This window comes from Vigna umbellata, chromosome 11 (genome assembly GCF_029865625.1).
Source record: "Vigna umbellata cultivar VRB3 chromosome 11, Vumbellata_1.0, whole genome shotgun sequence".
Taxonomy (NCBI): Eukaryota; Viridiplantae; Streptophyta; class Magnoliopsida; order Fabales; family Fabaceae; genus Vigna; species Vigna umbellata.
In genome coordinates, this window is record NC_142175.1 from 30148062 (window position 1) to 30219712 (window position 71651).

Below are 71651 nucleotides of genomic sequence, written 5' to 3' on the forward strand. Positions count from 1 at the left end.
GAAATATGCTGATTTTCACCAATAGAAAGATGAATACTTTGAAACATGCAATTAATACTATAATTATCAGAGAAGGATATGATTATAATGGTTTTAATCAGTTATTGACTTGTTCAACAAACTCTGAAATTTTCCAAAGAGGGCCCTCTCATTGTGAGGTTCTCTTTGCACTCTTCCAAAGGAGACCCCCTCACCATGCATGCATGCAGGGGTCAGAAGAAAAAACAAGGGGAAAACGAAAAAATAGCAGAAGCAATGACCCGAAAGAAATCACAATCACATTCCTTGGTTTTGAATACGCCTTGAGCCAAATTTTGAGCAGAGTAATGGCCATAGCTCCGGCAACAATTCTCCGGCCAACTCTCATGATCATCGTCACTTTGCCTGTGATATATTCCATGACAGAAGCTGAAGCTTTGGTAAGTCTCAAAAGCACTTTCACCAATGCTCAACTTTTAAATGGTTGGGTGGCTGGTTCTGCACCTTGTAGTTTAGACGATCAATGGGAAGGTGTTGTTTGCAACAATGGCCTTGTCACGGGGCTTCGCCTTGGAGGAATAGGGTTAGTCGGGGAAATACACGTTGATCCATTGCTTGAACTCAAGGGTCTTCGAACTATTAGCCTTAACAACAACTCTTTCACAGGTTCCATGCCAGAGTTCAACCGAATAGGCTTTTTGAAAGCCTTGTATTTGCAAGGAAACAAGTTTTCTGGGGATATTCCTCAGGAATACTTCCAGAGAATGAGGTCTTTGAAGAAAGTGTGGCTTTCTGATAACCAATTCACGGGGAATATTCCACATTCATTGACTGAGATTTCTAGTCTTATGGAGTTGCACCTTGAAAATAACCAGTTTAGTGGAACCATTCCGGATTTCAAAAACCCAACATTGGAGGACATAAATCTTTCCAACAACAAATTGGAAGGTGAAGTTCCAGCTAGTTTGTTGAGATTCAGCGAGAACAGGTTTTCTGGGAATTCTGCTCTTTGTGGTGAGAAGATTGGCAAAACATGTGAAAAGCCAGCGGAGGTCCCAAGTCCTGCTCCCATTGATGCATCGGATGCTGCTGGTGATTCGCCTGTGCCACATAGTAGTACCCCATGGGAGGTTGCTGCCATTATAGTAGTGAGTGTAGTGCTTGTTTCAATAGTTGTATTTTTCATTGTGAGAACAAGAAAAAAGAAGGAGGAGGAGCGCTTTGATATCCTTGGAAATGATGCTAATGGTGGTGGTTCAGTGGAAGTTCAAGTGGCTACAACGGTGAAAAGGGATGTGGATGCAAATACATTGCCAGCAGTTAAAAAATCATCGTCCAGAAGAGGATCTGCAGCTTCTCAAAGTAAAGGCGTTGGAGAACTTGTGATAGTGAATGATGAGAAGGGCGTGTTTGGATTGCCAGATTTGATGAGGGCAGCAGCAGAAGTTCTGGGAAACGGTAGCTTTGGATCTTCTTACAAAGCCGTCATGGCTAATGGAGTGGCAGTGGTGGTGAAAAGGACCAGAGAGATGAATGTTTTGGAAAAAGATGGTTTTGATGCAGAGATGAGGAAGCTCACTTCGCTTAAACACTGGAATATATTGACCCCTTTAGCTTATCATTTCAGAAAGGATGAGAAACTAGTGATCTCTGAGTATGTTCCCAAAGGCAGTCTACTGTTTTCACTTCATGGTAAGGCTTCTTCTTCCAAAGTTCTTCAACTCAACATTTTCAAATGGGCAAACTTAGATATTGGTTTCTTACAAGGGTTTGCATTAACCAAGATTAGTCAAAGAAACTTTACCTAAGTTTTGTCCTATCAAATCTCTTAAGTCTTGAAAAGTATCATAGAGTTTGTGCAGATAGTAAGCGTTTATATATGTTGTGTTATTTGCAGGTGACAGAGGATCATCGCATACTGAGCTGGATTGGCCTGCACGTATGAAGGTTGTAGGTGGAATTGCGGAAGGGATGAATTATCTTCACAAAGAACTTGGTTCCTCAGATCTCCCACATGGGAATCTCAAGTCCAGCAACGTTCTACTGGGACCAGACAATGAACCACTGCTTGTAGATTACGGATTCAGCGGCATGGTTAACCCTTCAAGTGCTGCACAGACACTATTTGCTTACAAGGCACCAGAGGCAGCAGAAAACGGGGAAATTTCACATAGCTGTGATGTTTACTGTCTCGGGGTTGTGATACTTGAGATACTCACTGGGAAATTTCCTTCACAATATCTTAGCACTGGGAAAGGTGGAACTGATGTGGTGCAATGGGTTGAAACAGCAATCTCAGAGGGCAGGGTGGCTGAAGTGGTTGATCCAGAAATTGCAAACTCTAGAAAATCGGTAGGTGAGATGGAGCAACTCCTGCACATCGGTGCTGCTTGCACGAGAAGCAACCCTCTGCAACGGTTAGGCATGGAGGAAGCCTTTAGAAGGATAGATCAGGTAAGATCCGAGAGTGGCCTTGTCAAAGGATCAAGAACGACAGAGGTGTTGCCATCTTTGGTAGATGACTATGAAGATGCACAAGAATTTGAGAGCCAAGGGCATTTTGACAACTCACACAGAAGACATGGAACAGATAGCTTCGGAAGTGTGGATAATATTGAACTTGGCAGCTCCTAGGTAACAGATTTAGAATGTCTTCATGGTAAAAGGAATGTGTCATGTGTGCAATTGTGGAAGTGTGTTATTTGGTACATACCTTAGAATTTTTAAGTTATAGATCAGGGACGTGTATAAATTTTTATGATACTTAAACTTACTCATATTTCAGTTATAGGACTAAACTTTTTCTTCATTCTGGAAAAAAATTTCAGTAACTTATACGGAAACATCCACTCCCTCTCTCACAACGGTCGTTGCTTACATAGGTTGATTAAGGGCACTTACCATTTTACTTAAATTCATAGTTACAAGAATGGTGCAAATTAAACTTTTTTTTAGAATAGATTAGTTGTGCCAATTTATTAAAGTCGTGTCAAGTTAATACCACTTTTTGAAGTCGTGCTAAACTGAAACGCATCATTTCTGATATATTGAAGTCCTCTTAACATATGACGACTATCCATATAGGTCATAATAGAGACAACTATGCATAAAGCCAATAATTTTTTATCACTTGTAAAATGATTCAAGATCTTAAAATGCACTTTGTTTACTCCATTTTGATTACATTTAACTTTTTCTTATAAACTTCCAAAAGGTAATGTTTATTTCTTACTTCATTACCTCAATTCATTAAGTGAATTTAGTTATACAAAAAAAAATCTTATTTAACCAAAAAATAAGAAGTATAAAATGACATGGAACACAATGCAATGATTGATAAAAAAAATTGCAAGTTAACTAAAATCATCAAAATATAACACGACTTCAATTAATTTAAAACAAAATTGAAGTTGTCACAACATGACATGACTTTAGTTCATTTCAATACATAACTGAAATTGTTACAGAATGTCACAACTTTAGTTCACTTCAGTTCAAAATTGAAGTCATCACAACATGACATGATATTACTTTGGTTTGTGATCAATTCTAATCAAAGTCGTCTCAAACTGAAACGACTTCAACTTTTCACAAAAATAGTTACATGTTGACATGACTTTAGTTTATCAAGAGTGAAGTTGTTCCTCAGCTTGACATAACTTGTCAATTCTAAAAAAAATTTGAAATTTGCATCATTTGTAAAATTTCGAGATAAAATTACACTACAATGGTGAAAAAACCATAATTAGACTACTAATACCAATTTTATGTTAGTGTGTAAGCCGAGACAATTGTTGTTTAACTATCTTTGACACTTGTACTTTGCTATTATAAAAACCCAACACTTGTACCTATTTAGTTAGTGGAGTGAATAATACACACAGATTATTCAGCGTATATTGAGTTTTGTCTTCTTTCTCTGGTCACTTCACCTGGTCGTTCGGTACTTTAGTGCTTTGCTGTTCGGTGCAATAATACTCTACTGGTTCTTCCGGTGCAAGCATTCTCAGACCGTTCGGTTCAGTGCAATAGGTTCAAACTCTCTTTCTCTACCTTTCTAACAGTGGTATCCAGAGCTCAGGTTCGAGGCTTGGGAGCTTCAGAAATCATCAAGGCTTGGCGGAAGGGTGGTTGAAGCATGAAAAAGATCAAGATTGTGTTTCTTGGTAAAAGATTGAGGGTGTAAAGGATGGCCAACAGTGATATTTCATTCGCTAATCTACCAATTCCCACGAAGAAAAAATGGAGCAAATGGAGTACACAGATGCGAGTCCTATTCAGATACCAAGATGTGCATGAGGTGGTTGACGGTGATCATCAAGAATTTCCTGTGGGTGAAGTTGATGATCAGAAGGCCAAGGAGAGAAAGAAAGACAATAAAAAGTTGTTCATTATTCACCAATGTGTAGACGATGCTCACTTTGAAAAAATCCAGCATGCAAAGACTGCGAGAGAAGCTTGGAGTATCTTGATCAGGTGTCATACTAGAGGAGAAAAGATCAAGAAGGTCAAGTTGCAGACATTAAGGAGGCAGTATGAGTTGATGTAGATGATGGAGGGAGATAGAGTTAGAGAGTACTTTGATAAAGTGATTGCCATCACCAATCAAATGAAGGGATGTGGAGAAGTCATCACAGACTTAATGGTCATTAAAAAGATCATGAGGTCTTTGCCTCAGAAATTCAATTACATAGTTGTGGCTATAGAAGAATCAAGAGAGCTGGATAAGATGAAGATAGAAGAATTGTAAAGCTCCCTGGAAGCACATGAGATGAAGATGTTTGACAAAAATCCAATCAGGAGGGATGAGCATGCATTGAAGGTGGATCATTCTGAGAATGAAGAGAAGAAAACATTCAAGAAATGGAAAGGGAAACATGGAAAAGGGAAGTGGAGAAATTATACGAGCAAAGATGATCAAGATGAACTTCAATAGAGGAGGAGAATGGAAAATTAGATAAGAAGTTCCGCAAGAAAGACAAGAGGAATGTTGAATGTTTCAATTGTCATAAGTACGGGCACTACTCTTATGACTACTATGCTGAAAAGGAAGAGCAGAAGAAGGTTCAAGGAAAGGAGGCTTACATGGCTCAAGAAGAATCTGATTCAGATCCCCTCACATTGATGGTAACTACATCTGCAGAAAACTCACACTCTCAAGATCAAATATGGTATTTGGATTCGGGATGTTTGAATCATATGAATTTCCACAGAAAATGGTTGATGAATTTTGATGAAACCAAGAGTAGGGTGAAATGTGCTGATGATAGTACTTTGAAGGTAGAGGGAATTTGTGATGTTGTTATCAGAAGGAAGAATGACTCGCGTGCCATTATAACTAATGTGTTGTTTGTGCCTACAATGAGATGCAATCTTCTAAGTATTGGCCAGTTGATTCAAAAGGGTTTTACAGCAGTAATGGGAGGCTTCAATAAGGTTGAGTTGCTTGATAAAAACAAAAACCTAATCTTAAGAAGCAAGATCTCAAAGAATAGAACATTTCATATCAGCATGGAGGTAGTGGAGAATGTTCAGTGTATGACTGATGTGAATTGGAGGAGCCACGGCAACTAGAAATGAAGCAAAAACAAATCAGCTTAGTGAAGTCTACAATGTGTGGAGAATCTGGAAACACAACAGAGCAAGAAGCAAACTCTGGAAGCAGTGGAGGTGTGCAAAACAATGAGCATCACTCTAAAGCCGCTAGACCACGAAGGAGACACTTGCTGACATAGAGATTCAGTGAATGTGAGGTGTATACTGATACACAGATTGATGATGAAGGAGATCTGGTGCACATAACTACGTTTGCAGGTGCAAAATCGATCGATGAAGTAGAAGATTTGAAGAAATTTGTGTGGAGGGATGCAATGAAAGAAGAAATTAATTCCATTGAGAAGAATGGAACCTGGAAGTCGGTTGATCTTCCAGTTGGAAAGAAAAACATTGGAGTGAAGTGGGTGTTCAAGCAGAAGCTTAAGCTAGAGGGATTTATATCCAAGCACAAAGCAAGGCTGGTTGCAAAGGGTGTTCATGGACCCTTGGAGGAAGAGGTATATGTCTGGCAGCCTCATGGTTTGTTGAAAGAGGGAGAAAAGGAAAATGTGAAGGGAGTGTTGCCGAAGTGAATAATTCTGACGAGGCATGGGGAGTCGTAGGGGAATGGAGACATGACGGCGTACACCACAACTCTCAACCACAGCATTCATTTAACCGCACAGGAGCGTCAAACTAGCGTCTGCCTTTGCCGCGTGATTGGCGGGGACGACTGCTCTACGGACTGGCAAGTGCAATTCAACGTGTCGCTCTACGCACGCACGCAATCTACGCTGCACGAGGTAGGTTGGTGTTTCTTGAAGAAGAGGATGTGTGTTATCTCCCTAGGTGCTTGTCTTAGAGGGGAGTGTTAGTGTGTAAGCCAAGACAGTTGTTGTTTAAACATCTTTGACACTTGTACTTGGCTATTATAAAAACCCAACACTTGTACCTATTTCATAGTTAGTGGAGTGATTAATACACAGATTATTCAACGCATATTGAGTTTTGTCTTCTTTCTCTGGTCAGTTCACTTGGTTGTTCGGTACTTTAGTGCTTTGTCGTTCGGTGCAATAGTACCCTGTTAGTTCATCTAGTGCAGGCGTTCTCAGACTATTCGGTGCAATAGGTTCAAATCCTCTTTCTCTACCTTTCTAAAATTTTATATGTTTAATGTATTGGGATAAAAGAAATTAACAGAAACGATAAATAATAAATCTACCAAATTTAATAAATTTAATGATACTGCTGAATAATTGGCTTGTTATAAAATAATTTCATAAGAATTAGCATTAAATTTGATAATTTTGAAAAAAATTAAAAAATATATGTTAGTTTTAAAATATTTATTAAAGTACAAGAGGTTGTATTACGTTTTTGTTATTGGGCCGATTTATCTTTTGTTTGTTGTTTAGTTTCTCTATTTATAGCCCCTTTTATATTTGGGAGTTTTCTATTTCTTCAAACACACAGACTTTGTATTTCTTTTTCTCTGAAGGAACTATCCTTACTGTAGTATGGTATGGTAATCAGGTTTTTGTTTGCCCTATTTGTTCTTCTTTGTGTCGTCAGGTTCTTCATTTTCCCCTTTCTTCATCTCGTTCTAGCGTTCTTGTTCCTGTTTCTTCATGGCCTCCGTCACTACCACCCCACCATCTCTACCACAAAGACATTCTTCAAGATCCAAATCACCCCTTCTTTTTGCATCATTAGGATGGTCCTGTTGCTAAAATTTTTATCAACAATTTGGTATTGATTTTCAAGAAACTTTTTCTCCGGTTGCTAAAATTACTACTCTTTAGACTTTTTCTTTCTATTGTTACCTCTAAACTCTCACTCAACTTGACATAAGCAATGTCGTTTTACATGGTAATCTTAGTGAAATTTTTTTATGAACATTCCTCGAGGTTATACTGATACTGATAATTGTTTGTGTACCATTAACCAACCTTTAGTGTGTAGGTTAAATAAATCCATATAATAAACTTCACGAATTTGGTTTCAAACCTTTTGTTCTACTTTAACTTCAAATGGTTCTGATTCATATCAGTTGATGTTGATGACACTGCGCTTGAAAGATATAGGTAATCTTAAGTTTTTTGTAGAATTAGAATTGTCTCGGTCCAAGAAATAACCTACAATCAGCAAATCTTCTGCAGAAGCTGAGTATAGATCCCTTGCATCTGTTACCACTGAAATTACTTTGGCTTAGAAATTTGCTTACTGATTTTAATAATTTTACACCTTTTGCTGCACTGTCAATATTGCTTCCAACCCTATCAATATTGCTTCCAACCCTACACACCATGAGCAGACAAAGGTGTTATCAAGCTCTTTCATATTAAAAACCCTACACACCATGAAAACACTTGGAAATCGATCTCCATTTTGTTTGGGAACAAGTCGATATATTTTTAGAAGGTATAAGAATGTTTATAAAGTTATTTTCGCCATTGCAGTAGTAGAGAAGTGCAATAAACGAACGGAACAAAGTTAACTATTTCTTCTGCACCCTTATATTTTGTTTTTGCACCCCCATAATAAAATGGAAATGACCCAACTAACCTTCATTTTTAAAATATTAAAAACCCTAATATTAGAAACATCTAATAGATATTGTCACCGCACCTCCATATACTTTCTGCACCTACGTTGCCAAAAGGTCATACTCCTTTTATATTACGGATTGTACAATTCAATAATATTCTAGATCCAAAAACACTTTACAAACTACACGATGGTATGCTAATTAAACCAAAATACCGTTACGGATTTAACAGTCCATATTGCATTCAAAATCCGAAACACATTCGCCAGACATCTTTTCCTTCACAAAAAAACAGCCATCAATGAGAATGTAAACATTTCTTCTTCACAGGGTTTTTATTATTTTTTCAATCAAGTGTAATTTAGTCATTTTAATATGGGAATCAGGTGCCGTAAGAAATTACGGGGGTGCAGGAAGAAATATCCGATTAAGTAAATTTTTGGGTCCAAAAAAAAAGCAAAAAAAATTAAAATGGTTCATAAAAAAGCGTCAACTGGCGTGTTAATTCATATTACTTGTTGTCACTCCATAATTGCTTGATGCACCTTTAGATTTTTAAAAAAATTACATTTTACCGAAGATGTTATTCGAAATGTATTAAAAGAAATATCGATGATGTATTTTGGCGATATGTCAAAAGAACTGCTGACTCTGAAATACTTGATGATAAAATTTCTCATTGTGAGATAATTTGTTTAAAATAATTTAATACATAAAAAACCAAATTTAAAAATCCATTTAACATGCAAGATAAAGAAAACTGAAATCCTAAAGATTTACCTAATCTTAAAATGCACAAATTACAAATCAAAACAAAAGAAATAACTTCTTTTTCTTTTGTTTTTATTTTTGAAAGTTAGAAGAAAGATTAGAGATTTGTTTTGGTTTGGTGAAATGAACAAAACAGAGAAGAGGACAAAATTTGATATTTAATAATAATAATGTTGCTTAAGTCAACCATATGCTAATGTTCACAGCATACTACAGCTGGAAGTTCATTGAAATGCATAATTAAATTACATAACTGCTAATTAATTATTAATTAATTAATGACTTAATTATGAGTGTGAGCATGCATATCCTGGCATACAACAATAACCCACACTCACTCACTCCTCCATTCTGCAAATTTGGATATTCCTTATTATCTGTACTTCAAATCTGTCATAGAATTTTTAGGTTTCATAACCATAATCACTATTTCTTCATCTCATTATTTTTCAAATCTCCATACTTCAATTCTTTTTTTCTTTCTTTTTTCTAAAATTTGCACACTCCCCAAAATCATATCAAACTTCCAATTACTGTTTTTTACATTTGGGTATAAAATTATGCAATAGAAGAGAAATATTCGATAAATTTCACAACATTGAGAAACAAATCATATAAAAAAACTATAACGTTATTTTAAATTTAAAAGGATGCACCTTCAATTTCATATCTTATTTTACTTTTATTTTTAATTGAGATGTTAAATTTTTAAGAATTAAATATGTTTTTGCTTCATTAACTTTCATTAAAAATTGAAATTAATCTTTATAAACTTTGACTTAATTTAATCCTTTAATTTTAAAAATGTATAAATTTAATTCTTTTAACCAATTTTTGTTAAGTTTATTTAATGTTTTAAATATGTTTTTTAATTAATATTAAAAAAATGTGTATAAACAACTTAAATCTATCATAAAATCTATTTGAAATAAATAAACTTAATAAAAAAAACTAAATTTATGTAATTTTAAAAATAAGAAACTAAATTAGTTTAAATTTTTGAAAAAAAATTTTTAATTTTCACTTAAAATTAAAAGCCTAAAAATATAGTTAACTTAATTTTCAAATATTTATTATTATTAATGACATAATTTGTATTTTGAGTGTGTAGGATTACGGGGGCAAGGTGACATGTTGTGTTGTGGTTCTAGAAGTTTCGTCTAAATTAGTAAAATTTGATTGCAATATCTTGAAATGATTTGGTTGCACAAGCACTCGTGCAACTCTAAATTCTCAACCTTTTTGTCATTTTGTTAGTAAAAAAGAATTTGTTGGAGGATTAGAAAGATTCCTCAAATAATTATTTTAAGAAACAATAGTAATAATTTTTGTGTAAAATTGTAAGAAAATCTCTTTGCTCCCTCTCATGCCAAAAGTAGTGATTATTTAAATTTGTGAATATTCCTTTTACATGAAAATGCACATGTCCTTAAATTTTAATATAATGAAAAAATATTTTCTAACATGGGGACTAGGGACAACCCTATGCCCAAGACGTGCTTAGCTAGCTTCTAATCTGCATTATTACACATTATACAAAACATTACTAATTTATTCAACTCATCCTTAAAATTATCATTTTATAAAAAAATCTTACAATATATTAAAAATCTCATAAAATATATTAAAAATTTTACATCAATTAAAATTAAAATGATAAAATGAAGTTTCATCTACTAACGTAAAAAAAATTCACAAAAATATCTTTCTTATAAATATTTACACATGATCAGATGTTAGGTAGTTCAGTTTCTTTTTAATGCTATTAATTTTAGAGAATAAAAGATTATGATTTTCTTAAAAGAATTATTAAAAAGTATATTAAAATTTAAAAAATAAACTAAAAACAAAATCGAAGAGACTAAAAATATATTTAATTTTGATAAGATGTTTCTTGGAAATATTTACATGTTTTTTCTATGAATAAAAACGATCTTTTAGAGTGTATGTATATGGCATGTATATATATGGTCAGGTCATGATGAGAAGACACATCCTTCAAAATACAACTTTTGACGTATATGACAAAAATAACCTCGTAATAAAACTTTATTTTATATGTATGGGATGTATGGCCAGATGTATGTATGTGTGTGTGATGGAGATAGAAGTTTTGTCGTTCTTGATAATCATGCAAACATATTTATTATTGTATACGCAGGCTGTGTTGTTATTAATTATTTAATTTTTCTGGTGTTTAAATTATAGAGAAAGAAGAAAAGGATAAGAAGGTAACGCCGTAACGGAGATTCGTGGGAACAGGACATGACTCAATTTAATTCCTCTTTCCACCCATTGGCTTGCAAATCAATGATTTTGATAAAGACCCTTTTCTATTCTATCATTCATAGATATTCCTAAAACTAACTAATTTCATAACAATTAACAATGCCATTTATCTTATCAAATTTACATTTAGCTTACTAGCTTTCGCAGAAAAATTTAAAGATTTTAATGATAGTTTGATATATATATATATATATATATATATATATATATATATATATATATATATATATATTCGTTTAGAAAGGTTTTCTTTATTTTTAGAAAATGCATTGATGTTTTAATCAGTAAAAAATATATTTATATAAATCATGTGTATTTTTTATGAATATTCTTTAAAAAATATTAATTATATTTATACTATTAATATGAACTATAAATCTATATTTTTGTTGAAACAATACTTATAAACATTATAATAAATAAATAATAATAGATAATTTAAATTAGTAACCACCAAATTATATATTTAGTTATAATAGGTAAATATAATTCAAATAAACATAATTTTAACTTCTTCGTAATAAAAAGATTTAAATAATCTTATTAAATCGTGTTTTAATGTAATTATTGGATTAAATAGAAATATCTTTCATTCTATTTTTTTCCTTTTTTGTTGAATATATTACCATAATGCATTAATGTGTAAATATAATTGTGAGAACCCAAAATTTGAGATTTAAAAGAATGGGTTAGTGTATTAGACTAATAGAACCAAAATTTTATTTTAGTATAAAATAGATTTCTGAACAACCTGATTCATTAGCTACTTTCACCATCTCTCTAAAATCTCAAGTTCTTCTAAGTTCTCCTCCTTCTCTCTACCATTTCTTCTCACTGAGTCGTTGGATTGTCAATCAGGAGGTGTCCAGGCGTCCACGGCGTAGAGAGCTTCGTCTTCGACCGATCAATTTCTTCATTCCGGTAAGTAGTTTTTCCCTTTCCTCCGTTGCTTTAGACCTAGCACATGCAATATTTGATGGTTGCACGTGTCTTGTGCTTTCCTCTTTATCATTTTCCACTCAATCCTAGCTCTAAGAGTTGTTTCCATCACCGTTTCGGTAGTTGTAGGGCACTGTTTAGGTTCTTCGCCGAGTAGGGTACTGTGGAAGCGGTGTTGTGAGCTGGGTTGTTCAACTTCAAGGTAAGGGGAGCTAGAATACTTTCTTATAATTTGTTGTATGTTAGGTGTATGGACTGATTTATGCATTATTCTGCTGTTTGGGTTACATTTTAAGTTTTGAGTGTATGGAATGGTTTGTACTGTAATGCTTATCTGTGAAATTGAGGCTGTGAACTGTTATTAATGTGATGTGCAACTGCATTTGAATATGGTTGATAACTATAATGGGTTGGGATAGTTGTCATGTGGAGAGTTAAGTGAGTTGGTAGTGTTTTAGGTCATTATGTGAAATAATGATTTTGAGCATTGGATGTCTAGGGTGCATTTGAGCTGTTGGGGCAGTCTTAGCAAGCGTATTGTGACTTGTTTGAGTCACCAAAGTGGTCCAAATAGGTGCAAAGTGTTAAAATTTGGTTTGGGTCCCTAAGTTGTAGAAATTGGTGTTTTAGAGTTGAATATGAATCTTAATCACTTTAGATTTATAGTAAAGAGGGCTGGGATCATCTAGATAATTTTAATTAAGCATAAAACATGAATTACAAGTGTTAGAAGTTGGAGCAAAGGCCTAGAAATGGTAAGGGTATGTGTGAGGGCATAATTCTGCATAATTTGCGTTCTGCAGATGATGCAGAGTCGTTATGCAAATTGTCTCGCATAGCGAGTCCTTGATGAGGGTGCTCTTTGGTTGAGTCATTTGTTGTGCGATCTGATGCGCTGTGCGAATGATTGAAGGGTGCTGCTCTCTGTCTTGAGATTCGCCTCGCGGATCCTGTCTCTATGCAACTGGTGATGGTCTGGAACTGATATTATTTTAATTCGAAAGGCGAGATTGGGCACATAGCGAGGCTTTGGGAGGGGTAGTCTCTGTCTAGGCTCTCGCATAGCGACAAGGGTGCGCTATGCGAGAGATTTGAGGCCTGGTACCTCTGTGAGTTAATTCGCCCTACGAGTAGTGTGCGCTATGCGAAAAGCTCTTAGTCTCGTTGTGCAAAGGGATGCGCTGTGCGAGACGTTCAGGGTTTTACTCTCTATCTTCTCTTTTGTATTGTTTCACATAGAGTTGAATGTTGTATGGTTTGTGAAGTATGTGTTGGAGCATATTGTATTGTATGATGGGATTCAAACATGTTGTATATTGTTAAAGCGAAAGTGTATGTGATTCAAAGGTATGATTGGTTATTCAAAGTGATTCAAAGTATGTGGTTTTAAAAGTATGGTTGATGAACGTAATTCCATGGATCTCAAAGGGAGGTTACATGGTGGTGCCCTATGTTATTGGACGTAATTCCATGATCTTCAAGGAGAAGACCCATGGTGGTGAGGTGCCCTTGATGTGTTTTAGAATGATTTGCATGGAAGCTCAGTCTTGGGGGTTATCCTGAAACTACAATGGTCAATCATTCTCAAGTAGAGAGGATTGAACCATGTCGTGAGTAGTAGTAGGAGGTCCTAGTCTTGGGTGCTTCCAGTATGGTCCAAGGTGAGTGATAACGGACTAACCTCGTGAGTGTGGTAGGGTGAAACCCATTGGCAATGAATTTGTAAAGCAATAGAGGCCACCACGAGTGCATGACCCGCCATAGCTCGATAATCATTCTAAGTCGGGACGAGTCAAGTGTAAAGTGTAACAAGTGGTGTTGTATGGTTCATTAACTTTAAATTAAACTTGCATGTTGTGTGTGATTGTTATAACATGATTTTTGTATATCTAGCTCACCCTTCTGCTTGTATTTGTCTGTTGTTAATGTCGTGTTTCTGTTGCAATGATCATCCACTTGGATGTGAGCAAAGGTAGATGAGTACCCCTGGAGCAGGTCCTGGATGGTGATGATGCTGCAACTTAGTTTCTTTAGGATTTCTTAGTTAAGTTATATTATTTTGAAGTACTCTTATGAGTGTTTAAAGTTTTAAATTATAGTCAAATTTGGGATGACTGTAACCTTAAGACTTTATCTGCAAGTCTTATTCTAACTGTTCTATTATATTAAAATGTGGACTACTATATTATATATTTTTATATAATCTGGGACGTTACAATAATTGTACAAAACAATATAAATTTAACTAACATCAAATTAGTAGTGTCAAATGGATTACTATTATTATTTTTTCCATAGTTTTATATTATAATTATTTATTATTTGTACTTATGTATATTGATAATATGATATGTTTAAATATTACAATATTGTTTAATAATATTTAAATAATTTTAATATTTAATTTAATTACTTGTTTTAATAAATCAATCCTTTAATTTTCAATTATTATATTTATAAGAATGATTAATTTAATTTTTGATTGAATTTTACTGCTATAAATGAATCAATCAAAGAAATCTACTTACACTATAATAAATATATAAAAAAAATCAAGAAAATAAACTTTAAGTGAATATTTTACATAACTACCAATTTTTAGTGAGTAAAACCATATTACAAAAAAAAAATATAGTCAACCATGAACTGAGTCAGTTTTGATACTCTACATCAAACATTAAAGTTATATTTCCTTACCATTGATATTTTATTTCTCAAATTGAAATATTATTTCTAAAAAAATTAATGTATGACTTTATAATTATCTTATCTAAACGTATTTAATGATTCGCTTATATTAATTATTTTGTACTTTCATTTCAAAATTGGTTTCACAAATAATTTTGCCATGTATGATCCCCGGTAGTACTATTTAGACGTACTATAGTTCTTCTACTCTTCAATCAAGAGCGGTATGGTACTTTAGATTTAATATTAATTAATGCAAACTAATTTTATCTTAAATTAAGAGTTGCCTACATTTTAAAAAGCTAAGAAAAGGACAGTTAGTATAAATATTAAAAAAGAATCATAATGGGTTTTGAAACAAAATAAATGGATACAATATCCTATAACCTTGTAAAAAGTTAGTACAACATTAACTCCTTAAGCTAAACCCTGTTCATATTTGGAATAAAGGAATAATCTAATTAAAATAGAATGACAATATAAAAGTTTTTAACAGTTTTATTTAATTATATATAGTTATGTGTAATAAAATTATCGATTTTTCAAATGTTGTATTTAGATTGATTTTTAATCTTTAATCGATGTATTATATAAAAACTGATTGTGTATTGAAATTAAATTATAAAAATAAAAGAGAAAAAGTGAAATTCTTTATTTGACGTGCCTGAGGTTGGAAGTGAGTGTATAAATTGGAAGCAAAGAGGAAATTGAGTTGCAGCATTGCGCTGAATGTGTTTTTGGCCATTAAATGAGACACAGGCTTGTAGTGTCAGTCTAGAAAAGGAAAAGGAATAATGAGTGAAAAAGGATGTGATATAAGAAGAGAAAGAAAGGGAGAAAGATGAAGAGAGAAAGTAAGAAAAAAGAGATGAATGGTGAATGTAGATATAAGAAGATGAAAGATGATATTAGTGTGTATAAGAAGAAGGATGGAAAAAGGTCAAAAGGAGAAAAGGAGAACACCAAAATTGGCCAGAAGGAACGGCGGCATTTAAAAAGTCAAATGAGTAATGCAATGATATGAGATATACTAATCTTACTCTCTTCTCTTCTTTTCATTTTTCCACATTTCCCATTTTCTTTTACCCCACTTTTTCCAGACCTCTCTCTTTCTCCATTATTCGGACAAAAGCTATCTTCTTTTTCTCTCTCTCTCTCTCTCTCTCTCTTTCTCTGTCTCACTCCGCCGCTTCATTCCGTTGATCATGGAGAGCCTCCCGCTTGAGACGGCGGAGAAGATCATTCTGCGATGGGACTCCACGGCGTCGGAAGATGCCCGGGACAAGATGATATTCTCCGGCGACCGGGACGAGGCGGATCTCTACCTGCAGGCGGTGGATGAAATCCAGAGGTCCCTCTCCTCCGTTTCCGTTTCGGAGAAAGTCAACTCGGCCATCCAGATCGCCATGGCCCGCTTAGAAGACGAGTTCCGCAACATCCTCATCTCCCACACCAACTCCTTCGACCCCACCACAGAAGACGAAGCCTTGCAAACCCTTGACCCTCCTTCTTCTTCGTCTTCTCCCAAACACCCTGACAACGACGAAAGCGATGAAGTTAGCCAGACTTCTCTCCTCCGTTTCAACAGTGACGGCGCTGCTTCCTCCGTCACGGGAAGCTACCGCTCCACCAGCAGCATCCGCGAGATCGATCTCATCCCCTCCGACGCCGTCTACGACCTCCGTTGCATCGCCGAACGCATGGTCTCCTCCGGCTACTTGCGCGAGTGCATCCAGGTGTACGGCAGCGTCAGGAAATCCTCCGTCGACGCCAGCTTCCGCAAGCTCGGTATCGAGAAGCTCAGCATCGGCGACGTGCAGCGCCTCCAGTGGGAGCAGCTCGAGAACAAAATCAGACGCTGGATACGAGCCGCGAAAGTCTGCGTCAGGACGCTCTTTGCCAGTGAAAAGAAGCTCTGCGAGCAAATCTTCGATGGAGTTGGAACCTCCATCGATGACGCTTGTTTCATGGAGACTGTGAAGGGCCCTGCGATTCAGCTCTTCAACTTCGCCGAGGCCATTAGTATTAGCCGAAGGTCGCCGGAGAAGTTGTTCAAGATTCTTGATTTGCACGATGCGTTGACGGAATTGATGCCGGATATTGATGTTGTGTTTGATTCCAAGTCCTCCGAGACTATTAGGGTTCAGGCAGCGGAGATTTTGTCGAGGTTGGGGGAGGCTGCTAGGGGGATTTTGTCGGAGTTTGAGAACGCTGTGCTTAAGGAACCCTCTAGGGTTCCTGTTCCTGGCGGGACGATTCATCCTCTGACTCGGTATGTGATGAATTACATAAGTTTGATCTCTGATTACAAGGTTACTTTGAATGAGCTTATAGTGTCAAAGCCCTCCACGGGGTCCAGGTATTCGGGTGATCCTGGGATACCCGATTTGGATTTGAGTGAGTTTGAGGAGAAGACCCCTTTGGATGTGCATTTGATTTGGATTATTGTGATTTTACAATTCAACTTGGATGGGAAGAGTAAGCACTACAAGGACGCTTCTTTGGCTCATTTGTTTGTGATGAACAATGTGCACTACATTGTGCAGAAGGTGAGGGGGAGTCCAGAGTTGAGGGAGATGATCGGGGATGATTATTTGAAGAAGCTCACCGGAAAGTTCCGGCAGGCAGCTACGAGCTACCAGAGGGCAACGTGGGTGAGGGTGCTGTATTGTTTGAGGGATGAGGGGTTGCATGTGAGTGGGGGGTTTTCTTCTGGGGTGTCCAAGAGTGCTCTCAGGGAGAGGTTTAAGGCTTTTAATGCCATGTTTGAGGAGGTTCACAGGACTCAGGCAGTTTGGTTGATACCGGATTCGCAACTAAGGGAGGAGCTGAGGATATCGATATCGGAGAAGCTGATTCCGGCGTATAGGTCGTTTCTTGGGAGGTTCAGGGGCCACATAGAGAGTGGGAGGCATCCGGAGAATTACATCAAGTACTCTGTTGAGGACCTAGAGGATGCCGTTTTGGACTTTTTTGAAGGGGTTACTGTTTCCCAGCACTTGAGGAGGAGATCTGAATGATGGAATGGACTAGTGGAGTGCAGTGAAGTGAAGAAGTGAAATGGAGTTTTGCAACTTAGAAGCTAGGACATATTCTTTTAATTTTTTCCCTGGAGCGTTCAGGTAATTGAGTGCTGGCCAATCTGAGGTTGCTCAAGCTCTCGGGTGGGTGCTCCAACAAGATTTACTACCATGATCCACGATTATCGGAAAGAAAGATTAAGATTCCCTAATCTTGTGTTGAAGCCTGATGTGGCTTGTGACAAGCCAAGTAGCTACCTCACCCTGAATGCTGCTGCCTGTAAGCACGTTATTTGATTTCTCACCACATTCTAGATTTTGTTTCATTTGTTTATATTGGAATTTGTTGTACGTGTGTTTTTTTTTTTATTATTTATTTTCTAAGGTCGAAAGAGGGCGGTTTCTTTTGTAGCTTCAAATGACTTCTATACAATGTGATAATTTTGCACTATATGCTCTGTCTTAAATCTTAGTCCTAGATACATTTCGTCTTTGGGCACCTGTATCTTCTGTTTTTTCTTATATCTAAGAGATTCATATGGAAAACAGAAGAGTATTAGATATATAGCACACGCACACACACCATAACACGGGAATTGCTGATATGTTGTGAGTATGCTGAAAGACCTTGCTTCAGTAAAGAAGCATGGCACACTTGGTTACCAAGTAATGTGTACACAGCTTTATAGCTCTTAATAAGTGCATATTTTCTGTTGGCTGGATTCTTGGACGCTTTATTATTTGTAATTGGATAATCATTACTGAATTTTCCTTCTATCTTTCATGGACCAGTTAATTACTAATCACCTACTGTTTACAAGTGTGAACAGTTTTATTAAAAGGTTGTGTTAGGTTCATTCTGAAAGAAGGCCAAGTTTCTCTATTTGAATGTTAACCAAGGGCATGAGAGGCTGCCGGTAGATGGCAGTATTCACACACCCCTTTCATTATACGATCCTCTGCATCACTTTCCGTTAAGAGTAAGGAATAAGAACCAATAAACAGGATTTTTGTTGAAAACTTGAAAAGATGATGGGGTATTTAAAGTAAACATTAAATGTTACATTTTGTTGTACAAGCTTTAGTATACCAGTTGGCATTCTTCAATGAGTAAAGAATAAAGGATATGATGTGAACGATAATTTATTGTAGATCTAAGAGTTATTGGAGACAAGCCAGAAATTCATGCTCTTCCGTGACCACAAGGCTAAAATGACTATGATTGGATCACCTAAGGTTTTGTTGCCATCTAATTTTAGCTGTTACCCATTTAGCTACCTTCGTAATCTTATCACGTTCAATACAACATCATGAACAGCAAAAGTTTCAGGCCCTGCCAACAAAGCTGGATTTATCACTGTTTTTTATTCTATATTTGCGTAAATATGATGGTGATGCCTGAAAACGAAAGCAAGTGGATGTATTATATAGTTTGGTAGTTTTAATGTAGATGGGTTTCTCTATTTCCTATTTATGAAAATGATGAGGCAATAGATGCCTTTGTGTATTTTGTCATACAATGTCTTTTTAGAAAAAAAAGTTCACTTATATTTTGAAGTATTTTTTTCCTATTGTATTCTCAAACTAATTACTCCCTATCAATTAAAATAATATATTTATTAAGAGAACGAGGTTTTTTTTTAAGATAAAATTGTTTAAAAAATGTTTATTTCTGTTATTAGTTTAAAGAACTTTAAACTGCAATAATAATTTGAGATGATATAATCGAGTGTAAAAAAGAACATACACATATATATTATATAATTTTATCTTATAAAATCAGTCTATGAAGTAAAATTTACTGTTACATTGCATATAGATTAGCTAGTGTTAAATTAATTTTTAAAAGGCAATGTTGTGTAGAAAAATGCACATCTAAACATGGACTTTGAGAGAAACTGTTCTACACTTCTCTTCTTCATTATAGGTCAATAATTGAATTCTTTAAGTCCTAAAAGTAAAATCACTATTAATATTCAAATACAAGTCTGGATTCATCGTAAAAGATAACAAAAAGTTTTGATTATTCAATTCGTTTTGATAGCTTTTCATTGATAAATCGTTTTTATTGACCAGTACCAACTCAACTCTATCCTTAAACTTTAATGAAAGAATATACATACAGAAAAAAATCTCATGGATTCAAAATATCATTCATCAATACCAAATAGTAAAATACTAATATAATGTTATACAGCTGGAAACTTAAAAACTAAAAATTCCATCAAGTGTCCCCACACGTATGCATGCATGCACATGGATAATAATATACATAACATATGGCATAATATGAAAAAGGTTCCTCTGTATTAGTAAAAAATGACTAAATTATATTCTTGTGCATTGGCATCACAGGAACACACAGGACTCTGTCATGTAATCCAATCTGGTAAGGAAGTATGTCCTGACAAAATATGAAGTAAAAGAGTAAAAGCTAACGAGGGAGATAAAAGAATTAAAGAAAGAGTCATTGAGCTAATTTTCAATTGAAGCACATAATCATTCTCTCTTGTCTTCTTCTAAATCATCATTTGAATTCCCGTTACTGCTCTGCACTGATATAGCATCTGGCACACTTCGAACATCTTTTGAAGAAATGGGTGATGGTTTTATCAGCGTTAAAGTAGTCTCATCCCTATCAAACTCCTCGCTCCCATCATCACGGTAAGCATATCTGTCAACAGCAGGAACAATAGTGAGTTACAAATTACGTACATGGACAGAAAGCATACAAGAAAAAACTCATCAGGCATTAAAGAATATTGATAATGGAGGAACTTAGAGAGAGGTGGATTTTTTACCGTGTTGCACTTTGAGATGGTGCCCAAAGAATGCAGATAATAAAGAGGAGAGAGTAAGACAGAACTTGCCAGAAGGCTGGGATGATCCATGCATTCCGCCACTGCTCATTGTATACATCATTTGATTTGAAATAAAGCTGACAGAGAAAGTTGAAAAATAATCAAGACTTGATATATCAAAAATTGACTGTGTATTAGATCAGTAAGCATGCAAATAACATCAATTTTCTAACATATTTCCTGCTCTAGTTTTGGTAAAAAAATAAATTACAGCTCATTTTAATATGTTTACAGCATCAGAATTCATTGATTGCATAGACGAACTTGAGCCAACAATACAGTAACTAGGTGTAGTTAACATGCTAAGCAAGTAAAATATGTTTGTGCCTGTGAATTACCTCATAACAAATCCAGCCAACGGATACAATCACAGCTGCTGCCAAAGCATTAGTGAACTTCCTGTAAATATCTAATTTTACCATCATCCTTCTGGCCTGTTGCATTACATAAGCCCATGAAGAGTAGATTTTAGATAGTTATACTAAAAGACACGACAAAGTGAATGAATCAGTCGTCACATTACATGGTGCAGCAACATAGCAAAAGTCTAAGATAAATCATCTTAATTTGTGCACCAGAAGCTTTAAAACAGAATAGGATTCATGGAATAAGATCATCAGGATCTGATACTTCAATCTTGGAAGGCATATTTCATTAATTTACAATTAAAGAAATAAACTATAATTTGACCATTAATTCTTATTTTTCTACAGATGTAACATAGCCACGAAATATCAAAGATGACGAAAACAAACTACTGGCAAACCCGAGGGAGAATTGTGTGATGTCCTCCCCCATGTTACTTGATTACTTCAACCACATAACTATATATAGCCCATCTGCCCTTATATTCTGACTTATTAGTTACAAATGTAACAGTATTTTTTTTATGCAAACTCACTCCCAGAGTCTTCTCCTGCTAGCTAATTCTATCAATAATACTGTCATGTCATATTTCTACAAAATTGAGAAAACATCATACACATAACAATACTCCTGTCAATTGCTACCCACACAGTGCTTTAAATAAAAAATAAGGAAAGTGGCAAGTTTACCAAAGAAAGTGAAAATTTTGCAGCCCTGTAGTTTATGTCTCATTTACTAGAAAAGCTCACATGATGTTCAGGGAGTAACGAATATTGAGACGATCTTAGAAGATGAATACCTGAAGCTTATTTAAAGTTGCAGAGAGTGAAGTGAAAATCCAAAGAATGAAGAACACATCCAACACTGCAGCCGGAAGAACTAAGAACAGTTTTGCCTTTCCAGAAAGATCACTTACTGCACCGACATTTTCTACCAACTCAAGCACTTCAGATGCCACAAAGAAGGTTCCTCCAAGCATAACCACCTTTGATGTAAGCCCTCCAAGTGAAGGTCTCACAACACCATAGCCCATTGAAACCATTAAAATGACCAAACGTGCCACTGTCCGCTTAACAGTTCCAAAGGTTACTGCCCAAATTGTTGTCCCAGTTGGCCTAATTCCAGTCTCACTGAATTCAGCATAGTCAAAGTACCACAGAGCCATCTCAAACATGCCTAGCGTTATCACCAGGGTAATGCAGTTCTGCAGTGGAAATACTTCCCTCCAAAATCTAGCATATTGAGAGAACCAAAAGATCCCAAGCAATACATATGCAAAAGACATAAATTGGTAGAAAATTTTCATAGGCGCCATTCTACCGGGCAGATAACCAGAGGGATTTTTCCATACAGTTTTCCCTTCCACAACCAATTCTTTAAGCCTAGTATCACAATGGATGAAATACAAGTTATACATCCCAGTTTTTGTGATTTGAATAGATTTTAATGGCAGCACCGCCACTTCAGCATCAATTTCAAAAGCGACACCAAAAACTTGAGGCCAATCAGGATTCTCTACAGAAGGGCGGTAAATCACTTGCCCTTCAGCACACACACCTAGTTTTGCTAGATCACCGGTGCAGCAGACAGCCCTTTGGCCCCCATAAGCTGAACCACCAATTGTCTCTCTATCTTCAACTTCAAAAAGAACAGCTTGAATCGGCCATGAACTGAAGTTAGAAAACTCCTTGTTTCTCCGAAATGTAATCCTTTCCAATCTGGTTTTTTACATTACAACATTTAAAACCGAATCAACAAAAACATGAGTGTAACTTTTATATAAACTAAAAACTTTATTTATATCTGTTGTGGCTTGAATTGAGTACAAGGTCTGCTCAATTCAAACATCAGCATGACTAACAACAGCAACAAACAAAACAGATATAAGTGCAGTCCTTTAGGACTCATCCACAAGAGAAACAGTTTTCCAACTTATAACCCAACTAGTTGAAATCCTATGATGACTATCCTAACAAGTTCACTTTTCAAATCTGACAAGTAAAATCACACATTTTACTTACATATTGAAGCGAATTAAAAGCATATGCTACAATAACAAAAAAATCACTTTTTACCAGGAACCTCACAATCACCACACCAAAAGCTAAATGCAGCAATTCAACAAGCCCCCTAACATTGCCAATTACATTTTTCACACAAAGAACACGAAACAATTTCGAATCTGGCGGGTTACACAATAAAACTTAACAAACAATGAAGATAAAATTTAAAGAGAAGCTCCTTCACAAGACAAGAAATTGAAGGGAGAAGTGAAATGACCGTATGAAGGAATCAGGATTTGCCGGTGGATAAGCGTCGGTGAGATTGGGGGCAGAAGCGTAAATTCCTTCGCTACCTCCATGGACTACAAAGGCGTTGCCTTTGGCTGCGAATTTCTCCCCGCTGTAGTCGTGAACAGAAGCTTCGGCACTGAGAGACAGCAGAAGCAGAAACGCCAGAACAGAGACCCCACACATTTCAAACAGAGAAAGAGAATCTGGATCTATGGAGGGAAGAGAGAGAACAAGAAAAAAATTTGTTGAATTTGTGGAGATTGAGGTTCCAAATGTATACTAAGAGAAAAGGAGTGTGTCTGTGTGTGCTTCAGTTGTAACAAAAAAGCTTAGTCATGGCGAGTGAGTTAATTATTACTTTAACAGAGTGATTAAGATGTAGATCAGTGAAATGCAGTTTAATTTTTTATTATTTGTTTTTACAATTACCACCAAATAGAATTGAATAGAATAAAGTGTTTTATGCAATAAATTTTGAAAAATATGAAATCAGTAATATTTACTAATTAAAATTTTTGTTATAAAATTAGTCTGAGGCACGACACTGACACTATTTAAATTCTGTCATGTGTTTTAATTTAATTGAATGAATAATTTCTTTTATATATATTACTCACTCACTGGATTCTCTCCGCAAATTTCTTGTTTTGTAGTTAGTGGTGGAAGATAATAACAGAGGTGTCGGTGTCTTTGTATGAACAGTTAAAAAAATAAAATGAAAAAAATGGTCTATTCGTACTGGTTTTATTAGGTGGTTGTTTTGACTTTAATTTCATTTTATCAGTGATATGGTCACTGTCAGAATTCAAAATACATTGTTCAAAAACTCAATATTATTTTCATTGGACTATCTTTATCAACAATAGATCTCAAAAGCTAAACCAACAATTATGTTCATGATCTCTAAAAATACAAAATTTAAGAGGCAAAAAATTTATTATTATAAAAAGTATAATTATGAGTTGGACATTATACATTAAATAGAAATAAAAAGTTAAAACAATAGACTTTTTAGCTAAAGGGAATATTATAATTTATAATTGTGTAAAAAATTCTAAATTTTTCGCTACTATTGTGTATATTCTAAGTAAAGATAAAGTTTTTTCAGTTATATTTTGGCCAAAAAATTTAATTAGCTCAACAACATCATAAACCTTATAACACTATATATTTAGAAGACAAGAATGTATGTTCTAATACTAATGCTTTCTTTAGATTTTTAAATGTAATTTTCTAAATAACTCAAACAGAAATTGATAAAAAAAAACAGAACATTACAAAATCTTAAAAAAATATTTTAATTTTTCATTTTGATTTTCACTAATTTGGATGAAAGAAAATTAAATAAATGGATTATACTTTTCATTATTATTATTCTGTCAGAACCAGTAAAATCCACGCACGTATCGTTTTAGTGGAGTTCACGTGTCAAGAGGGGGGTTCGACACTCAGATGACGGACGCCAGGTGTCAAGCGAAGAAGATCCGGAAATCAGATAGTGGAATACAGGTGTCGGCAGATGAACGGACGCTCGTTTTGACGGAGGAAGCAAAACTTGGATTTTCAGAAAATCTACTCCACTCTCTGCACACACCCTCTTTTCAGATTTCTGAAGAATCTCATTCTCTCCTCCTTCTCTCTGCATCCTCTTCATCTTCTCTCTAAGGATGCACTCCCTTTCCCTTCTCCGATCTCCATTTAGCTACCGTAGAAGCACTTCCGGCGTCAAGAGCTTCCAGACAAACCGTTCGGTTTGTGAAGCTGAACTGGTAAGTCTTTCTTTTCACCTAGTCGTTCGTTTCCTAAACATGCAAACCCAGTTCTGGGTTCCTGTGTTGATCACCATTCTCAAAATGAGTGGTTCTGATAGTGTTGGGTTGTCACTTGGTGTAGTTGGAATTGTCGAGCGTTGACGGTAGGAAAACCGGTAGTGGTGAAAGTGTATTCTGCCTCTGGGAACGTTCGTTCACGCTCAGAGGTAAGAGAAGCTTATTTAATTTAATTTGTATGTTTACGGTGTTGCATGAACGTTCGTTCGAGTTGCTAAATTAAAGTGAAGTATGATTATTGTGATATTTGACTATATGATATATGGTGGTTGCTATGTTCTGATGTATGAAATATATGAAACTTATATGATATGGATCTTATGAAGTATGAAAGCTGATTATGATATGAATGTATAAAGTTATGAAACTATATGTTAAGAAATGAGTTTGAAAACAAATGATTTTGGTATGAAATTTCTCATATGAAAGTGTACGTTCGTTACTAAACGGTCATTGACCGTTCGGTTTTTCTGGTGAATATAGTTGAAATGGGATTCTTTCATTTGGGGAGAATCCTAGTTGAGGACAAGCGTCCTCGTGTGGTAATACTATGCTTGAACGTTCGGCCAAGCACAGTTGTATCTGGGTATCCTATGCTAAACTTAAAATTTTATATCTATGTAATTGTATATTTTCGTTGTTCGTAAACACTACTTCAATAGTATCTTATTATATTTATCAAGCCTTTTATTATAAGTTTATTAGTGCTCGGTCTTACACCAAGCGCTCGTACTGAGTAGTGCTCGGTCTTACACCAAGCGCTCGTACTGAGTAGTGCTCGGTCTTACACCAAGCGCTCGTACTCGTTTCTTGTATAATCTATCTTGATGAAAAATAGCGTTCGTCTAACTTTAATAGAATTTTCTTCTCTACCGTGCTCGGTCATTGACTGACATTCAGACTTCTTGATGTAAATTCAAATAATCTAAATATTCATAAGCGTTCGTTTTCTTCAGGTGAATCCTTCTAAGTATTTTTCTCTGAAAGTCTTGAAGTGTATACGTCCATTTGATTCCGGCTTAGAGCCTTAGTATTGGGCCTAGTTCTTTCTGTGTTCGGTTAGAACTCACAAGGGTCAGTTCATCTAATTGACTCACTTTGTAAGTAACGTTCGTTCTAGTCATTCTTGCGATATACAGTTGTACTCGGTTTCTTTCGTAATCCGATAGTAACCCTCTCGGTCTTATTCTATTCTGGAACTGGAGACCTCTCTGCCTCGTTCCAAGTGTTCGTCCTCGTTCTGAGTGAGGATTGAACTTTCGGTATCTGGTGTCTTTATAAATCTTTGAACAAAAAGGAAATTGAAATGATTGAGAATGAAGGATGGAATTGAGATGATGAATGATGAAAGATGAAACTAAGATGATGAATAATGAAAGATGAAGAGAATATGATATGAATGAAATGTTGTGAATTATGAACGAGCGTTCCGGAAAGGAACGACTCATGTATGAATATTGGAATTTGTAAAGTATGACTGTGGGTATGCTAAGCGGGTTGTTCATCCTGATGTTCCGTGAGTACTCGTCTTCACGTAGAGGAGGGTAGGTCATGTGTGGGAACGACAGGAGGTCCTAGTCCTTAGGGGTACTTTAGACAGATAGGGCTAACCTCGGGTGGCAGCTGTTGAGGGCATCCCAGTTACTACATCACCTGGGTGCACGAACGCCTGTAGCTACACAGATTTCATACAGTCCAGACAGTCAGTCTAGTATTAGGCCTTGCTTGAAATGCATGATGAAATATATCGTACGTGTTTGAATGTGAGAATTGTATGTTTGTACATGAATTAAATTACATAAGCTTACCCTGTGTTTTCCCGTGTTGTTTGGTTTTGTACGTCCGTCCTTATCATTGCAATGATCATCCGTAATGATATCCGTGTGGATGTGAGCAGAAGGAGACGAGCTGCTAGAAGAAGCGCTGGAAGAAGAAAATTTGGTAGAGATAGAAGTGAAGGCCGAACAATAGGACGTTCGATCAATAGTCTAGTTATAGTAAGATAGTCGTTCTATCACCTTCCCTTTTGTTAAGTATGACCGTTCGATATTTTCTTTTGTAAACCGTTCAGTCAGATTTGTTTATCTTGTACAGCTTAAAATTGTAACTCTTTCTGTACAGCCGTTCAACCATGAGCGTACGCTCGACTCTAGTGTAAGACTGATCTGGAGTATTATTTAATGTGATTATTCTATTATATAGTTTTAGACTGTATTTTTGGGATGTTACATATTCTTCCAAAAAGTTATAATTTTATCTCTGATATTAAACAAAATGTTATAAGTACTTACTTAAGAGATAAATGTTATGCATATACAATACTTATCTATTATAAACTTAAGTTTATAAAATAATTATCCTATTCTATAGCCTAAAATAGGAGTCTTAAATCATTTCCCCATTTATAAGCAACTAATGAGGTAATCAGAGCACTTCACAGTGAACCATAGTCACGTTCAATTTAAGGTTGCAATGCATTTGAACTACTAAAATACTAATTCTGCATAATTTGAAGCCTTTCAACCCAAATCCAGAAAGTGGTAAGGAATTGAAATCATGCTTATATTAATTGAGAATTTTTTGAAAGCAAATGAATGATAGTAATGATTCCTGAAGCTAATATTACAGAACAAAATTCAAGAGTATTGAACCCTCCCATGAAAGGCAACAATAGCAGAGAAAAAGAAAGCAAAATATATGAAGAACAGCCGCTATAATATTTGCGGATGGGGAAGGTGAAGGATGAATCAGGGTTCACTATTCAAAGTCAAGGAATTCCATTCTTTTCCTCATAGTCCCTTTCAGATCTGAGGCCTCCCTTTCTGCTTTCTGTGCCTACAATGCACAATCAAAGTTCCATTAAAAAAAAAAACAAAATTTCACGAGTCTGCATAATTGAATTATTGCTTAAATAAATGCAAATAATAGGACTACACCAGCAACTATTTTCAAATCATAACAGAAAACCAATGGACCCAAATATATAGTTTTAGGATTTTAATCCCATTTGGGTACCATGCCGGGTTTATAAATAGATCATCAAACTTTTAGAACATCTTTCTGCATAATTATAGTATTGAGATTACTTTTGTTCACAGAGAATTTACTCTGCCTATTAGCGTACTAAATATGATTTTATCAAAATCATACCCAGGATAAGGTTGATTGGGGCATAGAAGAGTATATAACAACATACAGAAAAAAAAAATGACAGTGTTGAGGAATTCGTTATTAACTCAATGGGATAGAATTAGGTAGGTAGGGTTCATAAGTATTTAATATAGGCCCATTCAAATGAGTACTTAGTATGTCCACTTCTTGCTCATCATCAAAATAGTTTGCCATTATTTCCTCAGCACACAGTTACTTATCAAATTATTAGATGTTAAATATAAAATATGTTCATTCCTACACACTTTAGTATAATCCTGATGCAATGAAGCTTTGTAAAGAAAAGTAGGAAAGCAATGAAACATTGACAGAGTCACAGCATACTGTATCTTTAGACAAGTGAGGGGAGATAAGGAGACAGAAAATCACACAAAGAACATAAAGTAAATAAAGAAAAAATTTAAGAATATTTACCCTCTTGATTTCTGCTGTAGAAACACGAGTCATGTGTTCGGGAAGTTCCTCCCTCTCCAAGTCCTAAATGTTGAAAGACATGTTAAATAAGATGGAAAATTAGAAAATACTTTTAGATGCAAAGGGAAGCAATCAGTAACCTTACCAGCTCACCGATTAGAACAACATTTTCTCCACGGATTACATAGAGACCCAAAGGGATGTCACAATACAGATCACCAACAATAACCCTCTCACAGGCACCCTCAAGAACTGCATTAGCTGCAATTATTGATGTGAAAATTTACAAAGTCAAACTATTGCCTGTCAAAACTTTACGTAATTTAAGGTCAAGTTGGTACCAAATTGATCAAAAGAGCGAAGTATCCCCATGAGCTTTCTGCCATCTCTCAGTAATACAAGAAGTTTCTCTACAACAACAATTATTGTCAGACCATACAAATTAGTACATAATACAAAATCAGCCTCACCTACAAGAAAAACCAAGATTAATTTAACACATTCAATGGGTTACATTGCTTTTGAACAATATCTAGCCGAAATCCCTTTCAGAAAGCCTAACATACTAAATATGTCAAAAGCAGTGTGACATCAAAACTATTCAATCACACAAGTTAAATTCAAAAGCAAAAGCAATGTGACGTCAAAACTATTCAATCACACAAATTACAATTCAAAAGCAATATTGTCCACACATCAATAGGTGATCATAAAATAGCATATTCTCATGCGCTCACTTTTACATGTGCGACTATGGCCAGAATTAGGAGATATAACAACTACAGAGGACAAACATAGAACTAATTTAATTTGCAGTACCTGAAATTCCTTCTTCCCTGATAACATTTTGGAAGAATGATTTTTTTTCTTGCTTTGGTATACATAGCTCGTAACAAACATGCACAATAGGAATCTATCAGTCAAAATCATGACCCTTCCCTTTCCCCTGCAGCCTCGTAATGTCTAAAACAATAGTCAAGCCCAACCTAAAAGTCTCAATGAAAATTGAACCCTCACTTTCCACAAAAATACAAGACAAAGTTGAACACTAAAAAAGAACTCCCCCTCCATAAACTACTCGTTTCGAACCAAGTCCACAACTTTTTACCATTAAAAAATTACCCTTTACACATTACACGATGAAAGCAAGAACCAAAAAGAAAGGCTGGGCATAACTATGTCAAGAGTGCAATCTTTCACTTAAATTATTAAATTTGAAGTGTGTATCAACATGAGAAAAGAAGAAGAAGAAGAGTGCTCACTGTCAAGATAGCTAGCAAGTGAAGTAGAAAGGTAAATATCCTCAGGGCCTGCCCAAGACATTTTGCGTTTTCGGTATCTCAAAAATCACCGAATAGCTCCTCACTAACCACAATAATGGCATTGCCAGCGCCAACTCAACTCTTTTCACCCCCAATCACTTCAATCTGAATTCACAATTCCACAGCCTCAGGTTTAAGATCGAAATCGCTTAAAGAAAGAAACCCCAGAGATCCAATCGCCGACTAGGAGTGGAAAGGGAGCCTTTTTTGAGAGGGAAACGAGAGAAAGAAAAAGGGGAGCTTGATCTTCTAGGGTTTCGAGACTGTGATTTTGGGATAGATTCAGAAGATTTGTTCAATCAAAACAATACTGCGTTTTCGCTACAATTCATTATTATTGAAATTATGGGAAGAAAAAAATTTCTAAAATGTAATCGAAAATGGGTTTAATACAGGGTTTTGTATGCATTTATTTGCAATAGATTTACTTTTATTTGTAAAAGAGTTTAAAGATTTATTTAGAATATATTTTTATTTGCCTTTATATTATAAAAGAAATCTACGCGGAAAATTCTTATAAAACTGAATATTATTTTCTCTGGAACGACTTTCTTTCATTTACTGCCTACCTTGTAGATGTTAGAATTTATTTTTTTAATTTATGTTTAATAGGTTCGGAGGTCCTTATATTTGCGGGTTCGTTTCACTGGGTCCTCTAATTTTAGAAGTGATCAATTAGGTCCCTAGTTTAACAAAATGAAGTCAATAATACCCTTTCCGTTAAATGCAAGGGAATCTGAATACAAATTAAACAGGTGACATGCTGAGGCATCATTTTATTTGCAGGTGGCAGACTTTGAGCTTAATACGTGGCAATTTCTGCAATTTTTAATTTGCATTCAGATTCCCTTACATTTAACGGAAAGGGTATTATTGACTCAATTTTGTTAAATTAGGGACCTAATTGATCACTTTTAAAATTGGAGGACCCAAGTGAAACGAACCCGCAAATATAGGGAGTTCCGAACCTATTAAACCTTTAATTTATTGTCAATAAGAATCTATAAATCATTTTTTGTGTTTAGCATTTTTATAGAAGTAATTTAGTTATTTTACAATAAACTTATATTAATATGTAAAGAGATTTTCTTTTGATATACATACTTTATTTTCAAATTTATCCTTTAAATATTTTTTAAATCTAAATAAATATTTTATTAATTTAATATTTACTATTTTTCTAAATATAATATTTTTTCTTAAAATTTAACTATTCTTTTAAACTAAAATAATTACTTATAAAAAAAATTCTAAAAACATGATGTAAAATAGTGAAATTATTTTAATTTACTTTTACAATTATAATAACAATAATTTATTTTTTATTATATAAAAACTAAACACACATGCTCGTGGTGGTACAGGTATTTTTGCAACAGTAACATTTCGTTTGATAATACAAAATTACTAAATAAAACATTAAAAATTTAATAATACACAACATATAGTTAAAAACATATAAATCATAATTTTGAGAAAGAGAGAAAATTTCTATACAAAAACATCTAAAGAAACTATACAGTTATGTCATCACCTTATCAACTTCCATATAAATGTATATCAACACATAATTCATCTCTCACATAAAAAAGGTAATCATTGCAAAAAAAAAATAACAATGGTAAGTTAGTGTGCAAAAACAAAATATCGTAAGATAATTAAATTAGATCATATATAAGCTAAACATTGTTGAAATACAATAACATATAAACATGCATAAATATATGACAGTATACTTAATTACCGATATACATGTCATTGACAAAGAGCTTCATTCTAGGTGTGCATTTGCAGTAATATCTATACTCAGTGTTATAAACATTGGAGTTATCACCTTACTATTTACAAGGTCACTCCCTCTAGGACCAAATAGTTCAGTGGCTAGGACCTCTTGTAATTCTCTTCTCCTACCATTCCTATATGAATTTAATGGTTGGTAGAATATCAGGATATCTCCTTTCTAAACTCTCATTAGTCAAAACATACACTAAACATCACTACCACTTAGAATTTATCCTTGAAATTCTCTCAACAACATTTCTAAACATTTCAATAACAAAATCCTCATTTTCACACACACAGTCACAATTCTTACAAACATATTTAAAGTTTATTTAAATAATTATCAAACATCCAAGAAGAGAAAGACAAATCAAGCATCGCTTAGAGGTGCCACCCGAGTGTCAAACTTCTCGTAAAAGATGTGCTCAACACCATTCTTCTCTCAAAAAGTCGGGCTCAACGACACTCTTCTGTCACTCCAAGACCTAGAATTAAATTGCTTCATACCTACAGTACAAGATGGTGTTCAACAGTGATGCTCAATGGCAAAGCATTTGCAAAATTGGATGCTCAGTGGTGAAAAGGGACACTTAGTGATCTGAAGCCAAAATGTTCCCAAACTTGCACAATCAAACTTACACCTAGCGCCCAATCAGTGTCACTTAGCGTTATATCAGGTTTACAACAAACATTTATCTTTAAGAGGCGGTGGAAGAGATGAATCCTTTCGTTTTTGAAAGGCGATAGAAGGGATTAGGATTTGAGTGTTGTCATTTCCTCTTTCAAGGAGGTAGAAAGGAATGGATGTCTCACCCGTAAAGTTCTGGCTAAGGTTGAGCATAATACTGATGAGAGCAACATCCGAATTTTGCTTGTAAGCCTTGAGAAGCAAGAGAGATAGATCCAAAGCTGCGGTAGAAGACAACTTGAATCGGTTTGTTTTGGTAAATAGGAGCGGTGTGGTGAAATAAGGAAGATGACATACGTTTATAAAGATAATGAGTATCGACATGAATTGCCTTCTTATGTAGAGTCATCGAGGATATGAAGTCAAAAGTGATATTGTCTTAATCTATTAATGAAAAAGTTATTGCTTTGTAATTTATAACATCATCCTATTAATGAAAAAGTTTGGTGTAATGATAATATGTAATGTTTGTGTTATAGAGGAACAATTGATGATACAAATGTTATGTAGAAGCAACGAGAAAATAGAAAAGATTAAAAAGAAAAATCTTGATTAAATTTGTTATTAATAAGATTTTTTTTCAAATAATGTAATATTAATTATGAAATTTAATTCATACAATATCCTGAATTATTTATAATATGTATTACAATAATACAATATGTATTACAATAATTAAGTCGACATATTAACGGTTTTTGAAAAAAATTTGAATTACTAGATACCTGAAATTTGAGATGTTACACTCAACACCCAAAATTTAAGATGCTACACTCAGCACCCAATCGCTCAGTACTATACCAGTTTACATCAAACTCATATTTGTGATTTAAATAAACTTGAATATGATCTATTGTTCAAAACGGTATTTATTTTTTAAAGAATTGATTCAACACAATTTTTACACATTAAAACTTATACCAATTTATTCAATTGTTAACCAAAAATTTGTTGTTTATTTGGAAGGAAACCACGTAAGAAAGGGAACCGAGTATATTTTTAATGTTTTACTTAGTGATTGTAAATTTATTTATATTTTAATATTTTAATTTTAATATGCATCCTCTCATTAGAGGAGCCGTATTAATTGAGAACTTTTTGAAAGCAAATGAATGATAGTAATGATTCCTGAAGCTAATATTACAGAAAAAAATTCAAGAGTATTGAACCCTCCCATGAAAGGCAACAATAGCAGAGAAAAAGAAAGCAAAATATATGAAGAACAGCCGCTATAATATTTGCGGATGGGGAAGGTGAAGGATGAATCAGGGTTCACTATTCAAAGTCAAGGAATTCCATTCTTTTCCTCATAGTCCCTTTCAGATCTGAGGCCTCCCTTTCTGCTTTCTGTGCCTACAATGCACAATCAATGTTCCATTAAAAAAAAACAAAATTTAACGAGTCTGCATAATTGAATTTATTGCTTAAATAAATGCAAATTATAGGACTACATCAGCAACTATTTCCAAATCATAACAGAAAACCAAATGACCCATATATATATATATATAACAAGTAAGGAGTGTGCTATATTTTTATGTAGTGATAGTTCTTGGATTTTAATTTTCAACTCAGGGATTTTGATCAGAAATTATCTGTTACTTAGAGATTTCTATATTGTAAGGGTGTTTGGTTATGTTGGGTATGCAAATAGAGAATCAAACATTTGAGCATTTTTCTGCATAATTACAAATTTACAATACTGAGATTTCCTTTTCTTCGCATGAAAGTACTGCTATTTATCAGATAAAATGCAAACTACGAAGTTGTTGACTATAAATCAGAATAAATAAACATTACAATAGATGCAATAGCTAACGTAAACACCATCGTATCATTGAGATCAGTTTCAAAATTAGACCCAGGACAAGGAATACATGGCCTGGAAGAGAAGGGTACGGAAAGGCTTATCTGAAAATCAAGCTATTATGCCACAACCATCAACAGAAAGAAAACAACTTCAAGGATCACTTTACCAAAACACAATGAGCTAGAATTTGATAGAAGAATTCAATAATATTTATTATAGACCCATCCAATTATCCCGTACTAGTTGAAACGGGATACATATCATGAATCAGAAAGGCTATTCTTTGAATTGAGAATAATAAGATTCATGATCAACAATAAAACATGATACACACACACATATCTATACAATCAATAACTAACTAAAAAACATATCTTTAGGATCTGCAGCCCAGTTACCTATTTATAATAAACAAAATAGAACATAACAAACACAGGAGGGTTTTAAAAACTCACGTGACACCTTCTGCATGTGAGTTTTAAGAAAACCATGTAAAGTTTGAAGGGAGCAAAGATCCATACCCTGAATAAGCCCACACCTGACCCGTTTCTTTCCTTATCGTTTCTTTGTTCTTGAACCCGAATAAGGTCACACACTGCCCTATATCCCCTCAACCACTAGCTGGATTCAGTGTTTGCAACTCATGAGAACACCCTTGACTAGGATGCAGGTCAAACCTGCATCACATAAGGCAACGTGATTGCCTTGGTGACAGACTCCACAACATCATTGTGAGACATTTGCGTTTCTAATGAAACCCGCAACACATGTTAGCACCATTATGCTAGAATAATGGGATTCACTGAGATTGCAATTTGTGCTATACTTGAGCAAGAGCAATTCATGTGATACAGTGAGCAACTAAAAAAAGAACGATACCCATTCTGATTTGCATCGTCAACTTTCTGAATCATGTTGAATCAGTAGTATTGTAAAGTGTATTATGTGATACTAACTACCATGGAAATATACATAAAGAGTATCGATTGAAAAAAGAAACGATTATGGAATATCTACCCTCTTGATTTCTGCTGTAGAAACACGAGTCATGTGTTCAGGAAGTTCCTCCTTCTCCAAGTCCTAAAATTTGAAATGTATGTGATTGCAAATAAGAATGTTTGATGGAAAATACTTACAGATGCAAGGAGAAATAGTTAGTAATCATACCAGCTCACCAATTAGAACAACATTTTCCCCGCGGATCACATAGAGACCCAAAGGGATGTCACAGTAGAGATCGCCAACAATAACCCTCTCACAGGCACCCTCAAGAACTGCATTGGCTGCATATTATTGAGGAGACATTATAGCAAGTAAACTTATTTCATGTCAAAACTTTACATTTTAAGAACAAGCTGGTACCAAATTGATCAAAAGAGCGAAGTGTTCCCATGAGCTTTCTACCATCTCTCAGCAATACAAGAAGTTTCTCTACAACAAAAATTAGTGCAAGGCCACAAAAGTCTATGAGAAATACATCAGCTTCACCTCCAAAGAACACTCAAATTAATTTAGCACACTAAAATTAATTTACCACACCCAACAGGTTTTCACTAATATTGAACACTTTCTCAGAGATACTGGTACGCTAAACACAAAAGGTAAGTAACATCAAAACTATTCAATCACAAATCACAATTCAAAAGCAATATCATTGGAATCTATAGTTCACCACAACAGAATATTCTTATGCCTTCAGTTTTACAGAAAAAACTACACTTTACGAGCATTTAGAGATATAGAAATAATAGAGGAAAGTTTTAGGTCCAGAGTAATATGCAACCCCAACATGTAAATGTTCCATATACTATCTCATACAATTGTATTATATCACATAAAATCATGGCTATATATTTCCATCTTCCCCGCTTACTATATTTATTTACAGAAGAGGCTGTTGAATATCAAGCCCATCTTAATTTATTTATACTCGAGGCTATTGAAAATTACATCACCAGCTACCACCAAAAATACAAAACACACGTTGGACATTTAAAAAAAACTCTACAACTTATTCGTTTCCGATCAACTCCACAACATTTAGCCATTGAAAATTACCAATTACACAGTACATAATGAAATCAAGTGTCCAATCCTTCATACAAAAAAAAAAAAAAAATTGAAGTGCATACCAATATGAGGGTAAGAGAAAGAGAGAGTGCTCACTGTCAAGATAGCTGGCAAGTGAAGTGGAAAGGTAAATATCCTCAGGGCCTGCCCAAGACATACTGTATTTTCGGTATCACAAAAATCACCGAAAATTTCTTCACTGACCACACCAATGGCATTGCCAGCGCCAACGCAACTATCCTACTTCAACCCCACTAACTTCAATCTGAATTCCGAATTCCACAGCCTCAGGTTTAAGATCGAAATTGCGGAAACGAAGAAAGCCCAGAAATCAAATCGCCGGGCAAGAGTGAAAAGGAAGAATCTTTGATAGGAATCGTGAGAGAAAGGAAAGGGGAAGAGTTCAATTTTCTAGGGTTTGGAGAGTGGGATTTGGGATAGATCCAGAAGAAGGTGGTGCTTCTGTGCCATCGGGTTTCGTTCAACGCGCGGTTCAATCAATGATACAATACTCTATTTTAACTAATTCATTATTTCTGAAATGATTATAGCAAAAGATATTTTTATATATAAAAAAAAGTTAAATATACTTTTAATTTTAAAATACATTTTAATTCTCAACTTTAAAAAATGATAAATATATTAATTTTAACCCAATTATCTTAATTATATTTGTATTAAATATTGTTTTAGATCAATACTTAAATTGAAAATTTTCAAATAATATAAACAACACAAAAAAAAAATTGAAACATTTTAATTTTATATCAAAATTTGAAGATTAAAAACATATTTAATATTTATATAAATTATATATTTAACCTTTATATAAATTACATAATAATTTTACATACAAATTTGTTTACTTTTTAATCAATTTGTAAAGTTTTATTAACTTAGATATGGACGAAAATATTGATTATTACTTATTAATTGAAAACTGTTGCATGTTTTATAGTTATTGTTATAGTTATTTTTTATCTATAACTGAGTGGTTAAATTTATGAATTAGAGTATCATCTTTAACTTTAATTATGATTATAATATTAAGATGAAATACTTTGATTTTTTATTAGAAAACTCAAATCTCCAACTATTTACACTAAAAAAATTATATTTTTAATTAATGTTGAGGTGAAATGACGAAGAAAAAGAAGAATGTATGAAAACACAAAAGATGGATAAGGTAGATCAAAAGAATGTTATAGAATTGAGAAATACGTTATCCATCATTCGACATCTAAATGAAAAAAAATGCAGAAAAGCTTGTTGGAGAGAAATGCACTAGATTCTGATTGAAATATATATTTAACGTATTGAAACAAAATCTTTCATTAGTAAACTTTCTTTTTTTTGTAATGTTCATCACTTTTTTTATCTATAAATATTTTTATTCACTTATGTATCTTGAAATCATTAGACTTAACATGTTAATATTTGATTTTATCATTTATGACATTATTTTTAAATCTAGTTGATTGAAAAACACTTTTAAATATGTTAGTCGATAATGACTTAATGTTAAAAATACATTGTATATGTAAAAGCTGGAAAAAAAACCTTAAAAAACAATACTAACATAATTAGATTGAATAAACTACTAAAAGTAATATTTGTATTGTAAGTTAAGAATGAACTTAAAATAATATTTATTTTGTTGAATTTCATTAGGTTGTCAAGAATGAGATAAAATTTCACATCATGACGAATAAATATTAAAATGTTTACACTTTTTTATTTCTAAAAATTAGTATACTTAACTTAAAAAGAAACTAGGAAAATTAATATTAAAAAGTTAAGAATAACCGTTAAAATATTTGTTTTAGATAAACTTAATTAGGTTATATTTCCTGTTTAAACGGAATAATATAAAAATATTTACCTTTTCTTTTTATCTTTTCACAATTGTTTTGCCTTTGTAATTAACCTCTCTCTTTTTTTTTTGCTCTTTCAAATTAACCTCAATTATGGTTTTTAATATTTGTGAAAAATATCACATTAAAGCATTATCATCTATGGTTGGTTTCATCACCTATTCATATATATTAAAACTCCAAAGTTTAATCATACCTTCATTATTAAAAATTACACACAATACTTTTCTTTTTATTGAAAAAAAAGTTTTAAAAGTCCTCGAAGACTGAAAAGACCTCTTTTATATATATATATATATATATATATATATATATATATATATATATATATATATATATATATATTAATGGGTCTCTCATAAAAGATTAATGGAGATGATATAATAAAATAAGATATGAGTCAACTTCACATAAAAAAATTAATATTAGTGTAACTCAAAACCTTAAGAAAATAAATGAATTTATGAGTATTGGAAAGTATCTAATTTTGTCATTTCCATAAGATTTAAACTCACATTATTTGAATTCTCAATATTAGAATTTAATTTTTGTTTATATAAAAGCTTTTATGTTTAGTATGTTTTTTTGGTTATTTTTGTAAAATGTTTGATTACAAGATTAATGAGAATTGTAAAGAAAGAGGGGATGGAAGAAGAAGAAGAAGAAGAGAGTGTAATAATGAAAGTATTATTGATTAACTTAATTGGGAGATGTTACAAAAGAAGGGAAGAAGGAGGTGAGAAAGTGGAGTGAAAAAAGGGATGAGAAGTGTGCACATCACACAAATTGTCTAACTTTGCCTTACATATCACAAACCCATTCTATCATTTTCCACAACATGACTTCTTCTGCCTTTGCAGACACAAAACCATGAAAAAATAACACACTGTCTTCATTTCAAAAAATCTCATCTCCACTCCATAGCCTCCATCATCATATACATACATATATCCCTCTCTCTTTTTCATGCAATCTGACCTCAAAATACGAAAGTACTACTACTGTCAATTAACTCTTATCAAATCTACTTCTTATATATATTATACATTAACTCATCTTTACCCCAACAGCTACTAAAAGAGCTTGTAAAAATAGAAGCAGATTTATTATATCTCCAGCACAATATCTGCATCAAAGAAAAGGACACTATATATTAATCATACAAACTTAAGTCAGACACATTATTCACCAGATTTATATCACAAAATGCAACTTACATTCAGAATCAGTCTTCACCCATTTACTGCCATCACCACTTCTCTCGTCTGATTCATCATCACTCCTCTTCCTTGTCATCTTCTTCTCCTCTATGCACTTTGCCATGAATGATGTCCGAGAAGAATTTTGGGTGTAAATTTTCTTGTGAAGCATTGTCCTCAAAAGCTGTATATTTCATCACAGGTTAGAGATTAATCTAAGATCTCAGACCACTGTTTGTTTTTAGTTCCAATCAATTTCTGTGTGATACATCACAAGGTTTTCTTAACTCTTTCTTTGAAAAACTTGTTTATGATGATATATATGAGACCATGTAATGATCTCTCCACCTAATTGGGGAAGTGAAAGATTATGAACAAAACAAAGGGTTACCTTCTCCATTCTTGACTCTTGAAGGGTATCTCTAAGGCTAGGCGTTGGAGCGAATCCACTTCTGCAAACAAATATCTTCTTCAGAAGGAAAGAAATAGATTTCTTCCCAATTGTTTTCTTTTTGTTATCTGCACATATGTCTTTGCATTTGTCAATTATCACACTCAATGTCTTCTCGATATCTTCTTCTTTATCATCTGATTCACTGCATAGCGCATTACTGATTCTCCTATCAACCTCCAAGCTTGAAGGGCAGTTAAGAAATCTGTCTAGAGGAAGCTCAGATATTTCCTTTTCCACCTTTGGTTTTCGTCTCAGGAGTTTTGTTAATTCCTTCTGTAGATTCCCAATTTCTTCAGGAGTGAAGTCTGCTATTTCCTCTGACGAGGATGGATCCTCTTGCACATTTTGATCATCTATGTTTTCTTTGATTTCACTGTTATTTCCAAATGTTCCAATTGCTAGCAAACCATGAGGCCAATCACTGAATTCCTCTCGAGGTTCTTGTTTTGCATGATCTGTGCACAAAACCAAAAGAAACCATTATTTTAAGATTCCCAAGAAAACGATTAATGTTATTCTACTGAAAGTACTCTTCGATGAGTTTTCCTCGGATCAAGTTACAACTATACTAGGATGCCTAGTTAGAACTACCAATGCCATTTTAACATTTTCAAGTGCCTAGTATCCTACGCACGAGCACCTTTGATTTAAATAACGTTATTCTGTATATGGTCTTTTGTTTGATTGGAAATGAAACTTGAGAGAGAGAGAGAGGGAAAGAGAAATATGAAAATACATTGAACATACAAACTTGTCTTCTCCCTGTCTTCCTCTATATGTTTCGAATCAAGTCACCTTCCTTCAGATAGAAGCAAGTGTGTTCTTTCATCTTATTGGTGCTAGAAACATCATGCATTGACACAAGGAAAATCTAGTTATCAGAATAATAAAAACACTTACATGTAGTAGTTGTGTGTGTATTTGGTTTTCTGTTGTCATGTTTTCCTCCAAGTTTATTTTGCATCCAGCTGAGGAACTGCAAGTGACAAAAACATTCAGATTATATAACATCAACATTTTCCTAACACTAAACTGAGATAACCAATCTCACACAATAGCAACACAAAGAGGAGACTTACCTTCATTGTGGGAGGCCTAAGGTTAAGGGTAAGGAAATGAATGAACTTAGAGTGCGTAAGCTGAAAGTACTAGCTAGGTAGCAATAAATATATATAATGTGAGGAGAAAAGGTGGTAATGATGGTTGGATGATACTGACAATGAGAGAGAGAGGCAGGTGCCAGGTGTTTTAATGGTAATGGAGTCACTTTTTAAGCAGTAACTATTAAAGTTCCTTGAGAGCAGGTGTTGAAAACCAATGAGGGTTGAGCATTGGGATTAGAAAAGTAGCTATGATGAGATTTTGATGAATTTCATGGCTTAATTGGATGTAGCTAGATTTTTTCTTTTGCATCAAGTCCCTGAACTTGACCAAACTCACTTCCTGTCTCACCACAATTTCCTACCCCATACGTGTCTCTCTTTCTCACCAAATACTTCCCCCACATTGGTTCATTCCATTGTTAAATTATTATTATTGTTACTATTTAGCTTATTGCTTTATACCCTTTTATATTTATAGCATAAAAGACATTCTCTCTTGTACATTCTTGTTATTACTTACTACTTTGGAATTTGTTTGAGTTCTCTTCCTTCATAAACAACACAGGGTTTTCAATATTTTTGCCGGTTCTTACTCTGACTAGGATGTGGCGTGTCATGGTTTTAACCATTAGATCACACAATTGCACTTTATAGGCTTGGAGAGTGTGAAAGGTGGAGCTAATCTCTACACAATCTTAACAACAGATTCATGAGCACACATAAGCAGACCTTTTAGATTCTAACCATTTTATAAAGTGCCCTTCATTTAATGCAGAGGATTATGAACCATAACAAAGCTCAAACACTGCATATATGTTAAAATAAAGTTAAAGAAACATGTATACGAATATCAGCAAAATAGATATATGGAATTTGTAGCTTAGTACAATAGCACCACAATTATATTGGTTTTTAAATTCCACTAGACTAGAATGCCAGTTAATTTTCGTACCAAGAAACTATAATTGCGCAAATAGTCGTGTAGATCTGGTAGCAGATCACAAATGCACAAGCAAAGCGTTATATATGGTAAAATTTGTGCCTAAGCCAAATCTGAAAATTTCCCATAATGGATATTTTGCAACCTAGAAATGCAAGGGCATGTGTCTTGGAACTTGAAAGAGTACTACTGTTTGAAGAGTGTGTATTGTATAAAAGGAAGTATTTTCATTAGCAATTCACTATTGTGCTCTGTGACTGGTCAGAATAAAAACAAAAGGAAAAAGACTATTGTAGTTTTGTTGATGAAATGAGTGTAGGAACTTGTGGCACACATGGATAGTTGATTTAATCTTAGTGGAAACGAGGCATGGGCAGCCAAGAAAAACAACTCAGAGTGAGGAAGATCACCAACACTTGCATGGGAATGTCTCACACTTACCAGACCAATTCCTGGATTTCACCTGCCCCAATTAGCTTCTGCTAGAGCCTACACCCCTAAACTAGTGCTTTTAGGTTATGCACATTGAATGCCTAACTAGAATTACAAGATTGCAAGTAATGTACCACATCGATGGTTCCAAAGATATGGACCTGTGACATGTGAAAAGTGCTATAATATTCCTTCTGACACTCACAGTATAATGTACAACTTGTCCATCTTAAGCAACAACACTGCTTCTTTTTAGTTGGATACATATCTATGTTCAGTTTTTGCTCCTGTTTTTTTCTCTCTTGCTTAAAACTCAGTTTCTCTTATGATTGCTTTTACAGTTTGCCAGAACAATTAATTCTACATGTCTTATATCCAAAATCAATTTTACCCTTTGAAAAGTACGTTTTAGAATCTCAAAAATCATCCAAACTCACAGCATTAATGTGCATATGTTCATTTTGTTTGTTAACCAAATTAACACACTCACTAACTAGTCTGATATAACTTTTTTTATAGCATATATTCTCCTTTATCAATATAAAATACCTTACAGGTTTTGTTTTGTAAGAAACAGCATTATACTTTGGACATATCTGGTTTAACTTTAGTTACTGGAGGAAAACTTTTGGTTGAACTTAAACAGGAAAATTGCCAAATATTATTAACGACAGAGGGCAAGGATTTCAAACTGCTGATAAGACAAGCACTAGAAAGTGTCCACATAACAGCACACATAGCACGAATGGTTTTTGTAGAGCAATTTAACTGCCATGTATTATACATGTGTTTTTAAAGTTTATCACAAATCTTTACTACAAATAAATAAGTGCTTGAAAACAGTAGCTTACTGAGACATTACTAATCTTAACATTTTCAGGTTATGGTCACTAACTCTTCTCTGATTTTAGATTATATATTTCTGATTAATCTTGAAGCGTAATTAATGTTGTTGATTATAAATATTATATATGTAATGTAATAAGTAACTGAGATTATAGATAAGTGATTGTGTGTAATAATTTGTGCATGGCACCACCACCCTGGCATCACGGCTGAACGCTATTCCCATCAGCTTGTGTCGGATGAACACGTGTCCAAATGGGGTCAGGTTGACTACTTGTACTTTTCTTTTCCTCGTATCATTCAACAATTATTTTACTTTGTCCCTTCTTCTCAAACTAAATACTTAACACATTAATCCTACCCTGCAGCACTTTAAATTTTCTAAGTTACTGCTAAATGTTTGGAATTTACATACACCAGTAAATTTCACTCATTCATTTTTGCTAAACAATGAATGTAAGAAGTAACAGACATCTTTTTCAATCTATTCAAGTTACATGAAACATGATATTTTAATTTGAAAATCTGAATTCAGATATGATAAAAGTAATCTTTTGGATATAGGGTCGACCGTCTACTTAAAAAAATTTCGTGGTCCTTTTTTCTAATCTTATCCTCTCTACGGTAGGGGATAGTTGTTAAAGGTGCTCGGACGCTAAAGTGAGCTCAAATTCGATCGGTTAAGCAATTATTGTTATAATAAATACGTAATAAAAAGTTTCAACAACCAAACTTTTGACCTGTATTTATAGTTTTATTTATGGATGGTGCAAGATCTAACACTTGTGAGGGCACCAAGTGTCTCCAGGTTTTCTATAAATAGTAGTGCTGTCAAAATGGGTTGTAATCCCGCGAGCTACCGGCCCACCACGGGTTTGAGCCGGGTTGGGTTTAAAAAAATGTAATTGTTTTATGCAGGTTAGTTTTGAACCCGACTCACTTAGAACCTGGCTCATCCGTGTTAAAGCCGTGGTGAGCCAGGTTGACTCACCAACCCACCTAATTTAATTTAATTATTTATTATTTTGTGTTTCAATATTATTAGTTAGTATTTTTTTATTATATTGTACATGAGGATAAAAAAAATATGTTTCAAGAGAGAAAAATATTATAGATTTCTCTATTCAAGACTCTAATATTATAAATGGACAAGTGATACAAAAATTATCAATATTAAAAACTTATTTGTTTGCTTTTTGTGCTTATTTTCAGATTACGCTTGGATTGTATGATATTTTTTTTTATTTTGAATTGTCTTTGGAGTTTAACATCATTTTAGAGTGAAATTTATTTAGATTTAAATTAAAAAAATTATAATTTTTTTTATTTAAAAAAATTGTAATTAAGTGAGTTAGTGAGCCAACCCGTTTAACCCACCAATCCGTGGTGGGTCGGGTCGGGTTCAAATTTTTTCAGCTCAGTAATAAGTGAGTCGGGTTGGGTTGGCTCACTAAGTGACTCACCCGTGGTGGGCCAAGTCGGGTGCCCGTTTTAACAGCTCTAATAAATAGGGACCCAGTGATCCCGTCATTTTCACAACTTTTTCTCTTGCATTCATTTCTACATCGTACCGTTTCAAATTCTTTCCAATTTCAAGGTTATAATGTTTGCATTGACACCTCTTTGAAAGGCTCCTTTGGTCGGGAGGGTAAGGGATATGCTAATACGTCATCATCATCGCTTGGGTCATCTCCTAAGAATTAGGGATCGTTCGAGTGGAGCTTGGCATTGGTAAGTAACGTCACGATACTTGTACATGTAATCAATAATGGTTTGATCAGGAACGAGGGTCAAGAGGAGGCCAAAGGGGAAAGGAGTGACCATACAATCAGGGAGATTCACGTTGACACCACCTCTAATAGGGACGAGCTGAATCTTCCAAAGGCTCGTGGGTATAAGTGGGTTGCACATGAGATTTGCGAGAACATTACCTACTTCAGATGGGGAAACCTTGCTGACTAAACTTTTATTCTGAGGGATGACGTGGATGATGATGTCGTGCACCTCTGCGTGTGCGAGGCAATGTCATGGTTGGGAGAATTCAAAGTTGGATTTCATTTTTGTTTATTCCTGTTTCTTTGCTAACCTGTTCGTGCACTTGCCATTTGAGGACTTTCAAGCTCGAGTCTTGCGGGAGTTGAATGTCGTTCCCACTCAGCTTCACCCAAACGGCTAGAAGGCTATGTAGGTGCCCAACATTTTATGCAAGGCTTTGGGCCTCACTCCTAATTCAACCTTATTCCTTCATCACTATGGCACCCATCTGATTACTCAGAAGGGATGTGTTTTTTTAATAAGCAAGATCGACCGAAACCTCTTCCAGCTTTTCGCCACTTCTTATAAGGGCTTCAAGGGAGGGTTCTTCAGGATCGTCATAACGTCCAAGGACCGCAAACTATTCTTCGATGGGAACAATCGACCAAAATTCCCTCTATATTGGACCTGAAATCCTGTTCGGTCAGACCTTTTACGAGTCATCGATGATGACCTCGAAGAATGCTCAACTCTTAGACATTTTAGAGCAACTTCCCCCAAACTCTTGACTAAAGAGCTACTTAAATGCTTTCGATCCTGTAACCTTAGTCAAGACGATTATGGTAAATAGTCTTTTCTTGTCCGATTTGTTCACAACCAATTTTTAACTTAGTTAAATTTTCTATTGTGTTACAACTATAATGGCTCGCACCAATTCTCATAACCGTAACTTCTTCAAAAAGCTACTGGATAAGCACCTTTAGTGGTGCGAACGATTCTAGGGTCATTCCGTGTGAAGGCTCTTCAGCTAGGGCAGTAAAGGAAAGTACATCGATCGATCCTATTGATGTGGCAATGACCTACCTTACGCCCATTCTCAACATTCCTTCATCACCACTAGTCTCACTACTCCTATCGATCGAGAGGAAGAGACCCACAAAAGGAAGGGCAAGAGGAAATTTTCCACTAAAAATTAACTTTAATTGGGTTTGAGATAATAAAACTCCTAAGAATATAATCAATATGTTTAAGATGTTTTTCAAAAGTAACATAATTGACTAACAAATAGAGAGATATTTCAAAGCATCAAATCCTTCAAAAACAAAGAATGACAAAGGTGGCACCTTTGCATTATCACTCAAGGGATATGATGTTTTAGGATAATCCTCAATGGTAACTCAAAGTTTTCATCATTATTCCAAGATTTGTGAACACCTCACATTAAGTACCAAAATAACTTACTTTAAACTTGAGCATTGCACCAAGTTATAATTGACCTATTATAGTTGTAAGCTACTTTATGACTAAGCAACTCACCTAGTTATATCTTAATTATTTCAAAGATTTTTCTTCCTTGCAAAAAGAATCGATTCAAATGAATTTTCTACTTCCACAAAATACTCCAATTGTGATTTTAGAGAATTTGTGTTTCTACCCACTTTCAATGTACTTAGATATCTTATAATAAATCAATAGATAACTACTTAAAATTAAGACCTAACAATTTGACTATTTTATTATATCTCCAAATATGGTATTCAATTACAAAAGCACCATAAAACTTAATATGATCACAAGACTACCAAAATCTATGAGAAAAAAACTTTATAATAAGTTGACGCACTTCAATTTATACTCATTTTTATAACACTTAAACATTATTTACAAATAGAACTTCATTCAATTCTTAATCATTCCATGTTGAGAATGAAGTTTGTTCTTTATTATAATTCATTATTCGATTTACTAAGATTAAAATCTCGAAAAATATTTTATTTTTTTAAAAACATTAAAGAAATGAATTAAAAGAGATAAATAAAAAATTAAAACAATTTTAATATTTTATTTCATTGATACTAATGTTATTGTATAAAAGAAATTTAAATAAATTTTAAGTCCTTAATAAATTCAGTTTCTTCAACTCACCACCAAAAGAAAAATCATATATTTTTTAAAGGCCATTATACTTTTGTTTTGTCCAAGTTGTATATGGTTTCTATTAATGTACCGACTTTACTAATTAGTTTCAAAAATTTAATATAGTTCTGTGTATAAATGTATATGTATATTTATATTTTAATCTATCTCTTAAGTTTTACATAAAATTATTTATATAACTAAATAGAAAACAACATTTCACAATATTAAGTTATGATAAACTAAATTAAGCTCCACAATACTAACAATCGGTACATTTATTACCTAATGTTAGATTATATATCAATTTCATTTCTTCTCAAATGCCACAAAATAGCTAAAACATTTATAAAATAACATAAAGTTTTAGATAAAGAAAAACAAATAAATAAACAAAAGAACACAAAAAGAAAGATAAAGTAAACTCAAAGGTTCTGATTCAAAATAACTGAAGAGACAGACGACAGCTCCTTTGGAATCATAATAACCAAAACTAGATTAATCACGAACAAATCACACGCACAAAGCTCAACCTCTTGTGAATTATTTACTAAACTTTGGTTTAGATTGGTCAAGGCATATCATTATACTTGTCTCTTGAAAGTATTTTCTTTAATAGACGAATTAATAACATTGTTTTGTCTAGCATTTGATTGAACATACGTGGGAAAAATGAACATAAAGTTGATGAATTGTATGATTCTGCAAACAATGGTTTGATTATTAAAAAGTAAAAGTACGTCACGAAGTACGTCATGAGATTGTACGTTGATATAAAAAAAAAACTAAGGTAGAATGTAGAAAATGAAGGAGGCCTCGAGATGCATGGAAGGGACAAGATAAGACTTAAAAGAATCACCTTAAGGATGGAAAAGTGATGAGTTCACTTGAACCAAGATGGAAGGATAGTTGGAGTGGAATGAATAGAGAAGAAGAAGAGGGAAAAGTGTAGGGTCCCCTAGAAGGAAGGGCACGTGAGGTATTGAATGTATTAGATGTATGGGAATTGGGAATGGATTCCAAGTAGAGTAACCTACAAGACGACTTGCCAATTCGGGAAACTCTCCCTATAAAATAAGGACAATGAGTCCTAGTGTTTGAGTCGTGGACATGTATCCACCAGCCATGTAGTGATGATTATAGTTTGACTAAACTAATAAAGTTTGATAGATACATAGGTACATAATTGTGGAACAGTAAGCAAATGTTTATTCCTTGTGTTGCAATGTCCAAGCACGAATCCGCGAATTCTGAACATCAAAGTAATCAAACTCTTACCCCTTCTTCTCGAAAGCAACCATACTTCCCATCCAATTACCACCTTCTTTGCAAATCCACATTCTCAACTTTATTAAACTTAAAACCTATATGTGGAATAATTCTTATATTTACATTCAAATTATATAATATTAATATGCATATCATATCTTACAAATGTATTAACTCATGACTTAACTTTTGGTTGATAGTATTATTTTATAGATTGATTTTGTGAGAATGAGATAACATTTAAATTTTTATGCTCTTAGAAGTTATCTTAAATATTGCAAATTCAAATTGTATTGCATCTATTTATATATTATCAAACTTGTTACTAAATATTAGTGGATAGTATGATAACATATAAAATAATAAATTTAAGGGTTAAATATGTTTTTAGTCCCTAAACTATTGGTCGTTTCTGGTTTTAATCCCTCTTTCAAAATAAGGTACAATTTGGTCCTTATTCTTTTCGAAACTTTGGTTTTAGTCCTCGAAAACTAACGCCGTTAAAAATGTGCTGATGTGTCTAACGTCTCTGTCCACGTGTAATTGCTTCCCGAGGTTTTTGTGCTGTAATGACCGTTGTGTGGATGTGACTTCAGACAACGATAACTGTGGGGTATGTAATTTTAGGTGCCCCTTCAATCGTCAATGCTGCGGCCATTTCTGCGTAAACAGATTAATCAACATTTACAACTATGGGGCGTGTGGAAATGTATGCCCTATTGGAAGGTTATGCATATTTGGAGTATGTGCCTTTTCACGAGCACTGCCATTTCCAGCGCCACCATTACCGCTTCTAGTACCACCAACTCCAGTTCTAGTACCTCCAACACCGGTGCCATTACCGGTGCCACCAACACCGGTACCAGTGCCACCAACACCATTACCGGTGTCACCAACACTGTTAGCAGAAAAGCGTGTTAATGTTATGTGGAGAAGAAAACTCCTGTAGCACATTATCAAGGTTTGATAATGGCTGAACTAACAGTATTATCATATAAATATTCAAGACATTTTAAAGTTAATATATCGATCGTTTATAAATTATATCTCTCGCATGAAAGGGACAAAGTTCATATGATATTGTTTCCGAGGTCATATAAAGAAGTGAAACGGTTAAAAGACACGCAACATTTCTGATTTTCTCCGTTAAATCAAACCTCATCTACTTTCTCTTCAACAAAAGGAAGAGTTAAACATGAAGAAAATATTTTCCGCAGACCAATTTCAAGTATTGTTGATAGACAATATGCTTTTCTCATTCATGGAAGCACTCATATATATTCAAATGTGAAATAATTAATATTCAGTAAAATAAATAATTAATATGAACACAGACACAATTAGAACAATTATACACGTATGCTCGATTCAATTATGAGTGTTGAACATTCCTAAAAGCAAATAAAGAACTGATTTTTGGAGTAATTACCTAAGAAAAATGCTTCCAAGAGACGATATGCCATGAGAACCTCATCAGTGGGATTAACTATGCCAGTATCCTTTATACGCTTTTTAATTTCGGTTATTGTATACACGGTGGAGCTGAAGACCACAAGCATGGTTGCTGCCACAGTTTTTGTAACCAAGGGGCCCCTTCCCCCTGCTTCGAAAGGTTTAGACCCTTCACCACCAATTTTCGAATTGGATTTGCAAAAGATAATACTAAGGTTAATGCCATCTGGGTAATCAAAAGCATGAATAAAGGTTGTATCATCTTTGTGTAATTGCTTAAACCTTGATTTGTGTGGTGAACGTATGATGAGAGCAGGTAAAAAAAATGAAGTCTTGATTTTGACTTGGAGATGTGGTTATAAGCTAGTTTTGGAGACTTGTGAGATTGGACAAAGAATTATGCCATGCTTTTCTTTCCGAGATCGAAGGAGGTTCAGGATAACTTTTGACAAGAGCAAACAATGACAACTCGGTTCAAGATAACTTTCCGAGATTGAAGGAGGTTCAGGATACCCATGTTTGGTTTTCCATTTGTAAGGTGATGAGTGATGAACGTGGTGGGATATTCTACCTTGTGAGTGTCACTTTAAGATATGTAGAGACTGCTATATAGATGCTGTAAAAACAGGAGATAGACAGAGACGTTAGACACATCAGCACATTTTTAACGGCGTTAGTTTTCGAGGACTAAAACCAAAGTTTCGAAAAGAATGAGGACCAAATTGTACCTTATTTTGAAAGAGGGACGAAAACCAGAAACGGCCAATAGTTTAGGAACTAAAAACATATTTAACCCTAAATTTAACACATAATAAAATATAGATCAGATTCTACTTCCTAACTTTTTGATACATGTTAAGAATTGAGTTTTAAATCTAACTCAATCTTATAAAACTAATTTATAAGATAAAGTTTACTATATAATCAACCTACAATCTTTCAAGACAAAACAATTTTGCAAAAAAGTGGAATGTGATGTTACCAACAAATCAAACTAGGATATAAATTTTAAAATAATATTAGTTATTGAAGTTAGTCTTCCATTTTAAAATCTATTAAAATATAAAATTATATAGTGAAAAAAAATATTATTTTTCTAATTTTAGCGGCAATTGTGCTACTGTGGTGTGAAATGTTACAATTAGACACGATAATGACTGAGATGTTAGAAAGAATTTGTTGTTATTAAGGTTGAAAATAGGGATGACAACGGGTCGGGTCGAGCATGGATAGTGCTACCCGCAACCCGACCTGACAAAAAATAATCCACCCGCTACCCGATTCGCTACTCGCACGGATACCCGCTTAAAAAATATCCGCGGGTATTTTAAAACCCGCGGATACCCATGGATATCCGCAAATACCCACAAATATTTAAAAAAAATATTTTAATAAATTATTAAAATAATTTAAATAGAATTACAAAAAATATATAAAATATAATATAAATTAAATTAAATTTAAATTTAAATTCAATTTTAATTAAATTTAATCTTGTAAAATATAAATTAATGTTAATTTTAATTAAATTTAACTTAATAAAATATAAATTAAATTTTTATTTTTATTTTTTGCGGATAACGGGTATCCGCGAGTACGGATAGTATAATACCCACACCCGACCCTAATACCCGCTACCCGCGGGTTACGGATAGTAAATATTCGCGGGTATCAACTATCCGTTGCGAATTTTATCCGCCGACATCCGCTGCTGCGGATTTTTTTGACATCCCTAGTTGAATGAATGAAACCAACTAAAAAAGAAAGCCGTGAGTATTGTTACGTCAATATAAACCTAAATTAAGAAATGTTAGAATCAACGAATTACGAATACGGTCAACGAACTGATAAACAATAAAAAAATAATTAAACCTGAATTTTGTGCGGTGTACCTTTGCATCCAATAATATATGTTAACAAGGGTTGAAACGAGGTTCCAAACAAACAGTAAGGTGAAACATGTTGCATTGAAAGAATTAAGATAACGAGAATATAGTTTTTGAGTGTTTTACTGAATTTGAAATAAGTACACAAATTTCATCGTTCAGATAAAATTAAATTTCGATTTATTTTAAATAAAAAATTATTTTCAATTTGGTTTCTTCGGACTCTTTAAAAAATTGTTTTTCAAAATTGTGAATTTTTTTATGCAGACAGATTCAACACAGTTTATTAATATCAGTGTGATAAATCCAGGAAGGTATGCAATGATAATTTGTCAAAGGATTTTTTCATACAAGAACAGTAGGCAAACATGCAAGATCAATTGAAGACCTGGATTTGACTACCATACATTGGTCGGAGAAAATATATAAAGTGATTGGATAAAAACTTGAACGGATAATTTTCGAGTCATTTCATTATTTTTTTTCTCCAATTAACTTAGATTTCCATGGTATAAGTCTTCATGCTACACAGAAAAATACAATGAAGTTGTGTTAATGCTTCAAACTTGTAGCAGCTACAATTCATCATGCTCTCCAATCACATCTGTCAAAGATTTGGAGAGGCAAAGTAAGTAAAGAGCTTTAGCGGTAATTATCACAAATTTTAGGCAATAAAAAAAGGATATGAATATGATAATTGGAATTTGGAACAGAACCATCTTGCTAAGTTGCTTAAGATTTAAGAAAGATGTTTATACTAGCAAGTTGATCCATAACATGACTATGTCAAGATGTTGGTGCCCTTTCTGCCAATATCTTTTGAAAAGAAGACAACTATCTTAACATTGTTCTACTACTATTACTAATAATTTCAGCATAAATTCTTTAAGAACTAGGAATCTAAAAGGAAGCTTTTCTTCATGCATCCAACAGTTTAATTGATAAGAAATTCCTTTCTTCGCAAGAACTCTATATTCCCTATGTGCCATTAAGTAGTCCACTGCTGTATATTCAAAAATTTATGTGATTATAGAGCAAATCTAGTGTCTAAAGAAATACTTTATTTATTTTTGCTTGAAAATAGAATTAAAATTATTGACCTGCGGACAGCTCCTGAAAGAAAAATGGAATCTCTCTTTGTGCAGATTTAGGAGAGTCTGAACCATGAACACAATTCCTTTCTATATCCAATCCGCATTTTGCTCTGATGCTGCACAAAATAATAACTATTTTCACTATAAAGCAAATTAACAGATATCATGTTCATCAAGCTCAAATTGAACGAGTTATAGAGTTCATATTTGTGATGTAATAAGATTAGTAACATTATATGACCTGTGAGGGTGAGTAATCTTAGCTTTGCTTGCATCAGTAGGGCCCATTAAAGCACGCCAATCAGCAATAGCGTTATCCTTCTCCAAGACCATAACCAACACTGGTCCACTGATAATTGTTTCAGAGAAGCAGAAGAAAAGGTTTATAGGTTAAAAAAAAGACTAGAAAGCACGCAGCAAGGGAAGTTAATGCAAAAATTATTACAATGAACCATTGAAGGCCACAGTAATATCAAGAATTTCCTCAAACACAAGTACACGATCAATACAAGTTAAACCATCGAGTGTATATGCTTCATTTCTTCTGATGCGCTTAAGTTCAAAATGATCTATATAATGAATAAACTTAACTGAATTTGGCTTTCATCTTCAACTAGTGCAAGAAATGGTTTAATGAATAAAGATTACAGAGATAAAGGAAAATTGTTGAAATAAATATCATTGAACCCTAACATTAAAGTAATTTTAACATTAACAAGCATATAAAACTAAGTAAAAGTGGGTCTTGCAATTTAGGTAACACAACAAACATCAGTATAGTGAGGTGGACATAACAGCTCAGGAAACATAATATACCATCGTCATACATCAAGACTTTCATGGGAATGAGATACCTCATACCTTGTCATGTATTTTATAAACCTGGAAAAGAAACATTTTGAAGAGTGCTCAGCATAAAACTTTTCTACAGTGGCTTGATCAAGTTGAACAATCTTTTCCTTAAAAATGCTGAAACCATATTCTACAATTGTTCTCTTGATATCATCAGTGTAGTTACCGATTAATCCGTCTGGTTTTATAATCGCCAAAGTTCTCTCCATTTCCAAACTTCCATGGGTAGAAAAACTGCAATTTTGAAAAAGATCACAAAGTGAGTTTATTTTTCATCACTTTTCCACTTTTAGGTACATCAAAAATCCAAACCAGCTAGCCTTTCACCTGGCCAGCCCTTATGAGCCTTTCTTCGCGCAATGCACATATAAAACATCAACAATTTGATATATACAAAAACATGCATAACTCTCCGTCATCAGGATGAACTAAAATGTGATAAACATTACTATATAAATTTCTGAAAGCTATTATATAATATAAACTAAGCAGAAGGGGGAAAAAGAATTTCAGAATTATTAATTTACCCGAACCCAGAAAATAAAAAACATGCACAGTTATTCCTTTCCTAAATTCAGTGACCAAAAAGTTTAAATTATAGATATGAGAAGAAAAGGATATTCAACATAAAAAATGTGATGTTCATTACAATTAGACGAAGGAAATCCAATGCTGTATTTCTCATTTCCCCATGGTTACCCAATTCAAATTATTTGAAACCCTAGGGCCTAGTACTGAAGTCGCAGCTTACCAGGAAGCAGAGACGAAAACAAGAAGCACTAGTATACTGCTGAATCCGACAAAAGGGGTTCTCATTTTCAGAATGAAGCTGAAAGAAGCAGCAACAATGAGGAAAATTACAATCTATTGGGAGAGGGGAGAATAGTTATGGAGTTTTCCATACTTCTAATGGTTTTGAATCCCATCATCCATAACAACAGAGAAGAATATTATCAATGATTAAGATTTATGCTGTAGAGAAATCCTTGCTGCAGAGGCAACAGAGGTTTTGTGTTGGGTACCCACTCAAAGAAACATGGTTTACTTACATGGAAAACTAATTCAGTTTGATTAGAAACAATTTTAGGAGAAAGAAAAAAATTTTATTACCTGTAAATTTATTTTAACAGTAACCGATAAAATTTTTAATTTTAATAAAACAGTTACCACGGATTTATTTTGTCTATTTTTGTTTTAAAGTTGAACTAAATACAAATGTAAGTTAATTAAAAATAAAATGAAAAAGTCAGAGCATAATTAATCAAATTTATTTTAGAATTTAAAAAATGAATTGAAACAAAAATCTTTAGGAATCTCATATTAAAAAGCAGAAGAAATCCTTATTTTGAATATAAATAACTTTTTAGCAATTTAAGATCATTAAAAAAATAATATTTAGGATAGCTTCATTTTAATGCTCGATATGAAAGCTACTTCCATTGATGTATTAAACCCAGAAAATAATTGGGTTAAATATACAATTATAATCGATTGTAGATATCTAATTCTAACAACAATCCATATGCATATATAAAATATGAAATTATACCAGTTTAAATATTATTAAATATAAAATCATTAATATTAAAAATTATAATTTCATTACCATCATTATTCATTTTAAATATTAAAATTATAATAAGGTGATCAAATTATCTATATTTAATTATATTTTGAAAATTACATTTAAGTTAATTTTGATTCTTAAATCATTTTAGTATTTTATATATACGATTAATTTTACAGTGAATTTTGAAGAAAATAAATATTAAACTATATGATTTTTAGTAAAAAATTGTAGTGGTGTAATTTTATTTCTGTACAAGTATTCCGTATAATTTTTTAAATTTAAAATCATTTACTCTGATTATTAAGTATTTATGTTAAATTAAAATATTACTTTTAAAGGTAATGAAGTTGACTTAACAAATTATATAATCAAAACTAACATCTACGGTTCATAATAGTTACTTAATTCATATAATAACTTAACTGAAAATAAAAATGTAATCAAACACGTGATTCTTTCCATTCGTTGATTAGGAAAGAACTAAGAAGTTTACACAATTTCCCTTCCTTTGATTTATAAGCTGTAAACATTTTATTCATAGCAGAAGAGCTCATATAATACATATATACAATGCTAACAATTTGTAATATTAAACAGTTTCTCTATGCTTGACTTAGCATATATATATATATATATATGATTTCACTACAAACAATCACACTCGCAGAGCTCAACACAGCATTTGATTAACTCAAAACAGGCCAGGGCTGCACAAAGTTGAGTGCAAACAATGGTGCACCGGTCATTCACAAAAGTGCAAGTCTGCAGCAGACACATGCCACAACAGGTATCAGCCAATCGACCACAACAGTTGGAAGTAGCCTTCCCCAGTAGTCCTTCAGGTGGTTTTGCTTCCTTTATAGCTGGTGGCATATTCTCAGCAGTTGCCTTCCAGTCACCAAATCCAAGACTCAGTCCGCCAAGGAATAACTTCTGGTTGTTCAACTCCACCCTCTGGAAGCTAAGTTTGCTGTATGCCTGTTTATTAGGAACTTAGAGATTCAGATAGATGGCGCAAAGGGTAAATGGAACTATTCTGATATTTTGCGAACAAGATGAAGGTAAAATTTGTCCTTATATTAGTTGATTCCAATGCAAAGTCTACCTTTTGTAACAGAAATTGTTCTGGTTCTTTCTTCCCTTCTTCGCTTTGTACAAGAACCATGCTCATGCAGGTATACTCTGACGGAACTTTATTTTGAATGCTCATTTTTGTAACCTATTAGACAACAGTAGCCATTTTTAATTGATGAGGGGTACAGCAAAACAAAACAAAAAATCAATATTTTCGAATTTGGTTCCAAGTTATCATCATTAGGGACAAAAGTTTGTCAACATAGCAAAATCTAATACTGTTATAACTTTAGCAATCAATATGGATCAATTTGTAAACATTTTTCGAATCTAGGAACTAAAATATAGACTGTTTTCATTTATGGTCCAAAAGGAATAACCAAAAATCAAGTTTTTGTTTTAACATTAACAATATATCACAGTTAGATGGCAGACACGTTTTTTCCAAAACATTATTCAGTCCTGCACTCTCAGCCCTCCTATCCTGCAACTCTTAGTATGACATTATTTGAAATACAAAAGATACAAAAACGTTAGTGCATGAAACCAGTGTGGCATTGTTTGAAATTGATATCTTGATATAAACTGGTCTCCTTGTATTTTCCATTTTCAGTTTTTCAGTTTCTTCTTCAAAAAGAAATTCTATACCCACAAACATACATAATAGACAAACCTTCTCCTCCAGCTCTTCACTTTTCAATAACCAGGCCTGTGCAGTCACCATGTCTATATGTCTCTTTGCAAGGACCTGGAGGGAATACAAAAGATTTATCAAACGGCATTCAGCGCATAGTCGAGCATGCATTTAGCAATCACCCTATTCAAAGAATCTACATTCCAAATGGTTCTTTGTGTAACCTGGAGAACTTTCTTTCTCAATGATATGAAATGCATATCACATGTGTCCAAGGAAGAAACCGATGATACAGGACCAGTATAAGTTTGGACTGATAGATGATTCAAGGCATTAAGAATTGAAATTCATATTTAGATGCGACATAGATCAGTGAAAGGATGACTAAAAAGCAATCCACTTTTAATGCACTAACTGCCTACCCAACCCAAATAAAGTGTGGAGTGAACATTAAAGAGTGAAGGCAACGTAATAGCAGCACAGCATTACATACGGTGATACAATGCAGGAGAAGCTATGCATAAGTTGCATTGCATGGTAGTATTCACTTCCCATTTGCTAAGATGGGAAAAATCACAATCAGATATGAAGAATAAGAGTAAGTTATGCCTTAGGAGTGAGATATTACGTTACTGAGTTGTATATCCTTCTCTCTTTTCACTTTCAGGTCTACAACGAAGTTAGTCATATCTGCCAAAGTACCAGAGACTTTAACTAATTCAGGGAAAGTTCCACTGTATCTGCCTGATAGGATCAACGGACTTCCAGATGATATATCTTGTATATGAGACGGGAATAACTGCAATATATAATCAGAATACAGTTTCAACATCAGATGGATGTAACACGTAAATTAAGTAAACTATAAACCATTAGAGCACGTTTCCAGTGATAATTAAAGTTAATGCTTAATTGGATATGTACCTCATGTGAATCAAGACCTTCTAAACTTTCGATTGTTACATCAGCAACTATAACCGATGAAATTGTACTGAAAAGCCTTTGCATTCTAAATTCAATTGAATCTGGAAAAGATGAAAAAAAGGGAGATGAATAAAACTTCATATATGTATGGATTAAGCCTTGCTCAATCTCTCGAACTAGTTTCTGAAAATGAGTTAGGGAAATCCTTTTCTAATATCAATATGGTATTACAATCTATCTAGTTTTAACGTTAGCTAAGATGTCCCGTTAGCATAGTCAAAATGCTCCTTCTGAACTTTGGACGATCCTATTCTTTTGAGCAAGTTTTGCACGTGAATTAGCCCCAAATCGTCTCCAATGTTTTTTTGTGGTTGATCTGTCTATACACACTCATTAGCATCTTTGGTGACTTCAACCATGATAAGAATATTTCTTTTTTCAAATTTACATCTCAAATTTGCGGAAACTTTAAGTTGCGATGAGGTTGACAGGGCAAGGAAAGAAACCTACCCAAATCATGAGCACAGTCATAGTGCCCTCTCCCAATTTGTGCAAGCAATTGCAGGAAGTAGTGATTGCAATATAAACCTGAACTTTCAAATAACGAAACAGAAATATTACTAAAAAGGAAAAGTTTAGCAACAAATAAAGAGATTAATAACAAAAAATAAAAAATATATGCTGAATATCGTGCAATAGGAAATGTTGATAAATAGAAGATTCTATATTCTCGCACACTGACATCATAATAGTGACAAGCCCAATAATTGGTAATTGAAAAGCTCTCCCAAAAAAAAAAGTTTTGGTGGATGAGAGGTAATCCCATTCCAAGGTCAGCGCTTTGCAGAACAGTCAAAATGGCTATGAACTACGGATAAAAGTCCACCGGTTGGTCAAAACCAAGACCTTGTCAATATCGACCAACCCAAATTTGCATAACCCTTTTTATGGGGTACTTCTTGATTAATTTTATAAAACACTCATCTTGACAAATTAAGCAGCATGTCAAAGCATTCGATTCTTCAGTTTAAAACGTGCCTAAGATGCAAAACAAGAAGTATTTGTGAGAGTTTCTTGGCTGAAATAAAAATTGTATATTTCTAGCGGACAAGTTCTAAAAATCACTTTTAATTTCTATCCAAACAGATACAAAATTAAGTTTCAAAACAGTTTCATCTTCACACACAAAAAAGAAACATTTTTGGCTACTTAAAACATCAGCTAAAGTAACAAACTTATCACAGATTGAAGTGTCTGATGAACATTGCCAATTAATGATATACCAGAAACTGTTTTCTGAAGAGCATATATAGAAGCCGAAGCTAGAAATCTTGCCTATGCCAAAGGTACATATGCGCGGTGTTGGAACTGATTGCCCACTTGAGACATAGCTTTTCACAAAATTGCAAATCTCTCTCTCATCCTCAACGGCCCCATCAGTAACGAGAAAAATAACAGGGACCGAATCAGTTGATTTCTCAAGTAGCTTCATTGCCTACCAGATTCCATATTTAGGATTCAACATCGAAACGTTTTGCATGGGATACAAGTAATTAAACACCGCCTAGAATTATGGTTAGTAAAAGGCAAATATACCATAACAACAACAGATCAACCTTATATCTGTACGTTTAACATTACAAGCACTGATTTGTTAATCCCAGAAAACTCAGACTCAAAGTGCAAGTGCTAAAGATAAAGTTGTAGACTTTTAGCCATAAAAAAACCAGGCAAATTTCCAATAAAAATGGGAGAATGCGGAGTAAATAAGAATGAGTTGATTGTTGTCAGGTACTAATTATACAAGTAAATTTATACACATTTCAAAATCTAAAAATATTACATATGACTTCTTCCTACTTATATATTTATCGATATTTCCTGTTCGAAGTGAGACTTCTAGTACTTGTGTTAGTCATTCCAACAAATTTGAGGTGTAAATAGAAGAGTTAAACAGGTAATAATATGGTAGCCTTATGTTTTACTTTTACATCTCTTCTTAGACATATTAATACTTTCACGAGAGCAGGTTGAATTGACAAAACAAAGATAAAGGAAAAGCCTTAATTAACAAGCCTTGAAAAAAGAGAACAATGTTTTGCACATCTCATTGAAAATGACAAGAAGAATTACCTGGGTTAAGGGAAGCATGATATTAGTGTCACCATTAGCAATAAAATTAGTGTCAACCCACTTCGTAGCATTTAAAATTGCTTCCTCGGTAGCTGATTCCATTGATGACGAAAATAAGTAGAGCGCTCCATTGAAAGCTATAATGTTAAATGTATCTTGTGCATTTAGTTGGGATAGTGATGCCAGTAGGGCATTCTTTGTGTTATCGAGAGGAGTTCCCTTCATGCTTGCGCTTATATCTACTATAAACACCACATCCCTTTTAAAAACCTATCACAGAACGCTCCATTATAAACGCGCTTGAAAGTAAAGGAAACGTGATATGAAATTTGAAACAGGCATGCACCTGTGAATGCTAGCAATGATATTTCTATATTCCTTTCGTACTAGTTTTGTACCTGACATTTTTCCAAATGCAATATGCTTCTAATTACTTCTAGAAAAATAAATTACCTTTCTACTTTAACAACAAATTAATATTGCAACTAACCTTTCTGCCCTGCCCGTTTCCCGGGAAAAGATACAAACAAAATATCTCTCTTTCGTCAAAATCACGCAGGAATGGAGATTGCAGGAGAACAGCTCCAGATATGTCATTTGAAGAAACCTATGTAAAAACACCAGACCAGACCATTAAGTTAATAATTTTTTTTATTATGGCACATATAATATTCATGTCTGATTATGAATATCCATGATTCAGAAGCCACTCATTGCGGCTTTTATGGAATTGATTTAAATAACTTTAATAAAATTCTATGATTCTAGGTCTTACAGAGTACGAGAAACTGAAGTCTGTACTTGACCATGCTGGCACTTCTGCTTCATATGATAAATTTAATTTGCCAGCTTGGCGCAGTAGTTCCTGGAAAGTCGCAAGGATAATGTTGTTCAAGTCTAATAAAGGTGGCCAAACTGAAATTTGTAACAGCGCGATAAATTTTACCTTAAGGGGATGACTGTTGCTTTTGCATAACACTTCCGTTGCAGAACCAGAATTCACTTTCAAAAATATCTTCTCCTTTTTAGAAATTCTTTTTCCAGCTGGGTTCACGTATGACGGAAAGCTGAAAGGGACACAGAGAGATAACTGGCCATCATGAAATAATATTTTCTGGGACCATCTAATCTTAGTTGAGAACACGGAGCCTCCCCTAAACTGCAAGACATGAACAATTTTCTAAATAAATAGGCTGTGCACAATAATAACTATCAATATTGAAGTTAATATAATAACCTGTGGAATCTTAACGGTGTATATATGGCTTTTCAAGAAGTATCCATCTTTAGCTTTGGCCACTCTATCCTTATCCTTTTCATCTTTCAGGGAGATCAATTCAGTATGATAAGTTCTCCCAGAACCATCGACCTCCAGACCTAGAAGTGAACCCTGTTAGCCACATCGTATTAACTTGAGAATTCATGATACAAACTACATATCAAGTTGCACAAAATGTTTGTATTCAATTTCATAAATCTAGGAAACATCAAAACATTTCATGTTGTCCACCCTGGACTAAATATATTTGTAAAAACACTGATTCATCCATACAAGGATACAATCAGTCCTCTTCTACTCATGTGAAAAAGAGTCAAATATATTCAAACAATATATTCAATAAAAAAATAAAATTGGTTTAAATTTTCTAACTCACCAAATACACCATTAATCATCCAAGTATTTGAGTTTAAATTCTTTTGCTTTTATTTTTTATTACAAAGACACCAATTTTTTTGGTATTTCATTATGCTTACTTTTATTTGATGTATTTTTAGAGTTTGAATCCTTTAAACCGTAAATTAATAGAAGAAATCATTAACAGCCTTTTAAAAAATTAAAACAATTTGATATTTCTATAAATGATACTAAGAAAAAATTGCCTTAAATTAATTTTCAATTTTTAGTGAAGAAAATAGCAAACGAACTTACTCTTTTCCCAAAAATTTCATATTTCAAAACAGGAAATATAGTAAAATATATCTGCATAATTATTAAAATATTAAAACATATTAAATAAGAAAAAGGCTGATACAAACCAAACAAAACCACACTTTCTCACAGAAAAATATCATTTTCTTCCCATATCCCATATCTTCCGGAATTTATTTTTTTCCGAAAATCAATCGCCCCTCTCTTTACGGAAAACATTTTCTGGAAACTTTTTAAGGGGGTGGGAGGAAAAATTTGATGTGGTGCAGGAAGCATTTGCCTTTTATTCCCTTCGTTCTTACCTTTTTTGTTTGGCCCATGAACACTCGAATGTTTTTTTCATTTTCAGTAACCTACTTGTTTATTTCACTCACTCGTAGGTAACACCTTTTTTATATAAAAAAAAATGGTACTTTATAAAGAACAATTTCAACAAAAACTTTTACACTAGATTTTAAACCAACTATTTCGTATCATCATTTTCCAGGAGCTTCTTCTTTCATCTCTCTCTCTCTCTCTCTCTCTCTCTCTCCATATATATATATATATATATATATATATATATATATATATATATATATATTTCTGCATCTCCATATAAAAATAATTTATACTTTCTCCTTTTCAGATAATAAAATCTGGAAGTCAGAAGTTAATTTTTATTATCCTATCCAAAAGTTTTTTTTATTACCTTTCACTATAAATTACGCAATTAAAATGTTATCTTGACATCAAAATTATTTTTTATTTTTGGATTAAACAATTAAAAGAAAAAAAGAAAATGGATGCACACTCTTTAATCGTTAATTTTCTTCGCCAATATAAAATCATCTTTTACGCTGTCTGCATTAAGGATTTTATGGTTGGTGAGGATGAAAACCAAAGGATTTGTGAGAATTGTGTAAGTTTGAAAGAAAAGTCGTATGGATTCGTGGTTTACAAAAAAATTATTCTAGTAACTGTAATTTCTCTCCAGTACCCCTTTAATATGCATTTGTTATGCTATTCACAAACAACAAAATGGGAACAAAAGTCATACCAACCATTTCAACTTCTCGTCACTGTTCCTCTCTATTCTATTCAGTTATGCAACTTGTCAAATAGAAAAATGAATCTTGATCTACAGATTATATGAGATTTTTTTACTTAATCATTAGGACATAATCCAATATAAATAATATACCTAATTCCGCAACTTTTCATATATATATTTTTTTATTTTTCTTCCCTTTAATTTATAAAATCTCACTTTCTTTTTTCTTTTTGTTTTAATATTTACTCTCTTTTTTCACATCATCCCATTATAGCATTACTCTTTATATTCTGCATCCACACACATAACTTTTACCGCGGTATTGTAACTGCGATGCGACTACAACTTTTTTTTTACTTTATTTCTGTCATGTCAAACGACAGAAAAAAAAGAGAAAAATCTGTTGGTTTTTACCTAATCTGTCTAAAAATAAAAAGTACTTGTGATTTCTGATTTTGTACTGGAAGTATCCATAGCTTAAATTCAGATTATTTTGTATTAAGAAAATTATTTTAAAATTGAAAGAATAAAGAAAATGGAAAAATATGCATTGATGGGAATTGATTTAATGGTTGAGTATATAATATATATATATGTACCTGTTCACCCATGGGTATAGCAACCTGGCAATCACAAGTACTACTTCCGGTCACGCAATGCACGCGCCACTTTCCGGTAACCGTTACAAACGCCGTGTCCAAGGAGCACTCTACTTCCATGGCGACGCCGTGAAGCTCAAGCGGTATCAGCGCCGGAGGCTCGCACTGGCCGTGCACGTAGGGCTGGTAACTTCGAATGTCCGGATTCTCGACCTTTTCCGGATCGGATATCACCGCGTAGCACATCGGAGCTGTAGGGAGGAATCCCTCCGGCGAACGTGACATCGACCGAACCAGAGAAGGAGCTGATCCTTTGCCGTAGTAAACTCGCTTTGATAGGTTGAGTCCGAATTCGACGGAGCTTGAGAAATAGTCAGCCATCGCCACCGCCGGGGAGATTTTCCGGTGATTTATGAAAGGAATTAGAGTAAGCCAGAGAGGGAGCGATTGGAGGTTTCGCAGGGAAGAAAGTAAGGGTTTGTGAAATGCAATTAAAAAGATGTCAGGTTTTGAGAAACAGAGGAAGAAGCAGAAAAAAAGAGAAAAAGAACGAAGAAGAAGAAAGCAAGTGAGGAAGGCACTGGACCCCGACGAAATTTATTTTTATGGATATTTTTTTTATTTATCTCAATACTAAATTTTTATTTATTTATCAATAATAATTAATTCAATAGCAGTAACTTAGCCATGTATAAGGAAAGAATAAAATTAATCATCTATGACTATGACATTTTCCGTTTTAATTATTTTTTTATATAAATTCTTATCATTTTATTTCTAAAGTACCTATTTTTATAAATTCAATTAATTTCTTATGATTAAGAAAAGTATCCACAATAAAAAAAAAAGTACCCATAATAAAATTATACAAACCATTTATTTTATAATTATTTTTGTAAGACATTTTTATAATTTAATAATATTTTTAATTTTAAAAATTTCATATTTTTTAAATCTTAATAATAATAATAATTATTATTATAAAGAGAAGTAGACACATAAACGTACTCGCTTCTGTCTCCTTTCGTCAATAATACAGAGGTTAATAGTAACAACAATGTGTGACCTTCGTCACAAGCACTTTATTTCTTTTGCGATAAGATGAATGTATTTTTTTGTTTTTTTCTTCTAATAAGATAAGGCGCTGGACTCGTGGGAGCTAAATTGCGTCAGTAAATATATTTAAAAATTTGATGATGAAATTATATTAAAATTTGGAATATAAGTAAATTTTAATTTTGCCTCAAAATTTAAAAATTTAAAATATTTTAACTCATAAAATAATTAAGTAATATAAAAATATTAAATAAATCATAATCTAAGTGTTTGTCTAATGGTATTGCACTTTATATTTATATTAGTTAAATTTAATATGTATTACTATACAAATATTCAATAAGAAAGGCTTTCAAATTTTACAGCCTCTCGTATTGGTTAAAATTGAAAGATAAATCCTTCACAAACTATTCATAACTCGGCAGATTGTAGGATAAAGATGGAACGTTTAAGTAGAAGAAAAATATTAATTAAGTGACAAAGAAGGTATTATTCATTATATATATATATATATATATATATATATATATATATATATATATATATATATATATATAATTTTTTTAACTTTTTATTTATATTGTTTTTATTGAGATATTATCATTATAATTATTTATCATTAAATAAAAGATATTTTATAAGTCTATTACGAACATAATTATAAAAATTATTTTATAAATATAATTATGAATAATATTTGATTGATATAAATGTGAGTATTATTTAATAAACATTTTTAAGATTGATATTTTTTGTTTTTATTTGATTTTTAAAGAGTTATGGGTTTTCTGGTTTTAGTTGTATTACTTCTTAACATCAACATGATATAAAGTAGTGTTGTTAAAATGGGTCAGGTAAGTAGTGTTGTTAAAACGAGTTAGCTGACTCATCACTGATTAGTCACTTAGTAAGTCAACTCAAACTGACTCATTTAACTCAAACTGACTCATTTATTAGTGAATCAAAAAAATTTAAATTTAGCTTAGCTCACCACGGGTTGGTGGATTAAACGGATTGACTCACTAGCTCACTTAATTACAAGTTTTTATTTTAATCCAAAAAAATTACAATTTATTTGTAGTTCAAATTTAAATAATGTCACTATAAAATGATGTAAAACTCCAAAGACAATTCAAAATAAATAAAAAAACATATAACTCAAATGTTATCCAAAAGTAAATCCAAAAAGCGAATAAATAAGTTTATAATATTGATAATTTTTGTGTCACTTATCCATTTATAAGATTAAAGTCTTGAATTGATAAATTTATAATATTTTGCTCCCTAGAAATATTTTTTTTATTCTCATTCACAATACAATAAAAAAAATATTAACTAATAATATTAAAACATAAAATAATAAATAATTAAATTAAACTAGGTGGGTTGGTGAACCAACGAGTTCAATCTAGGTGAGTTGGATTCTAAGTGAGCATGGGTTGAAAATTGACCCGTATAAAAAAATATTTTTTTCAAACCCAACCTCGCTCGAACCCATGATGGGCTCGGTTGGTCCGTGGGTTCTAACCCATTTTAACAACACTAGTATAAAATTAAGCAAAATTCTAGGAAAAACTAAAATTGTTTTTAGAATTATAAGAGATTATGGTGAAAAACAATGGTGGATAATCTCATGATGAACCAATGAGAATATATGGTATCACTCTGATACAATGACAACAGTTTCTTAACATTTTGAATATTTTCAAAATCAATAATTGCCTTCGTGGCAAGAATGACATTTCTGTATTATTTATCCTGTAGCCTCATACCATGTGACAATAAATTTATCTTGTTTGAAAAATTTGAAGAACATTCCAACCATACTAGTGGGATTTCGAAAGGGAAAGATGTCATTGCTACAAAGGAGGACAATTTGATTTTGGATGGTGGTTTGCAATTAGATAATGTTCTTTGTGCCACAATGAACTTGCAATTTAATTTCTATTTCTCAATTAATTGATGTTTCAAATTGTATTGTTCAGTTCAAAAACATATGAGGGTGTTGATTGGAGCGAATGAACGATCCAATGGACTTTATTTTTTTTAGAATATTCCAAAGATACAAGCATTAATAATTGGTAGTGATTCATTATTTGATCTACGGCATGATTGTTTGGGTTATCTGTCAAGAAATGTGTTAAAATTCATCCCACATGTCAGTCAATTTAGTAGAAGCAATAATACTAAAAGTTGTGACATATGCACCTTGCAAAACAACATAGGAATCAATTTTCATTAAGTGAACATATTGCAAGTACTTCGTTTGAATTAGTTCATTGTGATTTATAGGGACCTTATCACACTCATTCATTTTGTGGGGAAAATTACCTATCAATTATTGATGATTATTCTCATGCAGTTTGGGTTCATTTGTTATGCAATAAAATTGAAATTATGTTTATGTTTATGAACTTTGTTTCCTTCGTTGATAAACAATTTGATATGAAAACAAAGAAAATATGAAGTGACAACGACACTGAATTTAATTGTCTGCATGATTTTTCTTTCAAGAATGGAATTGTGTTCGAGACCTTTTGTATGGGTACTCCACAGCAAAACGAGGGAGTGGAAAGAAAACATCAATATATCATGAATGTGGCATTGACACTAAAAATTCAGGATAATTTACCAATGCAATTTTAGGGTGAATGTGTGTTAGAAACATGTTATTAAATTAATCACGCACTATCTAAATTGATTAATTATTTTACATCTCATGAAAAAGTATTTGATGAACCACATAGGTTCACTAATGAAAGCATTTTGTTATTTATGTTATACGTATCATTAATGTTGTGGTGAAGATAAATTTGCTATTAGAAGTCAATAGTGTATATTTGTGGGGGTATCCCTATGTACAAAAGGGATGAAAATTGTATGATTTGGAATCCAATAAATACTTTGTCTCTTAAGATGTAAGTTTTTACGAACATGAATTTTTTTTTGCTAACTCACCAGACAATACTCCTTATACTCCTCTGATTAATTCTAATATTGAATATGTTCATGATATTGGATGGGAGACTTATGATGATGACAATGAGGGAGAAAATATAAGTGGTATGGATGGTAAGATAGTGTCTCCACTTGGACTTGATGGGATGATGTGCAAGAAGAAGAAAATATAGAGACAAAGACAATAAGGGGGATGAGAAACAAAATTCCATCGACAAAATATAAGGATTTTGTCACTCATATCTTTAGAAAAGTAAAGTCCTCGAAAAGTTCATTTACTCAACAACATGCCTCACATACTCCTCACCCTATTACTCACTTTGTAACGATTTTTGCTAGACATCAGAATTTTTTTATAGCTTTGACAGTAGGGAAAATACCTAAAAATTTAAGGAAGTCATAAAGGATTCAGGTTAACGTGCCATAATGGTTGATGAGATACAAGCCTTGGAAGAGAATGAGGACATAGGTTCTGCAAAAACTCCTGAAAAGTAAATGGGTATACAAAATAAGACATCACTCTATGAGAGCATAGGACGTTTAAAAGTGAGACTTGTCATCTTGGAACATCATCAAAGAGAGGACAAATACTATGATTAAACATTTGTCCTAGTGGAAAAAATGGTGATTGTATGTACTTTCTTGGTAGTGACAACAATTAAAAAGTGGGAAGTTCATCAAACAAATATCCATAACATATATTCGATTTTTATACTCGAACTTTAGAAAAGTGTTAGATATATTAGATTATATCTTATCTTTATATATTTTATTTTTTAGTTTGTTTATTATTATTCTTTATTTATATTTTGAGCTTAACTCATATTTCTCCTACAATATATTATGTTTATATTCAACAAAGAAAAATTAATCTTATACATAACTTTTACTATATTGAGTAAAAATCATTAAATACATATCACTAGTGCAATAAGGGGAAATGACATCGGTTAATTTTGCTTATAAGCATCGATTTTGCAACCGAGGCATATACGGACGAGGTAAAAAGGGGATGGCTTTATGCCTCAGTTTTGAACCGGGTTAAAACGAGATACGATTATGCCTCGGTTCTTAAATAACTGAGGCAATAGCGTGTCTTTTTTTATTTTTTCGGTATGCACAGTCCACTTCTCCCTCTCCGTTGCACAGTCCACAGTCCAAGCAAAAGGGTTATTGAATTTTCCTTCCCTTTCACAGAACCAAATCTCAAAAGATACAGAAGCAAGCACTCCAACAGCAACTACATCAACCTTAACAATATCGCTCCCAAAATAACACAGAAAAAAAGTATGGGTTTTGATGCAATGAGCATTGCGGAGGTTGTCATCACCAACTCTGAGAACGATTTGGGGAAGAAGGGAGGCTCCTGCAAGGCCAAACCAGAACAGAGAGAAGAAAAGATGAAGGTTGATGCCTCCCCTTCTCGCAGAAACGCCACCGCTACAGGACGTCCTCGCCGCGACTTCGCCACGACCTTGCCGCCACCTCTTCGTGCCTCGCCACCGCTGCAGGACGTCCTCGCCGCGACTACGCCACGACCTCGCCGCCACCTCTTCGTGCCTCGCCAACGCCACCGCTGCAGGACGTCCCCGCCGCGACTTCGCCACGACCTCGCCGCCACCTCTTTGTGCCTCGCCAATGCCACTGCTGTAGGACGCTCTCGCGGCGACCTCACCACGACCTCGCCGCGACCTCGTCGCCACCTCGCTGCCACCTCGCCACGACCTCGCCGCGACCTCACTACGATCTCGCCGCGGCCTCGCTGTGACCTCGCCGCCACCTCGCCTCCACAGAAACCACCGCGATTCGTTCAACTCTTAGATCGGCGAACCTCTCATCATCTCCAAGGCACCATCTTCTCTGCTCGCCAAACGCCTTAGATCGGCGAGCCTCTCATCATCGTCGCCGCGGTACCCGTCTCCACCATCGCGCCTCCCCTCCGCTTTCGACGCCGGCCACCATCGTCATCCTTGCCGGAGCGGAACCTGCTGCAATGGAGGAAAGAACCTCCTCGCGTCGTGGCTGTCAAGTAGGAGAAGAGAGATTGCCCTCTTTGTTTCTGCTTCTGCAAGAGGAAAGAAAATCTCTTCGTGTAAAATGAAAAAGGGGGGATGAGAGTAGGTCAGGTGCAAGATTTGATCGAGGTAATAGGCTTCGGTTCCACCTTTAACTGAAGTCAATACGCCAAAACACAAGCCTCGGTTCCACCTTTAACTGAGTTAATAGGCCGTAATATGTGTTATATACTTCGGTTCTCTCTGAACCGAGGCATATAAATTCATCAAAACTACAAAATTGTCACCGCTTTCTCATAAGCTTCGGTTTTTCTTTGACCGAAGTCTATTGAGCGAGTTAAAAAGCATATTTTTTACTAGTGTATGTTTATTAATTAGGTGTTTAGTGTATGAATTTTTCAACAGAACAACACAATAGTATTGACTTCTAGTATACCTCTTGAAAATCCAAAACTTCAACAGTGATCGAATGATTTTCTTTAATATAAAATAAACTCTATTATATTACAAATAATAACTGAGTTTACAAAATATAAACAATCAAGTATGATAATATTGATTACGCAATCTTTAAAAATATTCAGCAACATATATAACACTTAAAATATAAATTACCTACCGGTAAAATAGTGTGATTTTAGAATGCTTAAGAAATTAATCATTGCAAATAATTCGAATAGAATAAAAATATACTTAAAAACTATATATAGATAACACAATGTCATCTGAATCTTTTAATTTATATATTATAATCTCTTAATCACTGTTCTGCAGGTTAAAGCTTCATAATGAAGGCATCGCAATAACAAACACGAAAGTGAAATGGCTACCACGTGCATCATGTTTTAAATTGACATAATATTAAAGATAAATACGTACATAATAAAAATAAAAAATAAGATGAGAATCTGTAATTTGCTTCTTTTATAGGAAGATCACCAGAGTCATTGTCCTTTTCTTTGTCTTAGTTTATTATATTTAAACAAGTTACTATCTAAATAGACATTTAGTCAATAAATTATCTTAGTGGTCCCGTTTGTCCTATCTTTTTTTTATGGTCAGTGACATGAAGCGAAGCATAATCATATACCAAACTTTTATTAAAAGATAAGCTAAGGATCACAAATTGATTATCTTCAACTTAAGCTTAATTTATGATTTTGCTTATTGGTGGAAACAAAGGGGCATTTTGCTGATTGAAAGCCCTAGCCCTATGTGGAAAACCCTAGATTCAAAGTCGTTTCATAAATAATAACTCATTAACATATCAATCAATCAGTTAAAAAAACAGGAAGTTTAAGGTAAAGTAAAATTTTCTTTAAATAAAAGTTTCTTTTCTAGTTGAAAGTCAATAGATCACACGGAGAAAAAGATGTTTGTAGGTGGACTTTAAAATGTAATGAATAATAGACTGGGATAAAAATATAAGTGGAAGAAAGAAAAAGACAAAAATATACTGAAAGTAAATATTAGTTATTTAAAGACAAAAATTTAACTAATATGAAAGCTATGATATTATTTTTAATTTAATTTTAGTGATAAAAAATAATAAGTTATCATAGTGATCAATTTATATATATTATTTTATAAATTAAAATTATTAATAAACTAAAATAATTTTTAACTTAATTATTGTGATAAATTAGTCTTTAAATAGGTCACTATACGAATGTTCTCATTAGTAATCAATTTAAAAACTAATTCTTTTGGTAGTTAAAATTTTAATAATTAATGATAGTGACCAATTTGGAGACAAATTCAACATAATAATCAATTTAGAAACTGTTTTAATTATTAGTAATTTTTTATTTATAAATTGATATCTAAATTAATCACGGTAATTAATTAGTTTTTGTCATTAATTTTGATTATTATTTATTTTTTTTTGTAATGATTTATTATCATTTAATTTTTTATGAAAAGGTATAAAAAAATATCACATAATTATGGAGTCTCGTAATTGGTCATGCCTTTATTTCTGTCACGGAAAAGCATTGTAAAATCCAAGATTATGAAATTTATTTTGTTTTAGTAAGTACTGCTTTTCTTTTCCTTTT

At 33.5% G+C, this 71651-nt stretch overlaps 7 protein-coding genes and 1 pseudogene across 8 annotated transcripts; 2 read left to right on the forward strand and 6 right to left on the reverse strand.

Annotated features, from left to right (window-relative positions):
* The first annotated feature begins 203 nt into the window (after nt 1-203).
* On the forward strand, nt 204-2613 carry LOC124836706 (pollen receptor-like kinase 3). Its single transcript, XM_088101524.1, has 2 exons — nt 204-1671; nt 1877-2613. Exons 1-2 carry the CDS (start codon nt 204-206, stop codon nt 2611-2613), a joined length of 2205 nt encoding a protein of 734 aa, XP_087957650.1.
* Nucleotides 2614-15792: 13179 nt separating this feature from the next.
* LOC124836701 (exocyst complex component EXO70A1 pseudogene) lies at nt 15793-18220 on the forward strand (annotated as a pseudogene).
* A 1688-nt stretch (nt 18221-19908) lies between these two features.
* Nucleotides 19909-23615, reverse strand: LOC148191496 (uncharacterized). The gene is made up of 5 exons (XM_088102626.1): nt 23277-23615; nt 21796-22714; nt 20969-21064; nt 20571-20707; nt 19909-20443 (listed from the first exon to the last, which is right to left on the reverse strand). Exons 1-5 carry the CDS (start codon nt 23471-23473, stop codon nt 20269-20271), a joined length of 1524 nt encoding a protein of 507 aa, XP_087958752.1. The 5' UTR covers nt 23474-23615; the 3' UTR covers nt 19909-20268.
* Nucleotides 23616-27657: 4042 nt separating this feature from the next.
* On the reverse strand, nt 27658-30397 carry LOC124834369 (sm-like protein LSM1B). Its single transcript, XM_047309042.2, has 5 exons — nt 29967-30397; nt 29046-29114; nt 28850-28965; nt 28705-28767; nt 27658-27954 (listed from the first exon to the last, which is right to left on the reverse strand). The coding sequence occupies exons 1-5, from the start codon at nt 30025-30027 to the stop codon at nt 27877-27879; spliced, it is 387 nt and encodes a 128-aa protein (XP_047164998.1). The 5' UTR covers nt 30028-30397; the 3' UTR covers nt 27658-27876.
* Nucleotides 30398-33609: 3212 nt separating this feature from the next.
* LOC148191497 (sm-like protein LSM1B) lies at nt 33610-36896 on the reverse strand. 2 transcript variants are annotated; one of them, XR_015783047.1, is made up of 6 exons: nt 36473-36896; nt 35669-35737; nt 35474-35589; nt 35324-35386; nt 34828-35054; nt 33610-33849 (listed from the first exon to the last, which is right to left on the reverse strand). XR_015783047.1 is itself a non-coding variant. In XM_088102362.1 (5 exons), exons 1-5 carry the CDS (start codon nt 36531-36533, stop codon nt 33772-33774), a joined length of 387 nt encoding a protein of 128 aa, XP_087958488.1. In that variant the 5' UTR covers nt 36534-36892; the 3' UTR covers nt 33610-33771. The 2 variants fall into 2 exon arrangements, 1 of the variants encoding a protein (XP_087958488.1); XM_088102362.1 differs by lacking the exon at nt 34828-35054 and having other exon boundaries at nt 36473-36892.
* A 2160-nt stretch (nt 36897-39056) lies between these two features.
* On the reverse strand, nt 39057-41036 carry LOC148191498 (protein NEGATIVE GRAVITROPIC RESPONSE OF ROOTS-like). Its single transcript, XM_088102361.1, has 4 exons — nt 40983-41036; nt 40804-40879; nt 39841-40358; nt 39057-39633 (listed from the first exon to the last, which is right to left on the reverse strand). The coding sequence occupies exons 1-4, from the start codon at nt 40986-40988 to the stop codon at nt 39445-39447; spliced, it is 789 nt and encodes a 262-aa protein (XP_087958487.1). The 5' UTR covers nt 40989-41036; the 3' UTR covers nt 39057-39444.
* An 11098-nt stretch (nt 41037-52134) lies between these two features.
* LOC148191499 (putative nucleoside diphosphate kinase 5) lies at nt 52135-54710 on the reverse strand. The gene is made up of 5 exons (XM_088102407.1): nt 54420-54710; nt 53678-53902; nt 53058-53165; nt 52823-52932; nt 52135-52326 (listed from the first exon to the last, which is right to left on the reverse strand). Exons 1-5 carry the CDS (start codon nt 54482-54484, stop codon nt 52298-52300), a joined length of 537 nt encoding a protein of 178 aa, XP_087958533.1. The 5' UTR covers nt 54485-54710; the 3' UTR covers nt 52135-52297.
* Nucleotides 54711-55745: 1035 nt separating this feature from the next.
* LOC148191500 (uncharacterized) lies at nt 55746-64279 on the reverse strand. The gene is made up of 13 exons (XM_088102106.1): nt 63566-64279; nt 61241-61393; nt 60950-61162; nt 60779-60868; nt 60494-60610; nt 60004-60273; nt 59206-59365; nt 58381-58458; nt 57871-57971; nt 57575-57745; nt 56986-57060; nt 56344-56457; nt 55746-56216 (listed from the first exon to the last, which is right to left on the reverse strand). Exons 1-13 carry the CDS (start codon nt 63944-63946, stop codon nt 55884-55886), a joined length of 2256 nt encoding a protein of 751 aa, XP_087958232.1. The 5' UTR covers nt 63947-64279; the 3' UTR covers nt 55746-55883.
* Between the last annotated feature and the right edge of the window lie 7372 nt (nt 64280-71651).

Coding starts and splice junctions, on each gene's coding strand:
- LOC148191498 (XM_088102361.1), bottom strand. Junction 40,359..40,803: donor TACACACACAACTACTACAT/GTAAGTGTTTTT, acceptor TTTTGTGCACAG/ATCATGCAAAACAAGAACCT. Junction 39,634..39,840: donor AAGAGTCAAGAATGGAGAAG/GTAACCCTTTGT, acceptor TGAAATATACAG/CTTTTGAGGACAATGCTTCA.
- LOC148191496 (XM_088102626.1), bottom strand. CDS start 23,473: ATGTGTGGGGTCTCTGTTCTGGCGTTTCTGCTTCTGCTGTCTCTCAGT. Junction 20,708..20,968: donor TTGGCTGGATTTGTTATGAG/GTAATTCACAGG, acceptor TTTCTCTGTCAG/CTTTATTTCAAATCAAATGA. Junction 20,444..20,570: donor CCATCTCAAAGTGCAACACG/GTAAAAAATCCA, acceptor TGCTGTTGACAG/ATATGCTTACCGTGATGATG.
- LOC124836706 (XM_088101524.1), top strand. CDS start 204: ATGCAGGGGTCAGAAGAAAAAACAAGGGGAAAACGAAAAAATAGCAGA. Junction 1,672..1,876: donor TCTACTGTTTTCACTTCATG/GTAAGGCTTCTT, acceptor TGTTATTTGCAG/GTGACAGAGGATCATCGCAT.
- LOC124834369 (XM_047309042.2), bottom strand. CDS start 30,027: ATGTCTTGGGCAGGCCCTGAGGATATTTACCTTTCTACTTCACTTGCT. Junction 28,966..29,045: donor TCGCTCTTTTGATCAATTTG/GTACCAACTTGA, acceptor CAATAATTGCAG/CTAATGCAGTTCTTGAGGGT. Junction 27,955..28,704: donor CTACAGCAGAAATCAAGAGG/GTAAATATTCTT, acceptor TGTGCATTGTAG/GCACAGAAAGCAGAAAGGGA.
- LOC148191497 (XM_088102362.1), bottom strand. CDS start 36,533: ATGTCTTGGGCAGGCCCTGAGGATATTTACCTTTCCACTTCACTTGCC. Junction 35,738..36,472: donor ACTTGCCAGCTATCTTGACA/GTGAGCACTCTC, acceptor TTTTTGTTGTAG/AGAAACTTCTTGTATTGCTG. Junction 35,387..35,473: donor TTGTTCTAATTGGTGAGCTG/GTATGATTACTA, acceptor TTCAAATTTTAG/GACTTGGAGAAGGAGGAACT.
- LOC148191500 (XM_088102106.1), bottom strand. CDS start 63,946: ATGGCTGACTATTTCTCAAGCTCCGTCGAATTCGGACTCAACCTATCA. Junction 61,163..61,240: donor ACACCGTTAAGATTCCACAG/GTTATTATATTA, acceptor CATGTCTTGCAG/TTTAGGGGAGGCTCCGTGTT. Junction 57,972..58,380: donor TGACTGTGCTCATGATTTGG/GTAGGTTTCTTT, acceptor CATCTTTTCCAG/ATTCAATTGAATTTAGAATG.
- LOC148191499 (XM_088102407.1), bottom strand. CDS start 54,484: ATGAGAACCCCTTTTGTCGGATTCAGCAGTATACTAGTGCTTCTTGTT. Junction 52,933..53,057: donor AAGATTACTCACCCTCACAG/GTCATATAATGT, acceptor TATTTTGTGCAG/CATCAGAGCAAAATGCGGAT. Junction 52,327..52,822: donor CTTTCAGGAGCTGTCCGCAG/GTCAATAATTTT, acceptor AATCTTTGACAG/ATGTGATTGGAGAGCATGAT.